Source organism: Lonchura striata, chromosome 9 (genome assembly GCF_050655825.1).
Source record: "Lonchura striata isolate lonStrDom1 chromosome 9, ASM5065582v1, whole genome shotgun sequence".
NCBI classification, from domain to species: Eukaryota; Metazoa; Chordata; class Aves; order Passeriformes; family Estrildidae; genus Lonchura; species Lonchura striata.
In genome coordinates, this window is record NC_140711.1 from 2,437,293 (window position 1) to 2,507,746 (window position 70,454).

A 70,454-nucleotide genomic window follows, 5' to 3' on the forward strand; every position below is an offset into this window, starting at 1 on the left:
AACTACTTGTTTAATTTTTTTTTTTTGTTGTTGTTGTGATGTTACTCAAAAAAGCATTGAACTCCATAGTTCTTCTACTGCTAATGAAGCATGACATAAGTGGATGGAGTATGTCTCATTATGGTAATAAGTACTATATTTTAGTGGGTTTCTGTGCAAAAAGGGGTCATGTGATAGTAATTTTGATTTTGTCTGGATGTCTGCTTCTCTCCATTCAGATGGTAAACTTTAAATTGGCTACTGCCAAATAGGAAGAAATCCCAAGGATATTTCAGACAAATTATTTTCAAGATATTTTACACCCAGGAAATGAGGTAGTTGAGGATTTTCTCCCTTGAGCTGCACTTAGTAAAAGGCTATAGTTAAGCATATACCAATTTAATACAAGATAATCCACAAAGATGGGACAGATTTCAGATATCTTTGGTTTAGTTACTCTCTTGAGCAAGTTGCCAAAGTTGTTTATATCAAAGGGATTTATCAAAACACACTTTGTATCAACCCTTCACCCCCTGCTTCTATATTTCAATGACATGTGCAAAGTGAGCTGTCCTTTGTCTTTTCTTTCTAATTGATTAGAATTAAACCAACAGAATTTCTGATTGCTTATCAGAAACTTCTATTTATTGATAGCATCTGAAAAACTTTGTTTACTGAAGTCTCTCTAATTGGCTTAGTACAAGGCACTTTTGCAATGCCTGATTATTAAAATCCCTGCTTTGTTTCCAGTAGTGTGGCCAGGTACATCGGGTTTTCTTCCTGAAGCAAACTCAGGCAGTCACTAAACACCCTCTCCTGAAAACAAACGCAAGCTTCCGCTGACTTCAGTAGCAGCAGCGAGCAGTTCAAAACAGCTCAAGTGTGAACGAAAGCCGGAAAATTAATTGACACAGAGGAGTAATGGGAAATCCAATCTGAAAATGAAGTGTTTTTAATTAAGAAACACTCTCCAGAATTATACAGAAAGACACTCTTTCCCATTTAAAATTTGGCTCTTCCTTCCTAAACAAGTACAAATCACCGGTCTATAATTAGTACTGTTGTGGAAGGAATGGCTGAATGTCTGGCTGGAGTCAGGCCTGTGACTGTGACAGGGAGGGCAGTCGGTGTGCTGACCTTTCTGGTTAGTTCGCCATTTAGCATCCAGTTTCTTGCAAATGTTTCTGTTATAGTCTGTTAATGTTATCATATTTGTTCAGAATGAAAACAAAGCAAGGAGGAAAGGTGCCTTGATTCCAAGTAGCTGAGAGCAGCAGCACGACTACCTTGGACAATGATTGTCAGTTTACCTGTGAACAAGTCCAGCTCCAATCCCATGCCAAGACCTAATCCAACACTTTATGTAATGATTATTTAATAAAAATTGCATAAATGCTCACTGGTGGGGAAGTCTGTACCCAGATGTTTTCTCTCTACCCTTACTCTGTAAAGGAAGGTATGTCTCTCACTGAATTTCTCTAAGAGATTGGTAACATTTCACTCTGCAGCCGTGAGCCTGAAAGCAGCGCATAAATGAGATGGGGGGCAGTAAACTGAGTCTGGTCAGCAAATACAGAGTTTAAATCACTGCAAAGCGTGTGCATTAGGAACCAGTGGGGAGGCAAGGGTTGTAATACACAGTGGTACAGGTACAGAACCATGTCCTAGGCCTGGACGCTCAGATGTCTGTTGAAGAATTTGGATGTCTCAAGAACACCTTCTAAATACGGGCACATTTAATCCAGAAAGGTATGAGCATCTGGTATCAAAAGCTGTGGAAAGTCTCACTGCCATTAAAAGAGCTTTTCAATGCCCTATCCATGGCATATCTGGACTTGGGAATGTACTTTCTCACCAAGGAATATTCAGCAGCTTACAGGCAGGAAACAAACCCAAGGAGCTTTCTGGGAGATTAACAGTGGAACTGGCTTGCTGAGGTCCCAAGGAAGCAGCAGAGTGGGAAAAGGAACAGTCAAGACCACGTAGCCATGAGTACTTGGTGGCAGTGGTGCCAACCCCTTGATGGAAGTGAAATGCTAGATCAGCTCATAAATGCTGTGAAAGCTGTCTTTGGCATAAGTGTCTGGATGCTTTTGAATGGTGAAGCCCAACCTGACGTAATCACTTTCAGGGCAGAAGAGGATGTCTAAATCCAACACAGTAGGCAGGAATGAGGATGCACTTTCCTGCCTGGCATCTCTTATTAACTCTCTTATGCTAATCTAATGACATGCAAATTTCATTTTAAGTGCCTAACTCTATAATTTGGTGTTCTTCTTGGTCTTGGATCCTCACTCCAGCTCAAAATATGTTCTTTGATCCCGTTTTGGTTTGGCTTTTGTGCTCTCACAGCTGTGATGTAATCAAACCAAAAACTTCTTTCATGGGATATTTTCAGTCAAGTCGGTTTCCTAATCTAAGTACCAGTACAATTGCATAATCACTGATTTTTAACTCAGTGGAGGTGGTAGGACTGTTCCTCTTGGTGGATGTTTAAGGACTTTGATCACCTTAGGCAGATCATGAAATCACAAACTATCACTCTCTGAGTTATGCAGGAAGCTTTAAACCCCTATTCAGCACAGTGAATTCAATGTCAAGTTCTCTTCATTCAGCTTTCTGAGTGGCTGACTGCAGAAAATGAGTTGCTAATACACACTAAACAGCAGGATCTCAGACCTGGACTAAAATCATGCTCATGGGCTTGTGGATAAGCACATAGAGGTATAGTGGGGGGAGATACACCCCTTCCATTTGTATCCTTCTAAAAGAAGAATTCAGGGCTCCTTCATGTGTCATTTTTCAAGATATTTGGAACATAAAATTACACTGCATTTGCCAAGAGAAACTGAATTTAATAAGAATAGCAAGAAAACAGTAAAAATAGGGACAGAATGAAAACCTGCTCTCCCCAGAAGTTGTTAGCAAAGGTTTTCTGTCTGGTGACAAGCAGACACTTGTGCAAAGGAATTCTGAACTGCAGCATATTTCAGGAACTTGCTGCTTGAGTTGAAGTTCTTTATAATGTTTTTTACATTCCTTTACATTTAATGAAAGCATTTTCAAAACTGTATGATATTTCTGTCTATTTGTTGCAGTTGATTCCTACACCTGCAATGCTTTTAGAAAAACCTGTCCATATATTTACTGGTAATGAATAAAATGGGTTTTTTCCTTTCCTCCTCCTTTGTCTGCACAGAGAGTAAGAGTGACGACTTTTGCTCATTAGCAAAAAAAGCCTTTCCGGATCTTTGCAAGAATCAATGACTGTCAGCGTCAGTGTAAATGGTGAGTAATTAAGACTAGGAAATGAAGAATTAGACGTGGGTTCCAGCTGTAAAGTATTGATTGTTTTTTTTTTTTTAATAATACACAGTTCCGTCAGTGCTGTGGAGTATCTTTGAACAGGCGACTTCTACAAGTGGATAGGGAAGCACAGTTTTTCAAAAAGGAGTCTTATTTCCTTAGCAAATCCAAGCAAGCAGTCCTCAGGTAGTTTTTCAGGTGGTCTCAAACTATTATTTTTCGATATTGAAAGACTTGGATTTTTTCCCCCTTTAAAAATGTAGATACTGTCAATAAGTTGCTGCTTATCAGACTGAATTGCTTCAGTTAAGCAAAAATTCTACTTTTTATATATGCTGGGAAAAGGTTCGGCATTTGCGTGTGTGCCTAAAAAACTACTGATGTAAGTGCGGGAAGCAGCGGGATTCCACAGAAAACCCCCAAGGAGCGGCATTTTCCCGCAGGGCCGCAGGAGGGAGCCGGGCAGCGCTGGAAGCTGCGCCCCAGCGCGCCGGGCAGAGCCAGCTGGGGCAGTGCCAGCGGGGACCTGGTGCACACACACTCACATTTGTACTGCCATGCTCCAGGAGTTACAGCTGAACACACACGCACACAAAATAAACAAAGCTGGGGAAAAAAAAACACCAGCATTTTAATGCTTTTCTTACAAGCTTTGTGTTCTTTAGAACCATTTGTGTGTGCATATATGTATTTTACTCCTGCCTACCAGACAAAGTGACCTTAAAAACAAACGTGTAGAACCCATAAAATTCTGCAATAACTTTATTTTGCTCTGTTCCATAGTAGATGAGTCAATAGCAATATTCACTCCTTCAGAAGCCATGTGCACGCACTCATTTCAAATTGGAGATGCCTGGAATAATTTGTATCTGCACACATGATTTATCTTGTGCCAATTTTCTGGAAGTTGCAGAATTTGGACTGAACTCAAATTCACATTTTGAGTAACACAGCTTACCATGTTTTTTGCTACATTAAATATAAAGCTGTAACTACTAAAAGGTGGTATGAACAGAACTTAAAAATCATTCCCATAAGTGTGACTGAAACAGCTGATTAGTATCCCTTTAAAATAAGCAGAACTCAAGTAATGCCTCTGGTAGTTACCGGGGTGGGAAAGGTACTGGCTATTTGTGGTGGTGGGGGTTACTCTTCTGCCAGGACTGGCATGTCCTGCTGCAATGGGGAATGTGTGTCCTGGGAACTCATTTAGCTCTAACACAGTGCCATGGTTTGCCATCCTTCTCGTATTTGTGATCTGATGGGGTGTGGGACAGTGTGGATCTCAAGGTTTCACTTTGGTTGAAGTGCCTTAGTTGGAGTCTGTGCTAAAAGACTAAAGCCCTCAGCACACAGAGAGGGATGGGTATTTTTGGCATGTAACACGAAAAACAACATCCCATGGAAACCAAGAATATTATTCTACATCCCTTTAATCCTAAAGCAGAGAACTGACAAAAAGACAATGAAATTCTGGATGTGAAGACCTACCAACAACAAGTTGACCAAACTACATAAAGACTGCCTAATTAGGATTAATCTTAAAATTAGACTCCTCAGAGGAGCGCAAACTAAGAATGGTATCCTGGTAAGCTGACTTGTGCGTTGCAACAAATCCAGTTGCAGAATCTGGTTCTAATGCTTCCGCTGCCCACCCCCTCTCCAGCAGTTAAATACTGCACAGTCCTTTACTCACAGGCTGTTTCTGTAACAGTCAGAGCATAAATACCTGTGTATCTAATGGACTTATCCTTAACACTGCAGTGAGGAAGGGAAGTGGCATTAACCTCATTTTGCAGATAAACAGTAGAAGTCCTGATGGTTGTCGGTGTTTCATCCTATGGAGCAACTGCATACATGCAGTGAGTGTAAAACGCTGTCAGCCCGAATGTGGCTTTGGCACATTCTCTGCTCCTTCTTTGCAAAGTCATCTACTACAGTGGAGACAGAGGAAACTCAGAATACACATAAAGTAACATGAATTTCTCACTTACCGATTGCTCTGCTTAGCCTTGGGAGATGTGGAGACTGGAGCAGAGCCGAGGTGTTCAGCAGAGGATTATTGGGTTATCTCACTGAACTGCTCAGGTTCTCGCACCAGTGTTGGATGGATGGTGCAGGGGCCTGAGCGCAAACCTGTGTGACTGATGTATAAGAATTCATTAAATTCTTTATTACTGTAAAATGGGAAGTGTCAATGGTCTCTGAAAGTTTTGATTCAACAGAAGCTGAAAAACTTCTTTAAACAGAGAAGTTTTTAAACACAATTCTTTAAACAGTTGGAATGGAAAGCCATTGTATGGTAACGTGTCACCATGCAGAAATACTGTTGCCGAGAACAGTACATACATTTAAGAGCTCGGAAATTCTTAGTTCAATCATGGTTGTAGCTGTTCAGACTGATGCTGCCGGCTGGTCCGGGAGAAAGCTGCAGCCCTACGCTCTGCTGCGCTGCCCTTTGCTTTGTGACCCGGCGCAGCCTGAACAATACGCGGGGGCACTTTGGAAACCTCAGGGCGTGCACCCAGCGCGGGCGGCAGCACCGGGAAACGGGATACGGGCGCTGCTGCCTTATGTAAGCGAAGCAAGCGCCGGCAGGGTGAGCCCCGCGGGCTGAGCCCGGCAGGGTGACCCCGCAGGGTGAGCCCTCAGGGTGACCCCCTCGGAGTGACCCCGCGGGCTGAGCCCGGCAGGGTGACCCCGGCAGGGTGACCCCCCATGCCGCCCCCGCGGCCGCCCCGCCGCCCTCAGGGCGGGCCCGCTCCGGGCTCGGCCGCCAACGGTCTCCGCCCGCGCGCGCGCGCGACACGTCACGCGCGGCTCCGAGCGGGCGGGGGCGGAGCCGCGCTCCCCGGGGGCGTCACGTGACCACCGGCCCCCAATCCATCCTCCCCGGCCCGGCGGTCCCGTAGCGGCGGGCGCGGGCGGAGGCGAACGGAGCTACCGCGGCTTCGGCGGGAGGCGGCGAAGGGGCCGGCGGTGAGTGCGCCCCGGTGGTGGCGGCGGCGCGGGGGAGGGGAGGGGCGGGCCGGCGGCGGGGAAGGCTCGGGAGGCGGCCGCGGCTGTCGGTGGAAACATGGTGCCACACGTGAGGCTTATGTAAAGTGAGCGGCGGCCCGCGCGGCCAATGGCAGCGGCGCGCGCCCCGCCCCCGCCCGCGCGTCCCGCTGGCGTCAGGCGGCCGCGGCCAATGGGAGCGCGGGCGGGGCGGGCGCGCGGCGGCCGGTCACGTTTCTGCCCGTATGAAGCCCGAGCCGGGACGCACCGGGCCGGCGGGACGCGCCGCGCGCGGTGAGTGGGGGCCCGCCGGGCGCGCTCCGCGCCGCCCGAAGGGGCCGGGGAACCCGCGGGGAGCGGCGGGAGGGGGCGGCGAGCGGCGGTCGCGGGGGGCACGGGGGTTCCCCCGCCTCCTCCGCCCGCCGGGCCGAGGTTACGTAACCCGCGCGCCGGGGCTCTCCCGTTGCTGGGACGCTGCGCGCGCGGGGCGCTCCCGTTCCGCGGGGTCCGTCCCGCTGCCGGCCCCGGCCCGCCGGGGAGGGGGCACTCGGGGCTCTCTCAGAACGGCGGCTGTGACACGCCCCCCCCGCTCCCCGTGAAACCGCAGCGAGGGAAGCGGCGGCCGGCCGTGAGTCGCTTCCCGGGGCGGGGTGCGGGGCAGAGTGCGGCACGGCCCCCGCCCGTCCGGGAGCGGGGGCACCGCGGGGCCGGGGCGGCACCGGGCTCTCCGGGGGGCGGCCGCCCGGGGCCGGGCCGGGGCGCCGCGGGGGCGGCGCTGGCCCCGGCCCGGAGCGGGGGAGGAGGCGGCGGGGCCGGACCCGGTCCCCGGCGGGCTCCGCTCCGCCGTCCCTGCCGGCCGCGGGCTGCGGCCACGTCCGTGCGAGGGGCGCGGAGCGGGGGAACCGGCGGGGAGCGCGCGGACCCCGGGGCGGCAGTGCGGGGGGACCGAGCCGGCTCCCGCCGGCCGGGCGGGCTGCTCCGCGGGAGGAGCTGTCAGGCAGCGAGGAACCGATCTCAGCGCTGCCGAGATGTGTGAGCTACAGGTAGAGCAGGCAACAGGTGCTGTCCATTTGTTTCTTGTGTTGCATGTACCTGTAAGACACTCTGTTCCTTGAGACGTGTGGTTGTGCTGCTGTTCACATTAGTGCATAGTATTACATGCATGATTACAAAACCCTTTATGTAAGTACAGTTTCATGCAAATTGGTGAGCAGCGTGGCAGCAGTCAAGCTGACGCTTTACATTTGACTTTTCGTAATAGGGTAAGCATTTAATAAAGGGACAGCATTTCTCTGTGTACCATAGGAGCTTAAAAAGGCCTCACAGGAGGTTGGTATGAGGTCCCAGGTACTTGGGAAACTACCGTGCCTCACAAGTGTATTCCAGTGAAAAAGTAACTTGGCTGAGATTCAGATCAAAGAAACAGAATCATTAAGAATTGTAAAGACCTCTGAGATCCTTAAGTCCAACTGTTTTGTCCATATGTCCAATCTAAATCTACCCTCTTGCAGTTTCAAACCACTGTCTTTCATCCTATCACCACATGCCCTGATAAGAAGTCTTTCTCCATCTTCCTTATAAGCTCATGTCTTTCTTTTCCAAATGCAAGACTTTGAGATTTATTGTCTTGGATATCTGAGATTGAATAGTTATCACAAGTAAAGGGAAAGAAGTGGAAATTATCTAGTGATTCTAGTGGTAAGAGTATATATCAAGTCAGAAGTAGAGTAAAAACCTGATTAGTATGGTGAGAAAACATTCCAAGTTGCCAGTATTGTTTCAGCCACAGTTTGATTTGTGTTAGGGAGAGTGCCCACATTGTTGCACTGTAACATCAAGTTCCTTCTTGCTTATGCTTGTACAGGTTTGAGTGCTTTTATGTTCTTTCTGTTTTACCTTTGTCTTTGAAACTTGCATGATTTCTGCAAAGTGGGGAAGTTTCACTGAAGGACTGGACTGTGTCCTTGCTCCATGTAAAGCTAGATGTGAGTCTTGAGAAGATGACAACACTGTCCTGAGGTGTGGAGTCCTGATTCTGAACTGTGGAGGTTGCTCACCTCACTAGTAACACACAGAGGAAAAGAGATGGCCTTTGGCCTGGAGTAGAAGAAGAAAAGTCAACCAAAACCTTCAGGTTTTGGCCATTTCAAGTGTGTATTTCAAGGCAGAAAGAAGATACTTTAGTTGGGTGTCATAAATGTGTGTCTTTCACTACAGTGAAAGAGGATAGTCTATCCTTTGTTGGTTTGGCTTGATGTAGTTCAGAAGGAAAAGACATAGAAATAGTTTTTTTTCTTTTATGCACTTCTTCATATTTGGCAAGTTTTTTTTGTTTTGTTTATAATTCAAAGACTGCATGGTTTTGCTGGAATTTTTTTTTATTTGTCCGTTGGTGGGACTTGTTATAGACTTTCTATATTCATTTTAGCAAACAAATTCTGTCGGTGAAAATCTAAGTAATCCTCATTTTTACAATTTTCTGTTATTCATTTTAGATTTCCACATAGAGGCATTGAAGAGGCAGCATATTCTTGTCATAATACCTTCTCTGCTTTCTCTTCCTCCAGTCATTTGACTGTAAAGTGTCTAACAACACAGCTTACTTGATAAACTTCCTCGAACCTCTCCTTGAACAATATGCTCTTACAGTAATAAACTTTTTTAGTAAACGGAGATATTGATGGAGTTTAGTCTCAAAGTATGAGAATAGAGTGAAGTGGGGAAAGTGATTGGCAGTAGAGTTCTGGATGTTTCTTCTACTTCAGACATTTATTATGACCAGGAAGTGTTTGGCTTAGATACAGACTGATAAACAGTTTTCTTTTTCCTGGGTTCTTGCCTCACCCTTATTTCTCTAACATCTTTACAGTATTAGAATATGCTTTACTGCATTAAAAAAAAAAAAAACTTTTATTGCATTAAAAAAAAAATCACCTCTGAAAGAATAAGGAAATGAACAAGTTACCATGGGATGAGGTATATTTGTTACGGTTTAAAAGCAAGAAGATTACCAGTAGCCAGTAGAACAAGTAAATTATCATTAGTCTAGATCAACTGCAGTGTTTTCCATTGGGTTGCTATGGCTGGCCTATGTTAAAAGGAACGTCATGTTCTTAGCAAGGCCTTGTGTAATAGCTGGCATGAGTGTCCTGTAGACACTGTATTATACTCATAACATTACCACATTATAATTATTAGATAATCAGGTGTTTCTGAGAAGGAGTTTTTGTCTCCAGTTTTGATTGCATGGCCTAGAATTCCTCTGTAAGGATGGAGGATTATTGAGATTTTTAACTGGATTATCTTACTTCATTCATACTTTCCACATTCAGTTACATCCCTGTAGTGCAAGTTTTAAACTGCTTAAATATTCATTATGCTAACTTAGCTTGTTAAGCACTGAACAGCAACAGAGTAAATTAATACCAGTATTATTCTTTGTGATACTGTTGTGCTACTCAAAAGGGCTTTTACTTGTTCTTTTGGTTATGGATGAAGTTGGATGCAGAAAGCGTTGGTTTGAAAGTAATGCTGCTGCTGTTTTGTGTCCTGTGTAGAAAGTGTCTGTCTGCTTTCCTGCTTTAACTGCTTCCTTAAACTTAAACCCTGCTGTGGGGTCAGGCTGCAATATTACTGGTTGTTGTTAGTGCAGAAGGCTTTTCTTAAGTAGAACTGACTTTTTAAAAGTTACATTCCCTTTGCTTGTAGAGCTCTGCCTTCTGACACTTAGAGCTTTGGTTGTGAGGGGATGAGGGTGTTTCTTTTTAGACTTCTTTCTGTGAAGTATGTTTAAAGGACATGGGAAAAGAGAAGGTGGCAGTCAAAAGCACAGTTCAGAGGGTGATAGTTTTGCCATCTCTTGCTGGGATTTCTTGCAGCCCCAAGCTCCTTTTGTGAAATAGTGTGGCAGAGACGACCAGAATGAGGAAGAGTGGGATGCTTTGAGTGTCTGTGAAGCGAGTGGAGATCTCTGCAGTGACTCTGCCGGGAGCCAGCAGCCGTGTGTAGTAGGCAGGCACCGAACACATGGGAGCGCGCATGCCGGGCTGTCCGTGCCGGGATTGCTGCGCGGCTGAGCGGCTTAGCACATCACCGGGCACGCCCCTGCAGCCTGTGGCGCTCTCCTGCCAGCGCTGCTGCGGCATGGGCAGGCTCCGGGCCTGTGCTTTGCATTGCTGGGCGACCTTCTTGGTCTGAATGGCTGCGCTGGGTTTGCACCACCACGGGATCCTCTTACTTGGTTCTCTGTCCCTCCCGAGGAGTTACCAAGGGACGGCAGCAATACACCGAGTTTCTTGTGATCTGCCCAGGCAGTGGTTCTGAAGTGCACTTTTTCCCTGCTTATCCACATATGAAAGGGAAGTTATGAGAATTTGTGTATGTGAGAGTTTTTGTACAGATATGCTGGTGATCTGCTGCTGCTGAAGTAGTGTGTGGTAGTCCTAGTTCTCTTATGATTTTGGTAGTCCAATTTAGACAACTTTGCTTGTAGAACACAATCAGAAGTGAGGCTAAGTTTACCTTCCACAACATATATAAGCATGGAATATGGTTTTCATTTTTCCTTAATTTTCTCCCAATAGGAAGGAAAATTTTATTGAGGATGCTGAAGGGGTAGTGACTCAACATGCTGTTTACATGAAATATACAGAAAGCATTTCTTGGGGCAAGAGGATGAGGAGATTCTGCAGAAGTTCAGTACAAGCAGAGCCAGCGTTGATCCTGACAGGATTTGGTGCTGGGAAAAAAAACTTCATCTGTATGCCAAAATGTCCGGGAAAGACTTTTGTTTTACTTCCAACTATTTTTGAGCAGACCATGGTAATTCTTAACACTTAATTTTTCTTACAGGTAGAATAGTAAGAGATGGGCAGAGATTTCCTTGTATAGATGAGTTTTTTACAAGTAGAACTGACTTTTAAAAAGTAGAACCAAAGCTACATTGCCTTTCTAGCACCCTGTCCTGAAAGAGAGGCAATTCAGTGTTAAATAACACCTGCAATTTATTGTAATTGAAGCTTAGGGAGACAAGATGAAGTGGTGAGGATGTCTAGTACTTGTCTTTTTTTCTTGGTTTCACTTCCTATCCTCCTTATTCCTTGCAGCTTTTGTATCTTAGTACAGTTTTTGTGCTTGACCTTATTACATGTACTTTTATGTTTCTGCTTAGCTTCTTTAATTGTACAAAGATCTTCAGTGTATAAAAGCACTTACTTGATTTCAGTTACATCTCTGCCATGGTTCTCCTGTGACTTGAGTACTAATACATCCAACTCCTGGGACAGGTACATGGTGTTTGTTAGGTTGCTGCACTTTGGAGTGGATTGTTAATGTGATGGGGACAAGGATTTATTTGGCACAGCATCTTCCAGAAGGGGACTTTGCTTCTGATTGAAATGTTGAATAGGTTGTGAACCACAGCAATGTCTGAGGAGCAGCATTAGCCTAGAACTACAGTAAATGTGGTGAAAGTATGTCCTTTTTCTTAAAGGAGTAGTAGATATGCAAATATATTGCTTAATGGGGATATCAACAAATACTAAAGTTGATGTATGGTATTAAGATACTTTTAAATCTAGTTTCACCTATAATAAAGGTGAAATACATGACTGCATGGCAGGATATTATAATTTTTCTCTCCTTTCTATAAAAACACTTGGCAACCTTTAATGTATAATTTTTTTCATTTTTTTCTAAAAGGGGCAAGAGTTGACATGTAAAAGTTAAGAGTTCTGACTATTGATGTTGTACGTAATTGTCTCTCCAGTTCCACTTGGGAAGACAGTGGCATTTTCTGGTTACAGAGAAAATAAGGTGTTTTTTAAAATCCACACTGCATGCAAATAATTTTATGTATCTTTAAGAAAGCACCTTTTTTTTAAGACTGGAAGCTGTAAAGAAGGGTGTCTAGAAAACAGTATGGGGCATGTGAAGGAGATGGTGTTTAGTGTCTTTACAAGATGTCTCAGCACAGGCTGCTCTTTGGATTTTTGTTTTCTAATGGCAAATACCCAACTTGTTGGCAATTAAACTTGGCTCTGCGCCAAGTCTCTTATTCAAGATGGAAGTATAAATTTGAGAGACAGTTTCTATTTTCTCTTGGGGATCAGTTTAGATCCATCATGGAGTCTTCAGCACAGGTGGTGGGGTTTAACAGCACAAGGAATTCTTACCTGAAAGGGTAAAATACTGTTTTTTCTAGACTGGCAGAAATGAGAATTTGGGGTGGTTTCTTACATTTATAAAGGGAACAGATTTCAGTGGGTAGTTATTCTGGGCGTTGCTCAAGGAACCAATGTAGAAGTTAGGTTACAGTAATGACTACTTTTATCAGTAGGATTTTGTTTCATTTCCTCTCATCTTGTATTTGTAGTCTTTATAATTGTTCTTCACCTGTGGAGGACAAATTTTTCATGACTTGACTTCTATTGCGTTATGAAATGGACTTGATTTATCTTTTATAATAAACTTGTATCTTGCTTACAAATCCTGATATACTTTTTTCCATTTTTTAATAGGAATATATTGATGACACTTTAATATTTGGAAAGACCATGATTAGTACATTCATTGAGGTGAGTGTTTTATGCTGTACCCAAGAAGGTGATTTGTGATATCACTTCTTTCTTAATGACTCTGAACTTGGGAGTGTGGGAGGTGTCTCTGTGATTTTTGTTATTGCTCTTTTGTGTACTTCCTTTGAAATGCAGTGTCAGAATGCCCAAAAATAGAGATCTTCAGGGCTTTAAGTTTCCAAAGACATGTTGCACAAATCATGAAGTATATCCTATGGCTTCTCTAAATCTTTATGAAACTGGAATTTAGTGTAGTGTCAGTATCAAGTGCTGCATCTGCGCTGTTTCCTGTGCAGGTGTTTATTAATAACTTCCATCTTTTTGATTGCTTTTGCAGGTGTTAAAGAACTTTCAATTATGAGGAAAATTTCGGGGTCCAGAAAACCAAGTGCCTACTGTTACTTAGATAATCAGGATGATAGCTCAGGAAGAAAAGGGAAAATATTATGCTTCTAACCTGAATTTAAAAAAGTCAGTCGTAACTTAGAACAGTATTATTTGGTTGGTTCTGCTTTGCTTTGAAAATTAAGGAAAGTTGATTGTTACTGGAGCCAAAAAGGGAAGCATAATTAAAGGAGAATGGTGTAGAAATGTAATCTGTGATGGAAGAAAATTTGTAATGTGCTTTCATTAATTGTGATCTAATGATGCCACAGGAGTGGTCCTAGATAGGAAAGACAGCTGATCTGGATAATACTGTAATATTGCAATACAGATTGAATTGTAACTGAGATTCTGAGCATTAACACTCTCTGTTCAGTCTAAATGATTGAGAAAAAAACCCAAACAATTCTGTTGTTCTATGGAAAATGTGATCTGAATAGGTTCTAAAAGCTGACTCTTTTTAATGCTGCAGGTGTGACTTCAGTTTTCTGCAGAAAGTGAACCTGGTTCAACTTGGTTTGCCTCCCGTATCACAGGTGTGTTCCTACAGCAGGGTTTTCACTTCTTCATAATATTTGAAGTCTTCTGTGCTTAGAATAGAGATATGTCAGTATGGAAGGAAATGAGGAAATGTCACAAGTTCTGTCTTCTTTGTGAACTGAACAAATTAGACTTCCTTCTGTGGAAAACCCTTTGCTGGAGATGCCATCTGTAGATGAACTCTTTTAGTGTTTTGGGACTTGGGCATACTCGATCACCTGTATATTTCCTCTGAAAAATAATAGAAAACAGGTAAAACTGGCTGCCTCTAATTCTGTTCGGACTGTTTAAATACAAGTCACTCAAACCAAGCATTTTGTTTCAGATAAAAATCCTGTTGGTGTAGATTTGTCTTACTTTACATTAAACTGTAGAAAGACTTATCATGAGAATTTTTAGTAGCTTACAAGGACTATTCTTTCTTAATGTTTTAATGTCTTCTTAAATATGTTAAATACATGAAACCAATATGATACACAATTAAAGTGGTACATGCTGCCGCTGTAAGTATATCTTCAAACTTAGACTTCTGAATACCTTTTTAACTTTTTTTTTTTAATTGAAATTTTACAGGGAGTTGAGTTAGTGTAAAGGAATTGCAAGAGCTGTCTTTAAACAAGGATTTAACTGTTGCTGAAAGACATTCCACGTTTCCAGTGTTCAGGCTAAAAACTGTGAAATCTGCACGTAGTTCTGGCTACAGCAATTTCTAACACTTCTTGTGATCAGAGATAAAACCTGTAATTTAAATACTGTATTATCAGTTTATAAAAACAGAAGCAAAACATTTAAAGAACCAGTGCTTACAGATTTATATCGTAATTTGAGTATTTTAGAACTTGTATTGGCTTCGTGATGTCATGCAGGATGGAATGTTGTGAATAAATTCTTCCTTTAGTCTGGCCAGCACAAATGTACTTTGAACAGTTGGTAGGCGTGCAGCCTGTTAAATTAAGGCATGCTAGCATGGCTGTCTTCCAGAGTGGTTAGCTTGGGATTTGAACACTGTTCCAAACATTTCTTCTGCGTATTCAGATGAAGCACTTAGAATGATGTAATTGTCTGCCACACAAATGTTGGTCTTCTGAACTTCTGATTTCTTTATACCATTTATTTGTGCCACATGGCAGTGGCATGCACCAACAGACTTAGTTTCCTAGATTTCATAGAAGCACTTTCAGTTTTTTTGTTTTTCATCAAAATTCCCAGTGTCTCTCTTGAGAAACTTTTTATTAGGAAGAATAATAGTGTTAATGGGCTTTGTTAGTACAGACTTCCGGCCTTAAAGAAACACTTTTTTGAGAGTGTGAGTGAGCGAGCACTGGAACAGATTGCCTAGAGTGACCATGGAATGTCCACTTTTGGAGATAGCCGAAAGTCATCTCTTGGTGGTCCTGAGCAGCCTGCTCTTAGGTAGCTCTGCATGAATAGGGAGTTGGACAAGGTACCTCCAGAAGTCTCTTTTGATCTCAATCATTGTGTGAAAATTTTGTAACTGCCTGGTAAAATCTTTAATACTCTTACCAATCCTACTGTGACAGGGAGCAATAAAACTATATTGCAACCAAAACTTGATGAGCACTTGGAGCTCCTGCTGACCACATCAGGCATTTGGCTCTGTGCCCTGATGGGGACGCCAGCCCTGTGTTCCCAGTGGTTGTGTCAGCCTGTGCAGACTGTACATAGTGTGATACCACTCTGATTGTGAATCCTAATGTTATTTTATCTCGTGCAGAACATGCACTTTAAAACTCTTTAAGACCTTATTTCAGAGCAAAAGTGTTTAAAATGCAAATTTGTGTATTCTTCCTTTGCTGTATGACAGTTTCATGTTTAACCAACATTTATCTACATAGGAGTGACATAGCTGTGAGCATCTCTCTGGTATCTGTTTGAAGAGGACACTGTTGGGGGGCCCAGGTATTTCTTTTATATTTTATAGTTATAGAGGTGTCCGGACTCTGTAATGGTCAAAGATTTCCAGTAGAAGAGGATGAGACAAGAATTAAATGCATGTGAGAGACTCTGGACCTAGGCACCTCATGCTTTTGATGCTAGCTGGGAGGGAGCTTGATAAACACTTTTGCCAACTTTTCATAGAACAAACAGGTAAGAAACACACGTAATTATTATGATTCATACTAGTAGAAAGATGCTTCCCCTCCTGCTCCTCTAGAGCTTATGCAGAAAATATATTGTTCTCTGTTTGTTATCTTTAAACTGGGGTTTCCGTCATATATATGTACTCACTCAGAGCAATATTTTGGTTATAAACTGGGAGTTACCTTATTTGAAGCTAAAGCATTTTGTAGCCTTAAACCTTATTCTTAAATTCAGGTTTTAGTTTCTTCAGCAAGGAAACAATGTGGCTGGAAGCATCCTCACTGTGGATGCCAGGGCCCTGATCTGATGCTGACTTCTTCCTGTGTAGGTGCTGCTATAAATTCACGGTGGCACTTGGATGGTTCTGGAACAAGGCTGTGTCTTGATCAGTTCCCTTTGAAAAGTGGCAGCTGAAAGCAGTGGTTAATGAAGATGACCCTTATAAGGCAAATAAGAGTCTTGTGTTCAGGATTTTCTTGAGCTGAAAGGTGAATCCTGATAGAAAAGTTGTGAAATTAATATTGTGAAATTCAGATTTTATGGGAACGTTTGTGGTATACTAGAGGTTGATAATTTTATTGACACTGACATCTCATTGCTTGTTTAGAAAAAGAGCAAAACTTGTTCACGATTATCTGGAGTGAGTTAAGTAATCTAGTAAAAAAGTTTCCTTTTTTTAAGTAAAAAGATCTTGCAATAAATTATTGAGCATCTTTGTTATGGTTTCATATAATATGAGAATATTGCCATCTTTTCCCTTCCCCCTTCCTAGAAAAGTCCTAGTGAAGGTATTTGTTAATTGCTTGCCAGGAAAACACAAAGCTCTCAATGTTGGTGAAGTTGCACAGTGAACAAGTCACTTCTTGGATTATTGTTTGTTTTCCAACATTTTCTCTTAATGTTTTTTAACTCCTAAGCGTTTAATTATTGTCTAATTGCACAGAGAGAATGCATTCATTGTAGATGTTAATTTTCAATCATATCTAGAATTGCATGATCTGACTAAACTCTTGCTAGTTATTTGTCATCTAAATAAAAAAACTTCTATAGTTTTGCAAAGCAAAAATCTGGAAGACATTTGGAAACCTTTCTTGTTGACAAGATCTTCAGTAAAATTTAATCCATTAGGAATGTCTCCCATAGGTTCTAGTACAGTTAAGAATACCTGAATATTCACATGTCTAAGGCATAAAATGTAGTGTGGCTCTTGCTTTTTTTGGGAATATTGGTAAGTTGATAGTAGTTGCGAATTTAGACTCAAATCATGAGATGTTTGCCTCTTACTCAGTTCTTGAATTGGATAATTTTGACTCTGGATTGTTAGTTTCTCATCCTTTATATGCCAGTACTAAACACGATAGTTTTTTGTGTGAAAAAAAAAATCTGGAAAAATCTGTTCTCTGAATATAACCAGATCTCTGCCAAAACAAGATTTTTGGGTTTACAGTTATTGTTTCAGAAGAAATCTGCCTCCTTGGTGTTCTACAACCCTTCTTAAGGGTGTTTTTCACAAACAAGCTCAATTACTTTCAGCATTTGACCATACGTATTTTGGTGTGCTTTTTTGGTGACGTTAAAGTTCAGGCTGTTTCCTTTGTCTTACTGCAGAATAAAGGAGCAACTGTAGGTAATGAATAACCAGCAGACCTTTGCTGCATATCTAACCTGGCAAATCAATGCCTACGTTTGTCCTTAGTGCTCAGTGGAATCATGGTGCCTTTCACACACTGCATCAGGATCTTGGAAAGCTCTAGTCTTTGCCAGAGAGAATAGAATTGGGTTTTTTGAGCTAGCTGCTGTAAAATCAGGCTTAGCTGGTGCCAGTTTAATTTTTAAAAAGTTTTTATTTATAGAGTCAAAATAGACATCCCTTAAAAGTTTATAAGATGGAGCAGAAAATAAAGAAAAGCCTGGCTTCTTTCAGTATCAAGCCTAAAAGAGCTCTTCATGTTTCCATGTTGCGATGCTTACTGAACTTGGTATGGGATGTAATTGCCTTCCTCAAAGTGGTAACGAGAGAGAACCTCAGACTGGGAAAACATGCAAGCTTTTGCCTTCCAGTGTTGTTTGGTTAGTGATTGGGAATTCATTCAAGCATGTGAGTGGGATGAATATGTGCAATTTATTCTGTCATTTTCCCTGAGATTAGTTTCAAAGATAATTAATCCCTTTGTGCTGTCTGACCGTCTGTGCTCCTGAAGTGTTCTCGCAGTGCTGGTGTCTGCATGCAGATGTTCCACTTAAAGCTCTTGCTCTGCTCAGAGTGAAGCCTGGCCAGCTGCATCACTTCTTATCTAAATTGCAGAGCATAGTGGAGGGCTATTGGCAGCCTGAGCTTTTTTCACAGTTACTCCTATCTCTTCTAAAAAAGTATCTCCAAAGTTAGTGCATATATTAACATCACATTATAAATTAAAAAAGCACCAAGATTCCCCCAAATAGGTAAAGCCTTGTTTTAGGAAGGGTTCACTTTCTTCAGAAGCTCTTGAAAGTTTATCATAATATTTTTCTTGTTCCTTCCTCTTTACTCTTCCTGTATTCCTTATTCTGGTATGTTCCTCTGGCACTGAGGCTTTTGAGATTTTGAAACTGAAGAAATTTTGTGTAAGACTGACTTTCAGTGACGTTAATCTTCTAGTCTTGCCTAAGAAAACCATTCCAGCCCAAACTGAGCCAGTTCTTTTTGAAACATACCCTTAAAGATGACAAACTTGTGTTTTCTCCATTACTCCAATACTCTGTTTTGGTGTTTTTTTTTTTTTTTCTGGTTGTCCTTGTGATCTAAATTGTAGTCACTATAATGTAGTTATTAGTTGTGTAAAAGCTGCAGAAGTTGTGGCATGTTGTTAGTTAGAACCAGAAGTAACACGACTGAGTTGCTTCTTGACAGAAATTTCTGCCAGGTATCAAGAGGAAAAAAGTTCACATAGTATCTCCTAAGGGTCAGTGTCTATTTCTTTTCTGTTGGTGACTGTCTGAATTTGTACTCATTCCTTAAAATAAAAATGTTTTTTAAAACATTGACTGTCATTAAATCAATCAACTGTTGTTTCAGTAGTTACAGGAAATTCCTCAATAGTTATTGGATAGCATACAGATTTATTTATTTATTTATTTTGGGAACGATTCTCTACCCTCAGGAAACACTGCTGAAGTTTCCTACAGATACCTGGCAGAAGCTAATCTGAGTGTCATGGAAAGAAGGGAGGAGATGATATTTGGAGGTGGAAAAAATTACTCACCAGTGGTTTAACAACTAAGAATTTCAAACTGTAAGACTGTACATGCTAGCTATGGCATATTTTTATTGCCTCTTAGACTTCTAAAGATTACAGAAAATACTTCGGGAAAATAATTTTCCAAGGAAAGGTTGTGTCAAAAAAAGTATTTGTGAACAATTCTCATGGCTGGAAATACTACAGCACATGTAATCCTCTCTGGCATCAGAATTCAGGAGGCTTCTTGTGCCTAAAGACTAAACCACAAAATACTTACATCAGAGTAGGAAAGCTGTGGCACAGTCATTGCTCTTCCTATAAATAGCACAATTTTACTAATACTGCATTACTGCTATATTGGGCTAATTGCCTTCAGAGAATTTAGGGCTATTCTGAGAGTCTGTCTTTGGTAGTTCATGCTTATAAACCTATCAGTAGTGATTTACATAGTTTGCTTTATATGAGTAAATATAGCAGCACAAAGTTGTTGTTTTTTTTAGTTTTTTATTTTGTGAGAGCTCTTTCTCCCTATCTCTAAAGAAAACATGATTTCCTAACAGACAGTGGTGTTTTGATTATGGCAGTATTTTTTCTCATGTATCTAAACCTCTTTCTAAGTAGCATTTTGTCAGGAAAATAGGAAGAAACTCCAAACTTGGGTACAGAATATAGGATGAGAAATTGTAGATCTTGCCTTACATTTGTACACCTCAGACCTCCTTTAAGGCAATGCTGTGAGTGCCTTTTTTCTTAAAGCTTCACTTGAATCATGATGGGGTTAATTACCTTCACTCATGGAACTCTCCATAGAGATTTACAACCTTGGTGTCCTCCGAGAAGTAACAGGATAAATGACACGTGGGAAATGGCTTTTGAGAGGCTGCAGTTACTTAAGCAGACGTGCTCTGATCTGCACAGCAGTGGGAAGAGCATCCCCTGGGTGCAAAGGGATCAACACATTTTTGTGGAAAACGAATCTGTAGAGAATTCGACAAGATGGCTTTACAAATAAGGCTAAATATTTTAGAGAAATAGAACTAAGAAAGATGCATTGTAGTAGGACTCATGAGAAGTAATTTTAGATTATTAGCTTTAAACCATTTACAACATATTGTGACTAAAGCTGAAAGGCCAAAAAGCGTTTATAATGTATTGTAATTAGGAAATAGTTGACTTCTGATTGTGATGGTGTGAATAATAACATCTGTATTGTCTCACCTTTCTCATGAGACTGAAAATGGAATAAAAGTGTTTAAAATTCCTCTCAGTTGCCCCATGTCTGGGTCAGAAGAGGGCTCAATCCCCCACCTTTCAGGCCGCTGCTGTCCGTGCAGGAATTGCCCGTGCCCCGTTCCGCGGGGCTCTCCGGGCGGGTTTGGTGCCTGTCCCCCCGCCAGGCTGGCCGAGCTCGGCCCTGCCCTGCAGCCCTGGGCTCACGGACAGCGCCTGGCCGAGCCGCGGAGCCCCGCTCCCCGAGTGTCCCGGCAGGGCACGGGCAGTGTCAGCTCCTTGTGGCACTGAGAGCAAGCCCCAGGTGAGCTATCTGACCCAGTTAATCATTGGCCACCAGAGAATGTGCCATTGTCACATAATCCTGCAGTTTCATCTCGGAGCAAATACTGTTTTATCGCATGCTCTGCTTATGTAATTTCCAAGACAGAAGTGGTTAACCTTAGTCCTGGGAAAAAACTGTCCGAGCTCCTGAGGGGGAATTCAGTGCCTGGGTACAGTGTTCAATACAGCAGCATCACAGGAGGTCTGTTTTATCTGCATTAAAATACCTGAAGGGAATACCTGCAGAAGGAAAAAGTATATTTTACTCTACTGAAAGGCATTTTTCTATTATCACCTATAATAATATAATTCACTTGTGAATTATATACACCTATAATTATTTACCTATAATTCACTTGTGAATAAACTTGTAGGGAAAGAAAATTATTTCTATCTTTATACCATTACTGATAGCTTAAGTGAATGTCCTTAAACTGTACTTTTAAATGAAAGCAGCTCTCTTGCATATTATTTTGACCAAATGAGGAGTTAAGTAGTGTTTTCTGGAAAATGCAAAATAAATGTAAAATGCTTGGAAAAACATCAATTAGGAGGGTAAGAAAATAGCTTCCATGTGGTATTGCTTTGAGGGGAGTTGAATCATGGTGTGTTTTAAATTACTATTGTGAATGTTTTCCATTACAGTCTTTTCTTAAATACCTAAATATTTATTTATTTATGTGTTTAAGACAAAACTGCTGTAGTTAATATTAACAGAACTGGGTTGTGAATTTTTTCTTATTCACTGTTATAACATTCGAAGGCTTATTAGTTAATAATTGTAATCTTGAATATTTTAAAGGGACAAAGAGGAAGGAACACACATTGTTCTGTTGTCTTGAAAACAACAGAGGTTCTCAACAAAGACTCTTAGTTCATGGTTTTGCACTGTTGTCTCGGAGTTGCTGAAATGGATGAGGATGTGAGTCAGGTTAAATATGATCTTTTTAAAAGATAAATAAAGTTTAACTGCTCTCCAGTACTTCTCTTTTGATGATACTTCAGTACTGGTCTGTCCTTGATTCATCTCTGTATACAGTCTGATTTTTGAGCCTGGTGCATCAGAATTTGTTTTAAAAGTAGGGTTTTTTTTGTTTTAACCTTACTTTTCCAATAAATTTTTATCATACACCCCAAATTAGTGGTAATCAGTAGATAAAATTATTCTCAGGGTTATTAATGCCTTAGAATTTTTGGTGGTGGTGATTAGGTGTGTTTATGTGTTTAGTTTCCCTGTTCCTGCTGTATGTTCTGTCTGTTCACCTACATGGATTTTGTATAAAGAAATAAATTAAAAGTACAGTAGTTTTCCTTCCAAACTGATCTTAAGAAAACCAAACCCCAATATAAAACAGAAGACTAATCCAAATTACCTCTAAACCAAATAAGCGATGCTCTGATGTCTGAATAGAATTTTTTTCTTTATCAAGATAAACTGAAAGGCAGTGGAATGGCACTGAAACTCATAATAGTGATTATCCAAATCTATATTGTCTATTGTCAGCAATACTGACAAGTATTAAGTAAAAAAAATAGAAAACAAGGGAGCATGTAATCTTTTCAGGATGTTTTCCATGTTTATTCAGCTTTCTTCTGTGTGGTTTTTTACCTATTTCATGATAAAACATTATGAGATTTTCAATTTAACTGACAAATTTCACCATTCAAATGCTGAATATATTAACCATGCATGTAATTTTTTACTTTATTCAAATCAAATATCAGTGTGAATTCCAGTTTGTCAGCAAGGCAAACAAGAAAATATTTTTTTTTCTTCCTTCCCTTCCTCCTCAGATTTGTGCATCTGTATTTCCAATACAGAGTGAAAATTCTGAAAATGGCTTGATTTGCTCTTGGTCTTGGCTGTGTTTCTGATGAGTGTCCCACGGACTCTGTCAAGTTCTGGGGGTTCTCCTCTAGCACTGAGGAGCAGAACCCTGAGCAGCAGCCTGGCATCAGTGGAAACGTTTTTCTGTCATTCTCCTTAAAAGAGCAGCTCAAGATGAGTGACTATTCTGGACTTCCAAGTGACCACAGCCAGATGATTGCTGAAGACTCAGAAATTCAAGCAAAGCCTGAACACTCGCATGAAGTTCTTCAGGAAGATATTGAAATGAGCAGTGGCTCTAGTGGAAATGATTCCAGTGGAAATGACTCCAGTGGAAATGACACAAATGAAAACTATTCAAGTGGGCATGATTCTCATGGTCATGAATCTGATGAAAATGGGAAGGATTCAGCAATGCTTATGGAATCTTCAGACTGTCATAAAAGGTAGTAGCTATTATTAAATACATTTTGCTTTTCTTTTTGCCCCTAAAGACTTTTTACATTTGAATCAATATTTCTAAATAATAACTAAGATATAAAGCCTCTTCAGCATGGAGCTGAGCGTGGTACTTAAGTTGTACTCTCATGTGATGTAAATTATGTAATATAATTAATAAAGGAAAGGTCTCTGGTGTTGGTATTTGCATTGCCAGCATAATTGGCATCTTTCTTCTCATCCAGTGAGTGTTTGACTTACCTTATTTATTTTCTTGTAAACCAACTTTTAAAACCTGATAAGAATCAGTTGATTCTTATGTGTGAGGATGCAACATATGCTATTTTAATATTTTCAATAATAGTTTACTGGACAGAGCAAAGCTATGTTAAGAACGACCTCTGTAGTAGTCCTGTGAGGAGCAGGGTGTTGGGACTCAGTGATCCTTATGGTCCTTTTCAACTCAAGCTATTCTGTGGTGCATAGATAAATGTTTATGACTTTAGTGCCCACTTGTTGTACCATGCAGAAGCTTTTAAAATTTTGGGTTGGGGTTCGGGGCTTTTGTTTGTTTTTGTCGGGGAGGATTTTTGGTAGTTGTTTTGGGTTTGTTTTGGTTTTTTGTTTGGTTGGTTTTTTGGGTTTTTTTGGGGATTTTTTTTTTGGTTGATTCTTTGGGTTTTTTTGGGTAGCCAGTCATTAATAGGAAAATAAAAAGCTACAATGAACAACAACATTTATGTTAGGTTTTCAGATATTAATCCTTTTCCTCTTTTCCTTATTCTAGTTCAAGCTCAAATGCATTTAGTCTGATGATTGCAAACTCTGAACACAATCAGTCCAGCAGTGGATGCAGGTAAATTAATGAGCATATGTTTTTCAGTAATATGCTAAATGCTGAAAACTAAATAATGTCGTATTTTGGGGTTTTTGTTTTGTTTTGCCTCAACCTGGATGATTACACAAGACATCCTAGGCTTTGATTTCTTCCTGTCCATAATCAGTCACATCTCATATTAACCACTTGATGAAATTACAGCTTTTTGTTGCTGTTCCATGTGAGTTTTGTGGTAACCTTTTGAAGCCCTATTACTTTATTTTGATTTGGTAGCTTAGCTTTGTAATTTTTATTTTTTTGTGGGTCCCTTTGAATATTGCTTCAGTTACAGTTACAGTAGCTTTTGAATTTTTTTTTTTGCTCTTCAGAATTTGGTCTGAACCTGGTGGTTTGTCAAGATCAGAATTCACCATTGAGCTGGGTTACTCCTGGTGTCCAGCAGCTGTATCACCTGCCTCTCCAGCAAATCCATTTGCTGGTATTCAAGGCCCCAGGGTGTAAGGATAAATGATACACAGACACTATCTGCAGGAATTAAACCCTGTGTATGGAGTCTGCTTCTGTCCCTCATAGCCTTGAAAAGCCTGGTAGCTTGAAGGCTTATATTTAGACACTTCAGAGTATCCTGCTGCACTTGTTTTTTTAAATCAACTTTTAAGTCAGATCAGGAGATCAAAGCCTGGTCCTGAGAAGATCAGAGATATCTAGCTCTAGAGCATGTTGATGTTAAGACCCATATCTAAGACCTGCCTACCTGAATGTCTTTCTATCTGATGCAGTTCCTAGAAAAGTGGCAAATTCAAATTACTCCTATGCATCATTTGGTGTGTGTTCAACATATTTTCTATGTCTGCCTTGCATGCACATGGATTTTGTTCCATGCTGTATTTTCAACTGGAAATTGTGATCCAGAATTTGTGTTGCTTACTGTGAGAGTAAGCCAAAGGCATTTCTTAATCATTGTTTCCCATGGATTTCGTTTTCTTCACTGTGAGATCTTGAAAGGGGTTTAGTTAGTACAGTTTTTTTTGGTGTTTCACTTTTAAATTTCATTAATAGCTCTCTGCTCAGAAATAATTAAGAATCCAGATAGTAGTGTGTTCTCCCCAGCCATCAGGCATTGTGCTAGAGGGTTACAGAGCAGAACTGATCATCATTTGGGACTGTGAGACTGAAGATATCTAGAGAATGATCTTCAAAGAGAAGACTAAAATAGTCTGATATACTACTTATTTTTGTAGGCTCGATCTTTGATTCAGATGACCAGGGTTTGCATTCAGTATTGGTGCCAACCGACAGCTCTAGTTTAATATTTGTAGGTGCCTTTCCAATTTTCTGTCTGCAAAAAGCAAAATGAAAAGCTCTTATCTTTATAAGCTTGCGTATTCTGTCCTCTTCAAGTCACACCTTCCCTGTGGCTGCCTGCTGTGCCTGATGCTACTGCACTCTGGAAAAACAGTCTGGAGTTGTGGAACTTATTTTCCAAGAATATCCGTATTCTGTATTTGCTGCTGCCGTAGCTGATTTGGAAACATTTTTGGTTTTGCAGAAGAATCTGACCACTCTTGTGAAGCAGTCTGCACTCTGAGAGTACAAACCAGCAGTGTGCTCAGTTATTTCATAATCTTTCCTCTCTCTTTTTCCCAACTGCCAGCATGAAGGGTTCTTCTATGAAACTCTGTTAACAAAGCCCTGTTTGATTGCAGCAGTCTGAACTGTCAAGCCACGTTGTACACGTGATTTTAATACACAGCATGAACATCATGTTTCCCAACTGAGTACTATAGACTTTTGTTTGATCCCTTGCCATTAGTTCTTGGTACAAAATGGCCAGTGAGTAAATGAATGCTGCGTGTCTCACAGTGCATTGTGATGGAAGCAAGAACAATGTGTATTCTCTAGTACAGCTTTGTCACTTTGCAAGCATTTTTGGTAAAATACCCAGCACCTGTCAGATGATTTATTTACCTTTACAAGCTCTTAAAACTTCTCAGAAAAGTGTTCACAAATCCTCTTGAAAATGACTTGGCAGCTGAATCCACTTTCCTGGCTGTTTCAGTCAGGCAGAGCAGTTGCCAGGACTATTGTTTCCACAGCAGTGCCCAGGGTAACTTCTTACAGATTATCAGCCATGACAATCAGGTGTTAAGAGAAGACTTTCCTTTGGAAAGGGAAAAAAATTCAGGAAGATTTAGGAACAGCTCTATAATCCTGTTGATCATTCTGAATGAAATGATCAGCTTTTAAAATCTCCAATGCAAAAGACAAGGTGATTTATCATTTTAACTCCTTCCTAACCATCTGCCATCCATCTTTGCTAACCTCTCCCTCACTTCCCTTACCTCCTTTTTTCTTCCTTTGTCGTTGTGTCAGCACGTCTCAATAATGAGGAGAGATACGAGGAACTGGAAAGGAAGGTGATTCCTTTCTGATATTGGCACTGGTAGTCTCTGTAGTTTGTCCTTCTCCACTGAGACAGCTCTTCTGAACATGCACCTGAGACCTGTGAATGCAGCTTCTGTCTCCAGCCTCCTCTGATCTTTTCCTTACTAATTTAGTCAGAGTTTCTTTATCTTATTTAATGTGTTGCCATGCTTAGGTGGGATACATTATTCAAAGGATTTCTCCATTTGTTTTGTTAACTTGATGCTCTCCCACTGCCATTCCCTTTTCAGGGACCTTTCTTAAGAAAACCTGGTTGAACAGGAGGTGAAGACTTGAATGGACCTCCTGCTTCTCTCCTTTGGAGTCCATGAGCATTTCTGAGTTTGATTTTGAAAGGAACTAAGGGAAATAACACTAAAAAGGGAAGAGGGGGACTCTAGCAAAGAGAAAAAAAAAAAAAAAGAGATTCTGTGGTGCTTGGGCATATGTCCTGTTGCACATACAGAGCCCATTTTACAAATACACTCCAGGTGGTGGTAAATCTTTCATTTTAAATGGTCACATAAGAATTTCCTTAAGTTCTGGAAGCTGATACAGAATGAGTACTGGCAAAGTCAGTGAGGCTAGTGGTAGAAATTGATGTGGGTGACAAGTGCCAGAGTACCTTTGGGCTTCTCTGTGGATGATGTGTCACTTCAAGCATTCAAGTGATGTTGTGTTTTTTGTTTTTTCATCTTACAGTAGTGAGCAATCCACTAAAGCCAAAACACAAAAGGAATTGCTGAAAACACTGCAGGAGCTGAAAGCTCACCTTCCTTCTGAGAAGAGAGTCAAAGGCAAATCCAGTGTCCTAACGACGCTGAAATATGCCCTTAAAAGCATTAAACAAGTTAAAGGTAATAAAGCGTGATACTGCCTAGAAAATGCCAACCTGGCTAAAGTGAAACTTTCAAAATAGGAGTTTAAATAAACGTAGATCTACACAGAGAACTGTACTATGACTGAAAACCTTTCTAACCAAATACTTTTCATTTTGTTCCTATTTGTTGGCTTTGTTAACTTTTGTTCCTTTGGGAGTTGAAGGAGCTCTCTAGAGGCTTGGTGCTTTACTGCTGTTTGATTGAGTTAGAAAATTGATTTGAAAACAATTTTTGGTTTCATACTGTTTGAACTGTTAGACCATTCATATATGGGTAGATTAAGATGTGTACATTTCTTTGAGTTACTGATGAGGAAGCTCTACCAGGGAAAATGATGTATTTGGAATAGTGCCTAGATTTCCCAACTGCCAACTTCCCAACTTCTGCATTTATGCCAAAAAATATTTTTGCCATTTACTGCTTCTGGGCTGGGTGTTTATTGATAATCCTGATTATAAACTGTTTGTTGTTCTCATGTAGCCAATGAGGAATATTACCAGTTGTTGATGATTAATGAATCCCAACCTGCTGGTCTCAATGTATCCTCTTACACAGTGGAAGAAGTGGAGACTATAACCTCAGAATACATCATGAAAAATGCAGTGAGTATGGTGCCCTGAGTCTCAGTGTGTATTGAAAATGTTTCCTGGAACTGGAATTCTCAGGCATGCTGCCTTCTTACAAGGGAAGGGTTGGTAACTGGGCCACAGAGCTGAAGAAACTGCCTTTCTGCCCCTAAGGGGATGTTAAGAAACTCTGAACCTTTTCAGACTTTGCAAACTTGATTCTGTCAGTTAGGTGGGAAATAAGTAGGCTTGAGCTCTGAATTGTACCTTGTGCCTGGAGGCGGTGGTGTGACACATCTTTGTCCATGTGATAAAAAACACTGAGAGACATCATTAGGTTTCATTTCAGTGCACTTGCAAAAGTTGGAGAGTTAACTTTTTCCATATTTTAGTTGAATCACATGGTGAATCACTTCAGCTTATTATTATAACTACGAGTTATTTGATGTTTCACCAGTTTTTGTTAATGTGACTGAAGAGTGACAAAAGTATTGGAATCGCTGTGTCCTTTTCTGTGGGATTTGTCTGCTCTTTGCAACTGCTACAGGCTTTCTGAGAGGTCCAGTGGTGCTGTGTTCTCAAGAACAGCTAGGACCATCACTGGAGTTCTAGCAGTGAAATGTTAACTTGAATGTTTTTTTAAATTATTTATTTCCATATTACTAGTATTTTAGGAATAAGTTATGGAATCTTGAAAAAATAATGGCATCTAAATATATTAGACTACTTCTACTATTTTTTTGAGCTGTAACCTTCATTTGAATATATTAAGTCTGAATTCTTTAAAACAAGAACATGGTGGGGGATGTTCATAGCTTGAAGTAGGTGGGTTTTGTTGTATCTGTGAATAGAAAAGGCTGCCCACAAGGTGAAATAAATAGGAAGTGTAAAGTACAACTGAGAAATTCAGCCAAATATCATAAACATTGTTTAATTAATGTGAATACCTGTTTGTGAAAGCAGTGTTCTGCTGGCAGCTCTTCAGTTGCTGTGCGGTGTTTGTGAATGCAGCACTAAAGGTTGTGACACAGGGAGCTCCTCCGTGGCAAGAAGAAAAACAATACAAGTGTGTAGGACTTCTTCCCACCTGTGTACTGATTATTTTTTACTAAGTGGTTTAGAGCCCTTTTTTCACTTTTTATGGATGGACCAGCCAACACAAACAGCCTTTCAAAAACACCTGAATTTCATGCATGTAAATCACGTCTGTAACAAGCACAGGGAAAATGTGAAGTTATATAGCTGGAAGGTCATTAATTATTTTGTAAATTCATTGTGCATCATAGAACTGTAGACAACAATATTTAGGGCTTGTAACCCAGTAAATAGTAATGTATTATTCTTACTACATAATTGAAAAATGTTCTGTCTGTGTATACTTGATGAGCAGGTTCATTGCGTTGAACAACATCTGTAACAAAATTAAATATCCTAAATTCTCATTTTGAACTTACTAATATATATCTTAAATGTTTTTCTCATAAATACATGCTGCACTGAAGAATGTTTCAAACGGTCTAAGTAATTTGAGATTTTTGTTTTTAGGATATGTTTGCTGTAGCCGTTTCTTTGATAACTGGGAAAATTTTGTACATCTCTGATCAAGCTGCTTCTATTCTCCGCTGCAAGAGGGGTTATTTTAAAAATGCCAAATTTGTGGAGCTCTTGGCGCCTCAGGATGTCAGCGTGTTCTATACTTCTACCACCCCATACAGATTACCATCATGGAACATTTGCAATAGAGCTGGTGAGTGGGCTCAACAGCAGATACTTCTCTGACCTTCTTGCAGTTACACAAATTCAAATACTTGAGCTGATTTTGAGTGTCCTTCCATCCTTCCTCATCACTTCTTGAGGCTGTAGCACAGGGGCATTATTAGAACACCTCTGAACAGCACTGGGTGTACAAATGTACTCTATAAATCAGCAAGACTTGTCTCTTGGTTAAAAGTCTTCTCAATGTCATTACTTATCAGTTCTCATTTCCCTTTCAGCCAGATGATGAATAAAAACAAAGTAGAAATTCATACTGAATGGTGAATTTACTTTCCACTTGTACTAACAATCAAATGAAAACAAATTTTCTTCACATTTTCTCTTCCTCAAGTGTAAAGGGGACAGTACTCTGTCTCTTTCCTTTTAAAATGGTTATGATTTGAGTACTGGACACCTTGATTATGGTGTAGAAAAAGGTATTTCAGCTGTCATCACTGTGTGCTCAGCAAGTGTAATCACAGCTCTCTTCTTCTAGCCTTAAAAAAAATATATTAGGCATAATTAATGGTGAAGGATCAGATTTCTCAGGGCAGTTGATATTTGTTTGTGGTAGGACTATTTTACTCATGTACCTGCAGCTGCTAGTAATTGAGAAATGTCTGCCAACTGTTTCAACTAAATACTTGAAATTCAAGGTCACTTCTAAATGTTTGAAATTCCAATCCACTGCATACTAAATGTGTGAAGTAAAGCCAGGGTGTGAACCATATTTAATCTGAAAAAACAATCAGCAATAAACATGTGCTAAGCAATGCATACAATAAAACAGGTCAAAAGAGACCTTGTTGGGGTCTCCAGTGCAACCTCTGGCTCAAAATAGGGTCAGTGGTAAATTATATATAATCCTAATTACTCATTTAGGCAGGAGTTTTATTGGTTTTGCTTTCTTGAAATATCTTCTGTAGCTTTATTATGTTTATTTACATCTTCAAATTTAAATAATGCAGTAAACAGACGTGTGCACACTCTCTCATGTATTAACTGCCAAACAGTATAATATCCAGAATATTATGCACTGGAAACCTTTGAAATGCCAGAGCTTCCCTTGGAGATTAGTGTGTGACTACTCTGGAAAAGGACGGAAATAAGCTTGAAACATGAGAAGAAGTCTTCAGGAAAAAGAGAGACGTGGGGTGCTAGGAACTGTATTTGGTGGTCAGATTTGGGGTCCTAGGTAATCAAACATTTCTGGTCATTGGTATAAAGTACTGTGAAAATGTTGATAAGAGTAAGCAGCTCAAACTGGAGAGCTGTTTAGATATGTTTAGGAAAAAGACTTGATAAACAAGGAGCTGTGATTCACATGCCAGCCTCAGAATCCAAGTGATGTTCAGATTTAGTTGCTTGTGATGTACGTGTTTAACCAATACATATGGAGACTACAGGGAACATTAAAAATATGTATTATCTAAGGAAAAATTCATACACTAAATATCATCATCTTCTAGTAATTTGTAATGAAATATGCTTAATATTTCTAGAGTCTTCCACCCAGGATTGCATGGAAGAGAAATCTTTTTTCTGTCGCATCAGGTAAGACAATATTGTAAAGCTTAGTGTTGTGTTATGAAACCAAGCATTACATAAGTATTTGACTTTTATAAGAACCATATGGTTTGAATATTTCATGCTTTTTCATAATGTGATTGTAAACCAAAACATATGCACATCCTTGAGTTGATTAACTGTAGCAGCTACAGAGAAAAGTGAACTGATTTTGGAAAGTTCCATCTTGGAAGTTAATCTCTGTGAGTATTGAGCTTTGTGCCATAAAGGAAGGTGGTACAGCATCTCCTCCTGCTCTGGAAAGCTTTTGGTTCATGTAAATAGAGCTGTTCAGCACCTGCTTCAGTCTCTTTCATTCTAGAAAACCAATGGCTCAAACTTATCTCAGGTATCCCCTAGGAAGATATGCAAGGGTTACTGGACTTGTCTCATTTGCAGTTAATAGAGGACCCAATTATTTGGTTTGCTTTAAGTGTTGCATTGGATGTATTGTAGAAGTACTGCTGGTGTTACTGGAGATTTTTTGTCCTGGTAACACTGGTTTCAAAAGCTTTACTTTTATTTAGCTCTGCTGTTATAAACTTATTACAACTCATTCTTCTTTGGTCACTGTGTAAATGGTTGTTGTTTTCAGAACTATGTTTGCATTCTGGTTAAGCAAACACCTGTTATTAGATATTGAGCCTTCACTGCTTCTAAACTGGAAAAAATATTGATTAAAATATGACCTTTGTGTTAACTGAGGGGATATAGCAGTCTTCATAAAAAAGCTGTGTAAATTCATCCTTCTGAAGGACAACAAAGTAACTTAATTTACTGGGTGAGCTGGGTTTTCTATCAAACTTCCATGTAATGCTGTTGTGGATATTTGTCTCAGGCAGCAGAGAGAACAGCACTGTCTTTATGGAAGTTGGTGCACAAAGGATACCATCAGAATTAGGTTCTCTTCCACAAAAAATAAAAAAAAAATCAAGATCTTGGGTGCTATTTTAGTAGCTAATATGCAGTTCTTGTGTCATGAGGGAAATACAGTGGATAAATTATAATTGTGTTCAGTGTAAGATGAATCTGTTGAAATAATTAACTCTCTTTAATTATTAGTGCAGGAAAGGAGCGTGAAAATGAGATTTGCTATCACCCATTCCGGATGACTCCCTACCTTATCAAAGTGCAAGATCCAGAAATAGCAGAAGACCAGCTTTGCTGTGTGTTGCTTGCGGAAAAAGTCCATTCTGGTTATGAAGGTAATCCTTGAGTGCAAAAAGATTAGCTTGCTTTCCTGAAAGTAAGAACTGTTGAAACTTTATTGAAGTGAAAGACAATTGTTTCTGTTCTCTGTCCTTGCTACTTTCCTGTATGCTCTTGGCCAGATTTTTGGAGTGGCAGCTTGAAGTACTATATATGCAAAACCCCCAGTTGCTAAAATGCTTTTACTTTTCTCTCAGCACCCAGAATTCCTCCTGACAAAAGGATTTTCACAACTACGCACACACCGACCTGTTTGTTTCAGGATGTAGATGAAAGGTAACTTACAAAAATTATTTTTCAATTTACTGATGAGCAAGCTAACCAATATCTTTGCAGGATTTAAGGTATCTATATGGGGTTAAAAATTATGCATCTACTGAAGAGTGTTTAAATTAGGAAAAGTGAATACCCCTATTTTCACTATGCATGAGAACACATTACACTGGTATTTAAGTGCCTACTAACAACTTGTTCTTCCACTTTCCTCTTGAAAAATTCTGGACATAAATTCAGTCAAGGAACCTATGATCAAAAGAATTCCTGTGCTGCCAGTTATTACCAGTATGAGACATTTAGGTGTGGATTTTTTAAGTTTCATTCAGCAAATATGCTGCTGTTGCTCTCTGCTGGCCCAGGTACAACTAGAGGTACAGCTTTTCGGTACAATATTAAATAATTTTTAAAAAAGGTATATAAAAATGGTTCAAATTACATTGGCTGAAGACTTGAAATTGCTTTGACAGTCATGAAAGCTGGTTAGAGTAAGTATTTACATCCTAAATTAGAATAAAAATGCCACCTGTGATCTTAATGTATATGGAAAGACTTAGGAACTGAGGTCTAAACCAAGCTTTCACAGAGTCATTTAGGTTGCAAAAGACCTCTAAGATCATCAAATCCAGCACTAAACCCTATCCCTAAATGCCTCATCTGCACATTTTTAAATACCTTTGGGGATGGTGACTGCACCCCTTCTGTGGGCAGCCTGTTCCTTGACAAGCCTTTCCATAAAGAAATGTTTCCTAATAGCCAGTCTAAACCTGTCCTGAGGCCAGTTTCTCTTGTCCCGTCACTTATTCCCTGGGAGAATCAACTCTGTCACCCAGTTCGCTGTTGTCTGCAAACTGATGGAGGATGTTTGCCATCCTCCTGGCCAGATAGTGGGTAAAGATATTAAACACAATAGGGCCCAATCCTGAGCCCTGGGGACTTGACTTGAAAAGAGAATTCACCTATTCCTGAGTTGAAAATGCTACATTTCCCCTTCCTTTTCCACTTTCCTTGATATTTTCTTCGTGATGGTTTCTGATATTTGGGCTGTATATGGCACTTAATTTTGATTTTTTTTTTTTCTCCTTAGCAAAAACTAAGCAACAGTGGTAACACCTGACTGCTGAGATTGTCCCATTTGTTTTCAAGCATTCCAAGAAGGCTAAAATTTTCTTTGTAGGTTGAGATGGGGGGGATGTCTTCAGACGGAGTAGGAGTATAATGGACACTTTTGAGATTCTGTGGCATTTTTTGCGTGGAAATCTAGCTTCTGAAAAATTACTTAATTCTTGGCAAAATCCTTAAATGCAGCAGAAGAGAGAGGGACTGGGGAAAGGAGGTTATTGTGATGTTTGACTAAGATGGAGTCAAGGTAAAAAGAACATGTTTGAGTTCTGAGACATTGTGGCCGAGTTCCTGTAGGATAGGCAGTGTAATGCTGACAAAGTGCTTTTCCATGCTGTGCTTTATACAGCCCCTCTAACAGCTCAGGCTGATAAAAGAACTTAATGTCTTCTTCATGGATTTTTCTCTCTCCTTCATTTCTACACATGCTTCAAGCCAGCTGCAGAGTGGGTTTATCATTACAAGGAGGCTGAGGGCTCTATGCGTTCACAGCTCAGTGATATCCAGCAGTCATTTAACAGAAATTACAAAATTGCTGAGTGGAGAGCCTTGCCCTTATTCCTGGGCTTGAGTGGAACAAGTCCAGTAAATTCTTCCTTGTGAATCCTATGGAAGCTTCTTTCCTGTTAGTTTGATGTTACCACTTGTTCTCAAATACCGTTTTCTAACACTTCCAGTGAGGGTTGATTACGTCTTGGTCTGAAATGAAGGCTTTGTGTCATTTATTTCTGTTCTTGTGATTGTGGAGTTGATTTTGCTTTTAATTATTTAACTCCTGAGACCATTGGCAGCCCAATAAATGTTTACCAAGACATGCATATGCAGTTTGTTACTCTTAAGTTCTCCAGGGAGAATACACAAAGCAAGAGATTCTTAAAGAAAGCAGAGTCTTAATATTTAAAAATATGCAACTGTGCACCTGTTGTTGCTGTTGAGTGTTATTCATAACATAGCCATGAAACTGTTGCTTGACTTTCATAAAGTTAATTTCTGTAATCAGTATGTTTTCATGGGTTGGAAGAATATGTATTTGTCTGAACTCTGCAGGTTGATCTCTGCACGGAGTATATTAAGTAAAAATAAATATTTTCTTGAAATTAAATTGATCATTCCTATATGTATTTGTCTTAATATATTTGATACTTCATGCACTTAATAGGTGTAACTAGTTCACAGTGAAATGATCTTTGTAAATTAATTTAAAGCAGTTTTGTGTGTAACTTAAAATAATAATATAAAGAGACTTCTTCTGTTTTTTGGCACTTTAAATGTCATTCTATGAAACACAAACTAAACTTGGCAGCATATCCTCATCAGCCATTCTTATACCACACGTGTATTTGCATTTGTAAAATTAATTTATTAACTCAGCCTCTGAATTTTTATGAGTTATTCATTATGAGGAAGCATAATCCCAAGATATCATTCTCAAATACAGCATTATATGAGCACAGAAGGGCTGGTTGGAAGGGACTGCTGGAGGTCATGGTTCCATCCTTTTGCTTGAAATGAAACCTTGCCCAGTCCTGGCGAAGGTCAGCTGTGGCCTTGTCTTAGTAATACCTGAAAAACTTCAGAGACAGAGATTACACAATCTGTATGGGAAACCTCCTGTGTTGCACTGCTGTGTTAAAAGCCTTTTCCTGACATCCAGCATCAGCTTTCCAGATTCCAGTCTTGGGCCATTGCCTGTAGTTTTATTGTCTGGTACCATCAAGAAAACTTAACTCCATTTTTGTAACTCCTCTTTCCAGCAGTGTGGGAAGCTCCTGGATCATCTTTTACTTTCCTTTTTATCAGAGCAGGCAAGGCCAGCTCAGTCTCACATTCTAGATCCCTGGCTTTCATAAAGCAGGTGGCAAACAGGAGCAGTGCTGAACAAAACCTTCTTATGGTGTTACTAGATGGAGCCCTGGCTGAAGTTGGTTGGAGTTGACTGAGATTTTAAAGTCCTCTAGCAGTGCAACTTTTCTCATGTGCTTTGGACTTGGCAGCACTTCTAAATGTCAATGTGTCAAAGTGATCTGGTGGTATGAGTTCCATGCCAGTTTCTGCTCTGTTGCTTAGTTCATGTACAAACTTTTGAGACTGATTATTAAACTAATTGCTTTGGTAATAAGGCATTAGTTGCTATCCTCTTTTCCCTCTCAGCTTCTTTGCTGGAAGGGTATGTTTGATGTTTTGGGGAACTGATGTAATTCCAGTGGGTTGTTGGAAGTGCAGTGTTGAAGGTGTTTGGTGCATAATGCTTTTGAGTTCCTACATGGCACAGATCCCCTGTCTGGTGCACTGGGGCTGAGTTCTTCATTGAAGCTGTTCAGATACTCAGGTTCCTCCCTGCCCCTGGACCTTTGGCATTGAGTGGGGCTGGGATAAGATGTACAGCATTTTGATCTTACAAGATGAGTCGTTGGTGTCTGGTAACTTAAACATCACTTGAGTAGTGTTGATTTAGTACATCTTTTTTTTCCAAAGCACATTTTCAGTGGTTAACCTCCAGGGTAAGGTGGAGAGTGGTATTTCTGAACTTTCACTCTTTATCCTTAACACAAATGCTTGAAGTGTTCAATAAAAAATATTTCATCACATAAATTAGTTTTTCACATCACTAGAAGTCATGGATAATGTACAGGAATTCAGTAGCATTGCTTTTAATTCTCTGGTTAATAAGCTTGCTCCCTTGCAGCTCTTCTGAGCTGAACTCTTCACCTGCCTGTGAGAAAGTTGTCTTGAGTGCTGGTCAGCTCCCCTGGTGCTAGTTCAGCTGTGGTAATCCTGTGATCCTTAGCCATGGCTCCCAGCCAAGGGATTGGAGTACTATTTACCTTCATGAGAGTTTTACAAGATTAAACTTTATTAGTGCTCTTTTAAAATTGGGGTAAGGATTTATCCTCTAAAGTTAGGCAGCAAAAAAAAAAGACAGAACTGCTGTAGCAGACCCCTTGATTTGGTCTAACCACCACCCCACAAACAAACAAAGCCTCCCTTGCCCTAAGTGCATGACTTGTTAACTTGGCATTGCTTTTTCACCAAATGTAAAACTAAAATTATTCCTTCTCTTCACAGGAAAATGAGCAAAGAAAGCTTAAAACATTTCAAACATAAAATGTACATTTATTCTACTTGATTTTTATTATGTTTTCTTTGTCTTTCTATCTCCAGAGCAGTACCTCTGTTGGGATACCTACCTCAGGATTTAATAGGAACACCAGTCTTGGTGCATCTTCACCCAAATGACAGACCCTTAATGTTAGCAATTCACAAAAAAAGTATGTAACCTCTTACTGTGGCAGAAATACACTTTTTTTTTCCTTGAATGTAATTATAATGACTGCAAAGACCTTAACAAGTAGTAGGAGAAAATTAATTGTGATTTTAATTTTTTTTCCAGAAGTAAATACTGAATCTTTTACTGCACAGCTTGATTCTTAATGCAAATCCATGAAAATGAGAAATCACTCAGTTTTGTACTTTCTAAGAAGCATACATATCTATTGTAAACAAATTGACTATAAATGAGTATTTCATACATAAATGTATGAAATGAATGAAAAAGAAAAAAAATTATGAGAATGGTGTGATAGAAGGTATCATATCTTACATGATACTCTTTATTATTTCATGGAGAAGAAAATAAGAGCCATTCTGGCAAAGTTTGTAAAGTCACTTCTTCAGCTTTCTTTAGTTTATTGTATTCTTAAGGTGATTTTCTTGACCATAGTCTAGTAAATTGTGAAAATCTATTTATTCTGGTAGCTCAGAATTTCTAAATGTATCAATGTACCCAGTATTTGTTCTCTCAAGTGTCATCTTCCTCCATAACGAGGAAGTACACTGAATGTCCATTCCCTCCCTGAATGTACAGTTCATTGTAAAATTCTGAATTGTTATGTAGAATTGTGCAAACATTATATGAAATTTCTGTTTGAATCCTTCATTGCAGTTCTTCAGTATGGAGGGCAGCCTTTTGACTATTCACCCATCAGGTTTTGCACAAGGAATGGAGATTATATCACCATGGACACCAGCTGGTCCAGTTTCATCAACCCTTGGAGTCGAAAAGTTTCATTTATTATTGGCAGACACAAAGTCAGGACGTAAGTCAGGATATTTTTGTTTTCCTTTCCCTCAGGTTTACATAGAGATCTTTAAGAAGAGGGAACAGAATAAGTGTTAGTTTCTGTGTAGGATATATAGGAGGTAAAATATATGGGAGGTAAATTGAAGCTGCAGTCTCTGTGGTTGGAGCAGTTGCATTTGCAGTGAGCTGGTGTATGTTTGGTTTGTGCAGGGGTCCCTTAAATGAAGATGTCTTTGCTGCTCCCAACTACACAGAGGACAGAATCCTTCACCCCAGCGTTCAGGAGATCACGGAGCAGATCTATCGGCTCCTGCTGCAGGTACAGCAAGGACTTTGCTCCTTCCCTGCTCAGGGAAGATCCTGCTCTTGTTTTGCTATGACATTGCCTTTGGCTGCTTCTACTGTACTGGAGTTGTTGGCTACAGTCCTGGGAATTCCTTGCACTCATGATTACCACACAAGACTTACTGATCTTAAAGCTCCAGTTGATATCTTAAGAATTTCGTGTGGTCATGGCGTCCTCCAGACAAACAAACAAAAGACCCCAAGAAACACCAAAACAAACCAAACAAACAAACAAAAAAAAACCAACCAAAAAAAAAAACCCAAAAACAAAAACAGGAAAAAACAAAAAAATCCTAGGAAAAAACATCCCCCTTCCCCCCCCCCCAAAAAAAAAAAAAGTAACAAAGCAAAAAACAAGTGTAAAACAGTATCTCATTTCCTGACTAGGAATTACTGGAGTCCTGAGGAGAGTGTGTGTATACATACATAATTTTTTTTTATGTTGTTTTAACAGCCTGTACACAACAGTGGATCCAGTGGCTATGGAAGTCTGGGTAGCAATGGTTCACATGAGCACTTGATGAGTGTGACATCCTCCAGTGACAGCACAGGAAATAATAATGAAGACAGTCATAAGGATAAACCAGTAGGTTTTTAATTTTTCTCAGTCAAGTATGTGGCACAAAATAAACTAAGTGGGGATTTTTACCTTCTAGAATAATATTTTCAAATTAGAAATAGGAGAAAGGATAAAGAAAATGCCATCTTTTTTGTTTAATGTAGAGGGAGTAAGCATTTCTGGTGTACATGAAGGCTCAGGGTACTGAAGCATAGTGATAGACATGAAAGTCAGTGTTATAAAGAATTCAAACCTATACACTGTGTTCACTTAATCTACTGTCTGTTAAATGCTGTATGTTGTGTTTCTTGGAAAACCAGCCAGGTATGTGGAAGCAGTTTCTTTTGGGAGAGGAAAATCTGTAATTACTGTTTTCTCAAATGAAAGTAACAAGATTAAATGCAGTAATGCCTGTATAACCAAGGGATAGCTTGATCCTGATGGCTTTTAATGTTGCAAAAATACAGAATTTATATAGAATGAAATAAATTTAATGGAATAAAACAATTTTCTAGTTTGTGTTTAGAACTTTACTTTGTGTTTAATTCTGAAAGCCAAAAATTTTCCTTGATAAGGTTGTATTGCTTGTAGGCTAATTCTCCCAAATCTGATTTGTGCTTCTGTGATCAGACTTTGCAGACTCCTGCTCTTGCCAAGGTGGTCACTTTCCTGGCTTTCAGTTCTTAACTGGAGGAGTAAGCAGATGAAGTCTGAGGGTGTCTTATTTAACAGGGAAATAGATGCCTAGCATTCCTTCACTATTTCCACAGACAGTAAAGGCTGTTACAGTCCAATTCGGTAACATCCTGTCAGTGCTTGGTTAGACTTCTAGGTTTTTTACCAAGTGATAGGTTTGTTCTTTTCCTGAAGACATCTTTGTAATGGATATTTTATATTTTCCTATTCAAGTTATTCAAACAGATTAAAAGAAACGCAGAGTAATTGTTTACAGGAAACATACTTTAAATTTCTTCTTTTTCCAATTGCAAACTTCTGCAACTGCACAATAAGATTGTATATATAAATATTTCTTCTGTGATCAAACTAATTGCAAGATAGAGATTAACTGAGGTTAGTTTTAGTCTACTGAGGAATCACTATGCATAACGTTTTATGTCAAAATTAGGAAATAACTGTTCTTCCCTCCTCCCTTTCAGGAGGTTTGTCAATATGCCCGTAAGGTCAAGAATAAAGGACAGCATATTTTCACTGACAGTAAAGCAAAACTCGACTACAAGAAAGAGTCTTTGGCAGGTAGGACACGAGCAGTTCCTAGTCTCTTGTGCTGGTGCTTTGGGTAATATGGCAGCAGGACTTTTTTCTAGTTGAGCTCTATCCAGTGCATAAAGGCAGCATTTTATCAATTCCAATTATATTGTCCCGTGTCTCTCTGTGCCCAGGAAAATACTGTGTTTGGCTGTATTGAATCAGTAGTGGTTTAACACAGTTAAGGCATGGCCTAAAGCTGTTGTCTTGAAATAATTTAAGTGAGCACTAGAGTTGTCTCATCCTGAGTGTGTTTCAACCCTAATGATATATATTCTCTTATAGCCATAGTGTCTATTCCCTTTGGATCCCTGTGCAATATAATTAAACTTTATAACTCCAAGCATCCATAAGGATAGGAAAATGCTTGCATAATATTCTTTTATTGGTGCATTACAGTGGTTAACTTGTAACCTACTAAACATGTAGAAATGAAAAACCTTTACTACTCTTGCTTTTATTCATGTTTTAATTACATAATAGCATTATCTCTTTCCACAGAGAAGCAGAATACTGCTGGTGGTCAGGTGAAAGGTGTAGGGGGAAAGGATACTGCAGGAACAGTTGCTCCAAAGAATGTGACTACTGAAGAGTTGGCTTGGAAAGAGCAACCTGTGTATTCCTATCAGCAGATCAGCTGTTTGGACAGTGTCATCAGGTGAGCAACCTGTGAGTAAATTACTCTTGACCTCTGGACACAGGACTAGTATGTCTAATATTGCTAAATCTTTGCATTTTAGGTACTTGGAGAGTTGTAATGTGCCTGGTACAGCAAAAAGAAAATGTGAGCCTTCAACAAGTGTTGCATCACTGAGTTCTGGAGTTCATGAACAAAAAGCAGCTGATAATTCTATCCAGCCATTAGGAGGTAACTCCACAGCTTTCTCATAGCTGAGTTTTGCTGGCAGGCAGTTGGATGCTGCTTCTTTGCAGAATAATGTCAAGTGTATCTTAGGCATGACCTCATGGCTTCTTTCTCAGTGTTTGATGTTGGTGATTTAACTTTCATCATTAATATCTTACAATTAAAATACTGAGTAGTTGATGCATATCATATGCATATCTGGATTGTAGATGCAATAAACTAATTTGTACTGTGCAAAATACAGTAGGATTTTGAGGTTCAGGATTTGAATCATTATCAAATGTAAGAAGTTTATTTCACAGTTAGGACTTGTAAGAACAATCAGCTGAAGGACCTAGCTGCTAATTAATCGCAACAAAAATATGCATATTACTTTTCTGCTTTAAAAAAAAGAACAAGAGAAGGTTAAATGCAGCATTGGACTGTTCTGTGTTTCATAAGATGTTAGAACTCAATGTTCATCCATGAAGACAAAAAGCTGGGGATTACTGAGGCAAGCTGTCTAAAAAGTCTGCTGCAGACAGAAACATTTAGTTAATTTTTTAGGCCTTAGATGTAGCATTTGACATAGTCCCTTGACTGGATGGGGAGCTAGATGAAGATTTGTAACTGGTTAATCCAAGGACTGTGAGATTGGTAAAGAACTGCATGCAAATGAGAGATTTGCTCATTCTACCTTGCCATTGTATGAGGCTGAAGGGAGAGTGTCCAGTGGAGTTTCTCAAAAATTGGTTGTGGGAATGATCTTGGCTATTTGATGAGCTTCAAAAAGAAGTTCTAATGCAGCTTTTAGAATCAAATTAGAAGGTATCAGTAGACCAGGAACAAAGAGTCCTACAGCAGGGATTGAAATGCTGTAATTTGGAGTCTCTGTGGTTCTGGTTGGCAGGAGATGATGTGGGTCACCAGCTCTTTGCTCCACTGATGTCTGAGACAGATGAAGTCACCAGTCAGGAAAATGGCAAACTTTGGATCTTAAATATGTGTTATGGAAGTATTCCTAAGAGAGTAGGAATGTTTTAATGCTGTTTTGTGAGGCACTGCTCTGACCTCTGCTGGATTACTGTGTGTAGCTTTCAGGGGAGAGAATTTTAAATAGCTGGATGCAAAAAACAAAGCTCTTACAGTAACCAGCTAATGAAAGAAATCAGTGTACAACACTGGGAGCTGGGGGAAACTTATTCTTGGAAGAGGCTAGAAAATTTCTTCCAGAACTGTGCTATGAAAGAAGAGTGAAGACCAGAAAATGAGGAAAATATCCTTTATTGAAAAGGTTTGGTTTGGCTGTATATAGGCTTAGAGGGTTGCATTTGTTGCTCCACAATCATTCTATTCCTGGAATGTATAAAATAAAAAGTTCACTTTTTTGTCTTGTCAAGCACAGTTTGACCTTTACTGGTTTGCAGCCCTAGCAGCACGTAACTTGAATTTGCTCTTGTTTATGTTCAGTAAGCTACAACTGTATTTCTTTCAACAGATCCTGCTGTGTTGAAGGCATCTGGTAAATCAAGTGGTCCCCCAGTGGTTGGTGCTCACTTAACATCTTTGGCTTTACCTGGCAAGCCTGAAAGTGTTGTGTCTCTCACCAGTCAGTGCAGCTACAGTAGCACCATTGTTCACGTTGGAGACAAAAAACCACAACCTGAATTAGGTAGGATTTTGCTAATATTTTTACTTCAAGATGGCAAGTGCTAGCAAGTTCAAATTTCAGACATGTGAACAGCTGATATCTGCTCATGAGTTACATTTTGTTACAGCCAAGATGATCTTAGGAAGTGGAATAAATAGGAATGGAATGTGTAATCTTAAACTTGTAGCAGAATTACTACAGAACTGTAATACCTTAAAAATGCATGTACAGGGTTTTCTTTGCTTCATCTTGAATATTTTGCTTTCTGTTCCTGTAGAAATGATAGAAGATGGTCCAAGTGGAGCAGAAATCATAGATGGCCAACTTCTTGCCCCTCCATCCAGCTCTGCACACATAAATCAAGAGAAGGAGCCATTTAAAAAACTGGGACTTACAAAAGAGGTCCTTGCAGTGCATACGCAAAAAGAGGAGCAGAGCTTCTTGAACAAATTCAAAGAAATAAAGAGATTTAATATTTTTCAATCACACTGCAATTACTACTTACAAGATAAACCAAAAGGACGGCCTGCTGAACGTGGTATGGCAATAGTTTTTACCATAAAACTTGTATTTATATCAAAAGTAAATCCTGTTCGGAGGGCATTTCCATTTTCAGTGGTTTTGTGGGGCCAGTGTGAACAGTGACAGTTGAATGCTATTTTCAAAACCCACAGAAATATTTTCTGACAAATCTTTCTAAAAGACTAAAGTGGAATATTGTTTTTAGTGTCACAATGGACATTTTAGTAACTAATATTTTGATTTTTGTATCTTCTCTATACTATTACTGTCATGCATCTACTCTCAAAAAAAAAACCGGGTTTAGAATGTTTGCTTTTCTGTATCTGTGCTTGTATTCCCTTGCTTTTCTTTTCCTTCTGTTTTGCCATCTGTCTTTTATTCAGATTTGTGGTTTGTTTTGTTTCAGCTCCTTTGTTTTCCAGTTTTCCCCATTCCACTGCTGTGTAATTGGTGAGACAATCTGATAATTGTCTGGTTGCCTTTAAGGTAATAATGTGATCAGCAGGATGGAAATGGCAGAGACTAGCAGCAACAGTGAGATTGTTTTGTTTATTAGGCCAAAGAGCTCTGGATGGCATTTTCAGAAGTGCTTGATATGATCTGTCGTTGTTCTCACGTCAACCTTGACTTGGAACAGAAGTCAGACACTGCTAAGCATTTTTTTCAGATTTTTATCTTAATTTTTTAATTTAAATAGTTATACAGGTCCTGTATAACTATATAGCTGTATTTTTTAAACCTTTCTTACAACTTTTCCTTTTGCAGGTGGCCGTGGACAAAGAAACACCACTTCTGGAGTGGATCAGCCTTGGAAGAAGAGTGGAAAGAACAGGAAATCCAAGCGCATTAAACCCCAGGACTCTTCGGACAGCACAACTTCTGGAGCTAAATTCCCCCACCGGTTCCCCCTCCAAGGTTTAAATACCACAGCCTGGTCGCCATCAGAGACTTCCCAAGCCAGCTACTCCGCAGTGTCCTTCCCCACCGTCATGCCTGCGTATTCCCTTCCTGTTTTCCCAGCAGCAGGGACGGTGCCACCGGCTCCTGAAACTTCACTCTCTGGTTTCAGTCACTTGCCAGACTCTGCCAACACTTGCTCTGTGGGGCCATCCCAGTTCTCTGCGCCCTTCATGACCCCTGTGGTGGCTCTTGTGCTCCCCAACTACGTGTACCCGGAGATGAACAATAACTTACCTCAAACGCTTTACCCCAGCCAGCCCAACTTCCCTGCCCACCCCCCCTTCTCCTCACAGACGGTGTTCCCTGCACAGCCCCCCTTTGCCACAGGCAGCCCCTTCCCACAGCAGGCGTTTTTCCCAGCACAGCCATTCCAGTACAGCCCCGCGGCGGAGCCGGAGAGGGCTCCTGTGGAGCCCCGCCACGACCCCTCCCGTTCCTGCACTCCGCAGTCGCCGGCTCCGCAGGACCAGGCTTCGCCTCCGCTCTTCCAGTCCAGGTGCAGCTCTCCTCTGAACCTCCTGCAGCTGGAGGAAACCACGAAAACCGCCGAGAGCGGAGCTGCTGCGGCCCTGCACGGGGCTCTGGGTGAGGAGGGAGCCATAGGCAGCATCAGGGCGGCAGACAACGGCAGCGGGAAGGAATCCTTACCTGTAAGTCTGGGTCACGCCCCCTTCTCCTGGCTCTGCCGCTTCATTTCCAGTCCTTTCTCTTCCAGGGCAGCTTGTTAACAATAGACAGAAGTTACATAATGCCCAGAGCTGGACTCACAGTTGTAGTTGGTAAATTCAGACTTAAGCAAACTGGACAAAACGTGAAGTCTAAACATTAGAATAGCCTGAACCTTTAAAAATTAAATCTACCTCATGATTCTTCTGAAGTTACACTAGGAAGCTTGGGAATATACCCTGAAAGAGTTTTGTTCCATTTCATTGAAGAAAATAGGAATATGGATAAGCCCATTGAAAACCACCAAAATAAACTAAAATAATGTGGGCACTTCATTTTTAGCAAAAACATTTGTGCTAGTGAATTTGTGTGCATGGGAAGAATAATCTGTAAGTGGTCTGAAAGCAGCTGATTTAAATTAAAACCACATCTGTGTTTACAAACAACCAAAGTAAATGAAGAATTCATCATTTCTTGTTTTGTTTGTTGCACTGAAAGTATGCTGCACTATTTGGTAACTTCAGGGGTTTTGTTATTTCCTGGCTCATTTCATGGAGTAATCTGTCTGTAAAGGTTTCCATGGTAGATATATGTAAACTATTATTTGTGCTTTCTAAAGGCACCATAGAGTATTGTTGTAAATGCTGATGGGATAGAGCACCATCCTATATTTTTTTTTTGTTGCCTCCTTCCATTATTCAGGAATGTGTTCAGGGTAAAGTCAGTTCTTTCCATTATTACATGTTTTACTAAATTCTGTCAGCCTTAATTGCTAATATTTAATCTTCAAATTGATTTGCAGTCAAGTTTTGATTTGGTTAGAGATTAGTGTAGTTAATGCTCCTTCCATTAAAAATATACAAATAAGTGATCTTGCCTGGGAAGCAGCTGGGAACATTTTCTTACTACTCTCAGTAGCACTCTTCCTTCGCATCTCAAGGAGATGGAACAGTGAGGGATGTTGCTGCAAATCCTTTGAGGTAGATTATAATAAGAGCAATTGCTAGTATGTTGTGAGTGGCTTGGGTAAAATCTTGAGTTGTCCAGGACAGTAGGTGCTGCCAAAAATGAACAGGAAATGTTTCTTACTTTCTCATGAAACCATATTATTAATTTTTTGAAGAGAAATTTGGTTGGTCTTACTGAAGGACCCCCTGTCTACCTGTCAGTCCATTTGCTATTCCTTGGCATATGTTGTTGGTGACTGTCTTTGAATAATCATATAAACATTAGAATATGAAGTGAAATTGACTTATTCCTAAACATTTACATGATTAGTAATCCAGCTATTACATTTAGTAATAAATGTCTTAATGAATAAAGCCCATCTCATATGCCCTTCTCATACCAGTTGATCCCATCCTCTTTGTCTCCTCTAGTTTTGAATGTAGGAATTTTCTTTTTTTCCAAGAGAAATGTTGAACTAATTTTGTAAGATGGTCTTGGGTAAAAGTTCATGTTGATGTTTAAGTATAGAGGAGTGCTGACAACTTTGTAGCCTTTTATTTAAATGGACATTGCAAAACTATGAACTGTTTATTACATTGAAGCATAGTTTCTGAGAATTTAAAGTAACAAAGTTATTATGTTTAGTAATAAATAGCTTTGATTTTTTTTGTGTTTGGGTTTTTAAATATTTTTTCTCCTTATCACTAGGCTGAATCTCCAATGGATGCTCAAAACAGCGATGAGCTCTCCATGTCCAGTGTCCTGCTTGACATTTTACTGCAGGAGGGTGCATGCTCAGGCACTGGCTCAGCCTCTTCAGGGAGTGGTGTGTCTGCAGCTGCTGAGTCCCTGGGCTCGGGGTCCAATGGCTGTGGCATGTCAGGGAGCAGAACAGGTAACTCAGGCAGCCAGAACCTTCCTGGCATTGCAGAAGAGTTTGAGGTATTGCCAACACCATGAACAGCAAGTGAAAAGCTTTATCTTTACTTCTTGCTGCATAGTTTATTCTTGATTCCTTTCTTACTGCATTACACAAATGTTTTTCTATTGTGCTTGAATAGAATAGAACCTTTTCTAAGTGTGTGTAAAACAGGCATTAAGATATGATGCAGGTATAAAGGAATAAAAAAAGACGGTACTCCTTCATGTTCATTTAAAACTTTTAAATCAAAGTGAGATAATTATTCTGTTGAAAATTAATGGAGACTTTACTTAAGAATTTGAGTTTTAGAAGATTAATGCAGTTACTCAAGGGTGGAAATTCCCTCTGTTTAAAAAAAAGAAGTAGAATAATGGTATTTATACATTCAGTTCTCTTTAATCTTCTCTACACTCAAAAACATTCAGATAATCCATGTATTGGAAAATTTATAATGAAATGTTAAATCTCTGTTTACAGGTAGCAGTGAAACTAGTCACACCAGCAAATACTTTGGCAGCATTGATTCCTCAGAGAATCACCATAAAACCAAAATGAAGACAGAAATGGAGGAAAGTGAGCACTTCATCAAGTATGTGCTTCAGGATCCCATCTGGCTGCTGATGGCCAACACAGATGACACAGTGATGATGACTTACCAGATCCCCTCCAGGTAATTCCAGTGCCACAGCCCTTCACTCATTCTCTGCTTAGGGGAAGCAGAATGTGCAGGAGGAAAGATGCATAGGAACCTCTGTCTCTGCAGAATTAAACTGGGTTTAATGTTTAGCTCAGTGTCAAGAAAAATTCTTGCTTCCTTTATATGTTTTGTATACTACACAAGAACTTCTCAAAAAGGAATAATTGTTTAATTTGGCTCAGCTGTATTTTTAGGTCAATTTCCTGAGTTAAAATGAACTGTGTGTATTTTTTGGAAGCTGTTCCATAGTTACTGATTTGTTACTACTTGCCCAGAAATCCTTGGTGAATGTGCTTAGATCTAGGCATGGTCTGGCCTGGAAGATCTCCAGTCCTTGGCTCTTGTCCTTGAGATGCCACATTCAGTGGAATGCTGCTCTTGGACTTGTCAGTTTTTTTTCTGAGTAGTTAACCTCCATGTGTTCATTCTGCTCCATAAATTAGGATAAGGAAGTAGAAGTTAAAAATTGTAAAGTTTCTGATAAAATGAACTTACTTTAAAAAACACAAAACTCACTACTTCAGTAGCAAAGAGCAGATATAGGGAAAGAAGGGGTGACAAGTCTGTGGATTTCTTTTTTAACCTCCTTGTTTCTATTTCTTGGGAGCAATGAATGGTGTTCTGAGAAGAAGTGGAGGTTTCAGTAAAGACAAGCCTTTGAAAGGGAAGGTAAACAAGCTTTCAAAATACAGAAGCACAGGCATGATGGGGAAAGTAAAGAATATGTTGTAAGAAGTTTAGCTTTTTATTTTCTAGTTTTAAAGATACTTTGACATTTCTCAGTTTTTGTAGTCTGAAGTGTTGACAGCCATAGGTGTGAATTCCAGTAACCCATAAAAGCAGCAAAGCCTGCCAAAGAACAGGATATTTTGGTTAAGTAGAGTGAAGCTCATTGTCAGAGTGTGATGCCCAAGGAGTGAAGTGCAAATCCAACCTGTTCTTAGGTATCCTGTAAGGAATAGAAATTATTTTGGGTTTTTTGGAACTTGCTTTCTATTGTCATCTTCTATAGAGGGATACAGCTTGTAAATGTTGCTGTGGGATGGGTTTTTGTAGATTCCTGAATGGAGGTGTAGGGCATTTGGAGGGAGAGAGAATTTTGGCTGCTGAAATAGAGCTGTTTTTCTAAAGTTTAGTTTGTTCTTGCCGATCTTCTTAAACACATCTTACTCCTGCTATATCTCCTGTGCATCAAGTGTCTGCTTTGGGTTGTCCTCCCACTGAAGGGGGGCTTGGACCTGGGGGAAACTGGAGCTTTGCTGGTTTCACTGGTGGTGCTGCCTGAATAGCTCTAGGAAAACTTCTCATTGGTGGGATTTGAAAAGACAGTGAGCCAGCAGAGATGTCTGCAAATGCAGAGAGCAGCTGGAGTAATCACATTTCATTTTCTTCCAATACAAGATTTCTAAGCATAACGTTCTGGAACAAAAATTGTCTTTAAAAATGTTAGTATTTGACTGTGTAACCTCACGTAGGCATGAAGCCCAGAAACTGATGAAGCTCAATTTCTAAATACATTTTATTTTAGGGATTTGGAAACAGTTTTAAAGGAAGATAAGCAGAAATTGAAGCAAATGCAGAAACTACAGCCAAAATTTACAGAAGAACAAAAACGAGAGCTTATTGAAGTTCATCCATGGATCCAGCAAGGTGGACTGCCAAAAACTGTTGCTAATTCTGTAAGTTTAATGGGTTAATTACTTTTGCATGTATAATAGTGCTTAAATTATTAGCTGCCTGTGTTAGACTCTTCCTTTCCTGTTGCTATGAAAGCTTGGTCAATTATGCATAGGAAAAAAAAGAAGTTGAAACTTCCACACGGTGGTTTCTAGGCTGATTCAATTTAGCATAAATCTTCCTTCCAATGGAGGAAATTAAAGTAGTGGTGAATACAGTACAAGAAATTTGCTTCCTCTTTTTGAATTTCCATGTCTCTATTTGAAATGCTTTAGCAACACAGCAGAAACTTTATTACATAAAAATCTCTACTTTATGTGCAGCAATGGATGTCCATTGTTTTCAGAGTACAAAATGAAGGGCAATGCACTGATCATTTTTTCTATCAGACTTCTCACTCAGGATTATGATTCCTCTAAATAGTTTAATGGCTTGAAAGGAAAAAACAAAAAAAGAAAAAATCCAACAGAACAAAGCATCCATGCAATTTTATTTGTTTGTGTATTTTACCTATTCACACACAAATATCTGATTGCATTTTCTTTTCCTTAAGCTTTCTATCATTTGTGGCTTTTTTTATGCAAAAACTGTCAAACACAAGAGGCTCTGTTTGCACATGAGTGTTTCAAATGTCAGTGTGAAGAAATTGCAGTGGAATCCTAATCATGGGCTTAATGTTACTGCAGCACTGAGCCTACAAGCACCCACCTTGTGGTCTTTGGCACAGCTGCTTCCAGTAGAGTTCTCAAGTACTTTCATTGATTTATTGCACTTTATAAAATCACGGTGTGTGGAAAAGTTGTGGAGTAAAATACAACACAGGTGGAGAGGTTCTCTTGGAATCAAGGATTGCATGCAGGTGGACTGCTGCTTGGAAAAGCTTTTTATTTTTTTATTTTGCTTATGAGTGCTTCTATTCTTTTTTTCTTTTTAGGAATGTATTTTTTGTGAGGACAATATACAGAGCAATTTTTATACATCATATGATGAAGAAATCCATGAAATGGACCTTAATGAAATGATTGAAGATAGTGGAGAAAACAACTTGGTTTCCCTGAATCAAGTCAGTGAAGAACAAACATAGCCTTTGAGCCTGTTGTTTTGAAAATTGCTTCAAAACGACAGTGAAGGATCCACAGAGGTTTTAATCTTCTATCCAGCAGGATGAATGCAGTTCATAAAAGCAAATGTGTTTTTCTTGCTCTAGAAGAGTCATTTGTGAATGAATCTCTTTTTAAATGGTGGCAATCTCTTCCCAGTAAGGACATTGTTGAAGATGGTATAGCTTTTCTTTAAAAGACTCATTTTGCACTTACATGCCTCAAGTATTTCTTTATAAACTATAGACACTTTCATTGATGCCTACTGATTTTTGTAGAGTGGGTTAAGAAGTGCTGAAATCTCCTGACATACATACTGTTCTTCAGATCTCCTTTTGGTGATGGTTCAGCATTATAAATTGTTGAGCAATTTTGCTTAGTGGCTCTTTAGCATTGTTCTTAATATTTGAAGTGGTCCAGCATAGTAGGAGAAATAACCTTCAAGGAAATCAATTCACATTTGCCCTTCTCATACCAGTTGATCCTCTTTGTTTGTCTCCTCTAGTTTTGAATGTAGAAACTCTTTTTGTCTAAGAGGAATGTTGAGCTGATTTTATAAGATGGTCTGGTACTAAAGTTCATGTTGATGTGTAAGTACAGAGGACTGTAGACAACTCTGTAGCCTTTTATGTAAATGGACACTGCAAAACAATGAACTGTTTATTACCTTGAAGCATAATTTCTGAGAAATTTGTACTCAAGAAATCCTTATGCTTAAAGATTTTAAAAACTTAGGACCACAGAAGATGACTGCCCATGTTCCAGTGGCTGTTAGACAGAACTTGGGCTAACTTTAACCTTTATTTCTGACTTGTTTTGTCAGGAGGTTGGCTGTCAGTTTTTCCAATGTGGCTAAACAAACATCAAATTTGTATGTGACAAGAGAGAAATCGATGTGGCTTGTCCTTTGAAGATAGCTTTTATAAAAAAAGAAGTGATTTTGAGAATAGTGTTGACTCACGCTATTTGATTTACATAATCTCAAATTTAGGGTGGCTGGAATCCTTTGCTGTTAAAGATTTCATTTTAATGCCTCTGAGATTGTATTGACTTGAATGTGTGTACTTTATGTTCTTGTGCTCTTTATGTCTGTTGGATGTGGGAAGAAAACATGAGAGAACAACTGTTAGTATGTTGGTTAGTTAAAGGACTAATTTAGTCCTTCAAAGCAGTTTAGTTGCTGTGTTGCTAGATGTCAGCTGTAAGTCTTGGGGTGAAAAATTATGAAAGTTAATTCAATTAACTTCGATATGTTTGTCTTAAAATATTTTTTATGGAAAGCATTTCCTTTTTTCATAGGATAACATTTCTTTTCACTGAAATTTAAGGTTATTTTCATTCTATACAAATATTTCTCTTTGTATACAGAGAGGATGTGAAGTTAGATCTGACACCAAAAACATGCAAAAGTGACTCGTATTCGCTTAGCAGAAGAAATAATTTGTTTAAAGTAATTAGTTATTAATTGGAGAATTTGCATTGGAGACAGGTTCTGCGGGTAGCAAAGTGTGTCAACTTGTGAAACAAGCAGAATCACAATTTTAAAGAATGACTAAGTATTTTAAATGTAGTGTGAAGCACTACCCAGCAAGACCTGATGCCTGTCTTTACAATTCAGCAAAGTCAAACGTAAATATTTGTAAATACAAAGTGAATGAGAAATTTTCCAGTGTTGGTGTTCACGTCCGATGTATTCAATGTTTTAATCATAAATGGAACAGTGCAGCTATACCAACATATTAAATATATTTCATTTTTACATGGAGACACAAATATGGACCAGGCTTTGGGAAATACAAAAGCTTTATATAAAAAGGAGTGCATCATCATTATACAAATAATTTTCAAAGACTTCTCAACCACTTTGAACTTCCTTGCTTTAGCATGCTTTTTTTTTTTCCTACGTCTTTTTTTATTTGTCCTCAGTTCTTTTATTATTTTTTTTCAATGACCATCTTGTAACCATAACTTAGTGAAAGGAAGAGAAAAGTATATTTAGAGCATTTTGTGGATGTGCTTACTTATGGACTTAATCTTGCATCCTTAAAGTGTTTGCATTTACAGGGTGGTATTAAAATATTTTCCTGTAACTTTAAATCTACATGCCTCCATTTATAGATAAGATTCTGAAGCTGTAATTTTTCCAAACTGTTGTAAGATGATTTATTTGTGATGACACTTTGTCAACATGTCAACAATGTTTTCTGTACACTGTGCAATATATTTTGGTTTTGCCACTTGTGACTAATTTTTATGACTTTGCTTTTTAGAAAACTGGTAAATAAAACAGATATATTTTTAGTTGCCTTTTTGTTCCTTGAGGCTTCTGCTCCAAGTAAGAAGTCAGAATATGTGCTTTACTGATGGTATGTGAGCTGGTATTGCAGACTCTAGAGCTTGCTGTGATGTTAGCTCTGCCTTTCTGCCCTGGAGTAAAATTGCTGCCAGCTTTTCTGACATCTAAGTTTAGTGCTCACATGGAAGATTGAATCTTTATATTGAGGAGTTGTTCTGAAGTCACGTGCAGATTTCCTGGAAGAGCAGTGCAGCTGGGCTCTGTGGTGATCAAATCTGCCACAAGACACCCTTGTGCTTTCTGCTTTGCTCAGTGTCAGCTGCAGCCCCTGAGCCCTTACAGGGCTGGCTTAGGGACAGAGTTCCAGTTATGCCCCCTGCATTTGCTCTCCACAGTGATTTTCAGTCTTCTCTCGAGGTGTGACGTGTTGTCTGTGAAAATTGCTGGAACTTTCCAAGCTGCAGTGCTTCCCTCTTCATGTTTGCTTCTCTGGTGAGTGGGGCAGTGCTGGAGCTCAGGGCTTGGACTCCTGTTCAGAAGGGACCCCGGTTATGAGACCTAAATTAACTCTTCTTTTTCCATGGCTGTGTTTTGAGAGGTTGGTGGAATTTTTTATATAGAGCAAGCTAGTACAAGCCCTGATTTGGTCATAAAGGACCCAGATCCTTCTGTAAGCTGCACAATCAAGGTGTGTGGGTACCACAGAACAGGTCAGCCCACAGGGGAATTGCCTTCACACCAAGGGCACAGTGGTGGTGGTGTGCACTTAATTGCCAAGAGCTGCATTTTAAAACATGCTGTTAAACGCATTGTCTGCTCTTTGCAGTCCTCTGAATTAATCCTAAATGTGAGGGCAGTTCTGTGCCTGTCTGAAAACCCTGCTATCCCTAACAGCACCCGCGTTCCTCGCTCAGGGCAGCATGCAGAGAGCAGAGATGTGTTGGTGGAGCTCTGACAGCTCCAAACCTGAGTGTCACCACCTAACGGGGTCCCTGTGCCACCCTGTGCCACGCCAGGGGAGCTGGCTTTTGGATGCAAGTTCTGATAACTGATAACACGAACCTTGGGAGCACTGAGGTGCTGCTGGTGGGATAAATTGCCAGGCAAGGTTTCACACTCATTTCTGGTTTTGGCAAATTTCTTTTCAACTGTAAGTGTAATAAGAGTACGAGTTAAACGTGGCTTCGGGTATTCACCTACTCCTCCTTGGTGAGGTGTGCTCTGCCAGCAGCCGAGCCAAGGGCTTGCCCTGCAGAGCTGTTGGGAGGAGCCTTTGTCCGAGTTTTTCCCACCTCAGCAGCCCCTAGATGTCACTGGTGTCCTGGGATTATCTTTGGCAGCGTTTCCACCCTTTTGTCTTTATTCAGCTTCCTGTACATTGGGGCTGTTGAGTTTGCCATGACATTTTTTGATGTGAAGTGAAAGCTCTGTGGCTTGAATTTCAAATAAGATGATGAGAAAATTCATACTGAAGAGCTGTTGGCCCAACGACAGTGAATGCAAACATAAGGTCTGCTTGGAAAAGGGAAACAGACTGCTGAAAGCACCAGCTTTTAGTCCACTGAACAGCTGTCATGAATTTAGAGGTGAAAAAAGATGCTGACCTTACTGAGAATTAAGATCCTTGATGGTTGTTTTGTCTCTAATAAGGGTGGAAAGGACACAAGGCATTGATGAGCCTCTGACCCAAAAAGCATAATGAAATGAGTTGCATGTTTCTGGCAAACTAACAAACAGATGACTTGAAGGAGGGTAAGGTTTGTAGGTGTAACTTCCAGAAATCCCACTGTTTAATTGATCGGAAGTGCTTAAGAAATGTATTCAGTATACTGAACAAGGTAATCAATAGCTCAGGAACTCCATTTCCTCAGGGGCTGTGGAAGAGGACTTTATTTTCAGGGCTGCAACACGAGGTGTGTAACAGCTGCGTCTCTGCTTCCCTGAAACAAAATACCAAACGAACAAAAAACTGAACCAAAACTTCTCCAGCCTTTCCAAGTGGAAAAGCAACATAAGACTGGGTAGAAACTGAGGCAACTGAACTCTTAATCCTGGGTATTTCTTTTGCTGTCTGCTGATAAAACATGAGCTCCACCACTGAGCTTTCATTCCCCGGGTTTCTGGCTCTAGCTGCAGACAGAGAAGCTGCTGTGGCAGCACATGAATGGTGTTTAACCTCAGTGCATAATACAGTGTGAAAACACTTGCCTCTCACTGGAGAGAAAATGCTTTTCAGCTGAAGGCCACGATGTGAAAGAGGCCCCGTGTGGTGAGGCAGGTGCTGAGGGATGTCCGGGGGGACAGTGCTGGCTGTGTGGGGCAGGAGGGGGGACAGCACCTGCTGCACTGGCTGAAAGCTCTGCTGGGGCAGCCGCTGCACCCTCAGCCCGAGGGGTGTGCTGCTTTCCACTCCCTTGTTTTGGTTTGTGTTAGATACAAGGGTGGCTTCAAATTTCCTGCTCTTCCAGGATTGGTCAAGGTGTGTTTCTCAGTCTGTAGTAAAACAGGATATAGGGAATTTATTGCTCTCTTTAAATTGTTACAGTGGTCTAAAACTGCTTGTGTTGTTGTTGTACTGCCTGCTTCAAAAATTCTACTTCTGTCCAAGAACCTATTGGCTGTGCTTTTCCTTTTTAAAAACCCTGGCTATTGCTTGTCAAAGGTAAGGTCTACTGCTTGCTCTTCTGTTGTCACCAGCTGACTCCCTTGCAAATCTGTGACCTTTTTGCACAGGTTGCTGGATAAATTCAGCAAATGTACTTCTCTAACTGGCTGCAATCTTTAATTTGCTTATCTGTAGGAGCCTGCTCGGGTTTTCAGGGGCACTGGGGCTGGAGCAGCTCCGTTTTGAGGAGCCTGGTGGGATGGGCTCAGCTCGTTCAGCTCCCAGGTGAATGCTGTGGGTGCTACACAGGATTTCCTCCAATGATTTCATCTGAGCCATCTGTCCTTTCTGCTCGCTGTCACTTTTGTTCCTCCTGACCCCTCTCTCCAGCATTTGAGTGTTTGCAGTTTTGTTGGGAGCAGGTAAAGACTGAGGCTGACACATACATTGGGCCCAGGAGTTTCTTTGTTCTTGTGTTAATAAACTTCTCTCACCTCCTTTAGCCTTCAGTCTCAGTTTTGAATACTGGCAGATCTGTCCTCACATATTTTGGTTCAGTTGTGTTTCTAAATTTGCTAAAACCCAGGGGTTTCTGATGAAAATGGTTAATTAGATTGCAGAGTAACAACTTTGTGCTGAGCAGTACCTGCAATGCAGAGATGCTGTTTCTTCTAGAGTCCTAAAATACATGGTTGGTTTCTGCAGCAATACAGGATTCTAGGACATAAAATCACGTTATTTTCCTCTTGCAGTGAGAGAACACATCATTTACTATACCAACCAGTGTATTTCAGTATCAAATGGTATGTAAAGTGAACCATTTTGTATTTTTCATTGTTCAGTGTAATAGCTATCTTCTAGTGTAGTTTTTCTAACTGTTTAGGCTAAATGAGGTTTCAATGTACTTTTAATTTTTTTTTTTTTTAATTAAAAAAAAAACCTCCAGGAAATAATGGCATTGGAAACAGCTACATGTCTGCCTCAGGGCATGGCAAACCCAGGAATGAGCGGGATGGCTCTGGCTGCAGAGGATCTTTATGGGGGTGGGGGCTCGGTGACAGCCCAGGGATGGCTCTGGCTGCAGAGGATCTTTAGGGGGGTGGGGGCTCGGTGACAGCCCAGGGATGGCTCTGGCTGCAGAGGATCTTTAGGGGGGTGGGGGCTCGGTGACAGCCCAGGGATGGCTCTGGCTGCAGAGGATCTTTAGGGGGGGTGGGGGCTCGGTGACAGCCCAGGGATGGCTCTGGCTGCAGAGGATCTTTAGGGGGGTGGGGGCTCAGCCCAGCCCTGGGGCTCTGCAGACCCAGCACCTCCTGTGCTGCAGTCACACAGCATATGGTGTGCCACGCTGGCAGCGGTGACAATGGCAGGAATGTGGCCATCGGGAGTTGTTTCCAGGCTCTATACGCAGTTGTCTTTACAAGCCTCCTCCTTTTTTGTGTTCTGGAGAGCGGAGCCTGCCCGTGAATAGGGCAGAGTGTCCCAGCTGCTGAGAGCAGGGCTGCGAGGGGAGGGGAGGTGGCAGAGCCTTTGTTCAGAGCTGATTTCTGGGGGTGCCTGCCTCTTCCTAAACCCCACATCCCACTTACCTTAAAGATGGTTTGCCTCCCTCCCTTCTAGAGACAAATCCAAGTATAAATATTTTGGTTATAGAATTGTGATGAACTTTGTTAACTACCAAAGCCACGTGGCAACACTGAAGGATTCCCACGTCGTGTAAAGAGCTAGGAAATTCTTCCATTGTCTTTTAGCGTACAAAAAGATTCTTACTGAACTCTTTTCAATAAAGGCTTCTAAAGCTTTGGATGTAGACAAGCAGTGAATTTCATATTATTTTAGTAATAATTACTTTGCATTACAAGAGCAGTGAATTTAAATGAGTTCAGCTTTAAAGACCTGATTAAGAGCACAGTTATGAACAACGTTGTTTTATTAGTCGTACCAGTCCCTTTAAAATACCTGCCCTGTATGTGCTCTAGCATTAAGAGGTGATGCTTAAGTCTTAAATTTTAATAATAGAATTTTCAGGGATCTCTGGCTTGGATTTTTATGTAAAATCTGTTTGCTTGTTTGGCTTTTTTTTTTTTTTTTTTTTTTTTTTTTTTTTTTTTTCTGATAGTCTCTTGGCTAACAGGTGGGATAAAGGTGTCTGTATCTCAATCTGAGAAAACCATTTATAGTCCCTCGTGGATTTCATGGCACAATGATAGAAATGAAGGCAGACTGCATGCTGTAAATGGTTTTACAAGTTTCATTTACTGACAGAATTAGTTTGATGAGGTGATATCTGGCTGCCTTTACCACCTCATTTAGTGTTCAGGGCCCTGTGAAGTTTATGGTGGTGCCCTTCACTCGTTGCCCTGACAGGGCGGCTCTGCAGGTAGAGTCTTTTTGGGTGGATTGGACAGGCTCAAAGGGCTCAAAGGCTCAGCAGCTGTGGAACAGAGCCCACGGTGCCTTCTGAAGGGACAAACTGCTGCCTTGCAGGGAGTTGGGTACCTTGGGCACATAAATCCTGCAGGGCTGAAGGAGCTGCCAGTAAATCAGGGGGAAAGTGCAGCACTGGCCTGAGAAGAGTCTGGAAATGGAGGTGGCATTTGTCACCTTGATCATTCATACAGTCCAGCTCGCTTATCTGAGCATTTCCAAAGAGCACTTGTAAAACTTTCAGATGTAAAATTTGTCTTTCAGTTGAGAGGAGAGAAATCTGTACCATCTGTTCTGCAGGGTGCTCCCCAGAGTGTGGATGCAAGAGCCTGCCCCAAATTCTGCAGATTTTATCAACATGCAGTGGTGACTTGAAGCTGCTAGTCAAAACTTCCCGTGAGTAAATGGCTGTAATTAAATGTATCCCCAGCCTTCCAAGCGTTGTTTCTGTACTGCTCAGGCTGTTAGATAAGGCTGGGGTTGAGCTGTGACACCTGGGCTATATATAGAAGGTGACAGCTTGCTGCTCATGGAAACATTTGGGTTGTTGCACTCTGGTTTGTGACTTTCATGAAAGAATTGGAGGAAGAGGATAATAACACAGCTCCAAAGGGCACTGCCTCTTTGAAACTGCTTAACACTGCCTTTTTAGAAAACAGTTTTATCAACAGCAAAACACAATTTTTCTTTCTTTGGATGACATATAGGAGTTCCTTGTCAGAGAGAATTTGAGAAAGAAACAAAGATGAATCACTTTTGAGGGTGTTTGGACCTTTAGGAATAGTTTAATTGAAAGGAAGTGAGGAGTTGTTAAAATACAAGCAGAAAAGAAAGACATGGGGCTAAATCTGTGTGTGTCTATAATCTGTGACCATAACAAATGAGAAAGCTGTTAAAACAGGGAAGGTTGGAATTGCCTTGTATGTAGACAAAAAATAGAAAAAAACATTTGAGGAGGACAGAGAAAAGTGATGTTGAGAGCTTTTGGCAAAAGAAGCTAGAGCTGCAGAGCCCAGCCCCACGAAGGGCTGTGTTCATCTGGGCTGTGTGCTGAGCTGCACTGTCACACCAATACCGAGCTGAGCTCTGAGGCAGCAGGAGGCACATCAAAACTGTGTCCAGGCACTTGAGAGTTTGAGTTCTTTTAAAACCAAACCCCAGATAAGTAAATGGGCTGCCTGAATCTCTTTGCAGCTTTATTCAGAAAAATGTCTAAAACATCATTGTCCAAACAGTTCCTTTGTTCCTGAAAACAAAACCAGTAAGTACTAAACATGTATAAAATGATACTCTTTTGTTCCAGGGGAAGGACAGGGGAAGTGGAGCCCTTCCTCTTTGGAAGGTGTGTATTTGATTTGGTGCTGCTCATGGTTACAGGCACTACAGAAACAAACCCTGAGCACCAGGTGGGCTCTCCTTCTCCAGTCCCCATTTCCCTGCCCATTGCCAGATTCTGGCAGGAGATGCAGCAAGGTTGAAGGCTTGGGTGTTTCAGCATTAAAAAGGACAAATCTCCCCGTTACCCTGTAGGATTCTGCTACATTTCTAGGGGGATGCTGCGTGAGCAGCAGTTTTGGTTTGGCTTCTCACCAACAAGAAATGAAGGGAAGGTGAAGACAGCACACTCAGTGGAGACTTTCTCATGAACTGGTGTGTTTTCCCAGCAGTGGTGGGACAAAGTGGGATCCACAGCTAACCCCTCCCTGCCTGGGTAGCCACGGCTGTGGCACAGGTTTGATGCCCAGCCGTGTGCCCTGTGCTCAGTGCCTGCGGGTGCTGCACTGGGAAATGACAGAGGCACTGCCAGAGCAAAGAATCCTGTGTGTGTCCACAAGGTCTCAAAGGACCTGGCATGGCCTCCAGTGTGTTCAAGGAGGGAGGTGATACCTGACAATTCCCGTGGTGCTGCCAGCCCTGCAGGAATCTCTTTTTCCAGGGCAGGCAGTAGGGATGCAGGCATTCTGTTTGGGAGGGGAAGGGGAAGAAAAAAAGACCCACAAACAAAGCAGAGAATGCTTGAATAGATGTAACCTTTTTTCTTTCCTGATCTACTGTTTTGCATGACATGGGTTATGTTTGTTTGCATATTTCATTTTCCACCTGGCTCATGTCATTTGCATCTATTAATTTTAACTGCATGATGTATGTGATTGAGTTAGAGTGGCCATTGCTGGGCTGGCCAAGGAGAGCCCTTCTCTGAAGTGCTCAGTGTTGGGTGGGACTCAACAAATCTGTCTGGGTGACCAAAGGGAACAGGGAGAGTTTATCCATCTGTCATTCACCCATCAACACTTGCTCTTCCTGTAAGACCACAGTGATTCACCTAGTACCTGAGTCTCATAATATCTGAATCATAGGAGACTTGAGAGTGTAAAATTTGAGGAGATTTTTCAGCTGAATTGGCCAGTGAGGCAGTAAAACTCCAGCCTTGAGAGACACATGACCAGTTGTCCCCTAATGCAATTCTGGAGCTAAATTCACACTGCCTGAATACAGAATGGAGTGAGGAGTGTCTGGCAGCAGACTCCATCCTGGGAAACTGAGAAGATTCTTCTTGTTTTGAAAGTACTTACTTGAATTTGATCTATGATACAAATTGAAGTGCAAGAAAACATTGGCTTGATTCAACAGCAGTGGCTGGCAGCAAGAGCCCTGATTTTAGAGAAGATTTGACAGTTCTGAGAGGTCAGCAAATGCTCTGGCCTTTCAGTTCTTTTCTCCCTCATAGCCTAAGAGTTCTTTAGTCCCCTTCCCTTCTTCCTTTGGCCTTTGCCTCTCTGAGCTATGAAATGATTGATTGTAACAGCTGTAAATTGGTGTGTGACTGTATAAACCCACAAAAGACACATGGAAGTTGTTGGCAAATTCTGCTTTTGTCACCTTTCCCCCCAAGAAACCCTGAGAGCCCCTTAATTTCAAAATCATAATAATTCAGAGGGAGGGGGTTTAAATTTTCCATTTCAGGGATGCTCCTGCCTTCCTTAGCAGACACCTTGCTTTCCAAACCAAGGCAGTAGCTCTTGATAGAACTAAACAAGAGCAAACTGCTCTTGGCTGTCATTATAACAACTAAAACATCAGCATAATGTTTTTGTTGCATCTTTTAAAAAACACAAATAAATCCCAAGGTGTTAAAGCACGCAGGGTGCATATTGCTGCATGTCCTCCCTGGCAATGCAGCCAATTCTTCTAGCAAAAAGCTGACAGGCAACCATTTGGTTGGTGTTTTTTGTTTGCTTTTCTTTTTAAAGGGGTTTGGGGAGTAGACTGTAATTTCAGCAGTAGAGGAGTGGTGCTTTGGGAAGGAGCAGGGCTGGAGCTGAGTGCTGAGTCAGCAGAGAGCAGCATTAGGCACTCGGGGGTTTGTGCTGTGTTTGGCTTTGTGCTGGAGCTCTGTGTGAGGAGTGATGCTCACTGCCTGCAGGGATGTCAGCCACTGCTCCTGCTCCCTGCTGCAAGTGCAGAGTGTCCCTCTGCCCATGGGCCAGCCTGGGCACTGGGTGCTCGCAGTGCAGCTGGGGTGCCAGGCCCTCTGATGCCTTAGGATTTTAGCTTTTACATTTTCACATCCTGTACTGCATTAGTGCATAACTCCAAACTCCTTAACCTGTCAGATGCTGTTCTCCTGTTTTATTCAAATAAAACAATTCCTCTCTGAGCCTGGAACTCAAAGACACCTCATTGCCTCAAGCACCAAGAGATGTGAAAAACAATGAATTGGGGGGCAAACTTTAAGTAAATTACTTAATTAGCTGAAGCTGTAATTGGAGCATTAACCCCTGATATGTGAATGGACCAAACTCACAATTGTCTGAAAAATTGGTGCCCGTTGTCCACCTTGGGTGTAGCCTCTGGGAGGCTGTGACTGCCCAAAATGCTTTCAATAAATACCCACTTTATTCTCTTGGTCTTGTCCAGCCTCTGCTCTAGGCAGCCCCTCCAAGGCATCACCACCAGGTGTGATGTGGGACTGCTTGTGCCCTTTCAGTCTTAAAACCTTCTCTTTGAGACCAAGAACATTCAGGAGCTTTCCAAATTCTGTCACTTTATAGAAAGCTTGTTGGGAAACAAAGGACACCCTGGGCACTCTGCAGAGGTACCCTGAGGCTCCTGAGGAGTCCTGGGCATCACTGAGTGCATGTGTTGGCTTAGTAAGAAACACTGATTCAGCTGAGGGATTAATGAGTGGGAGGCTTGCAGCTGCTTAGAGAGCAGCAGCTCCTGTTCTGGAGTAGAGATTTGCTCCAGAACCCCAGATTTTGGTAAGAAGCTGTGTGCTCCCTCTGCCTGGATGGGGGGATTCAACTACTCTCATTTTCTGACCAATTTTTTGGAAAGTGGAAGTGTGTAGGCAGATATTACCAGTGCTGGGGTCAGCCATGAGTAATGAGGCCTCCAAGGCTGGTTGTAAACACCAAGTGACATTGGCAGGCCCAAAGGAGGCAAATTTGCTCAGCCTGTGTGATTCAGGTCTTGGTGAGACGTGTGGGTTCTATGGACAACCTCTCCCCACTGGTGGAAGAGTTTGGTGGGGCTCATGTGTCTCCTCTGGGCTCCCCCCCCCGCCCCTCAATATGTGGAACATTGCTTACAAAACTTGAATTGATTACAAAACCTGAATTGATTACAAAACCTGCTGCATGGTGACAGTGGAAGGGGTTTCATAGTGACTTTGCTCAGCACAGTCTGGAGCTGTTGAGCTTATTTTGGGGTAGGCAGAGTGGAAGTCTGAAGTTTTATTTGTGTGTGTGCCAGTCATGGATGGTAAAAAGCCCAAAACACAGCCAGGCTTCCACAGGGGCCACGAGAAGCTGAAACCCACTCAGGAGCTCGTGGGTGGCACACAGGCTCTGGGGAATGCAGAAATGTCCCTTCCCTCTCACTGGACACAGGCACATTGTTTTAAGGGTGCTTTAAGCTGTGCCTCTCTGGTGATGGTTTTAAATTAGGCTGCTCTGCTTTGTACTTAAATGGTGCAGGAGCTTTGCAGAGTTCAGCTGAGGGTGACTGACTCTGCAGTTCCTGAAGTGGCCTGTGAATGCATGTTTGAGCTTTCTCAGATACAAAGAAAACTGCTCTCCTTGCTTTCTACTAATATTTTAGCCAGAGACCAATGCAAAAACTATAAAACCACAAATTGAGTTAATTTTACACTTAAGAAATCCAAGGCCAGAAGGGATCAGTTAACAACTTGTATGTTGTTGCCTTACTAAGTAGTTTTTGTTTGTAACCAAAGCAACTTGTATTTGCTTCTGGAAATACATTCTGTCTCACTTGACATTAAAAGAAAGGAAGTTCATTACTTCTTCTGGTGTCTAATTTCAATCCTTTTCCTTGGCATTTCAGACAATCTGGACCTACTATCTAGGTCTTGGCACTTAAGGCTCTACTATATTGGATCAAAAGACTTCTTGAATCCATGACTTCCTTAGCTGGTAACTGAGCTATACAGAACGTCTGTGTAATGCAACATAGGTAGTATAACTAATCAAGTCACCCTCACTCATCATCTTGTTTAACTAAATTAAGACCTCATGCTCTGAGGTGTATTTTCATGTCTGAATGTTTTACGAACCAGCTTGAATTTTTTTTTAACCTCCTTCAAATGCAGTGCAATGAATTTCACTTGCTGAAAACTATAATGAAATATTCATGTTGGGCAGGGAGCTAAAATCTCCTGGAAGGAGAGAGACTGTTTTTCCCCTTTGCTTTTCCTTTAGCTTAGCTCCTGCAGAAGCCTGAGAGGCCCAAAGTGGGCAATTTAGAGACATTATCTATTTAGAGAACTGTGGACTTGGGAACTTGCTAGAGGATGCAACTTGGAACCAGGCATTTCATGCAGAAAGAAAAAAAAAAAATCTCTTAGGAGGCAGAGGAAGGGTAGGCCTCTGGTTAAGACAGCTGGATTAGTGTGTGAACCCCTGCTTTTCCCATATACTGCCTGAATGACCTTGGAACCACTGTGCTTCTCTGTGGAGCAAGATTATGTTCCCTCCTGTCCTGGATTGAAAGTCTGTATTCCATTGCCATCTGCCAGAGCTGGGGCATTCTCCACTGTTCTTTGGGTAGTTTTTTCTTTATCTCTCCCACAGCCAATCCTCCTTCCAGGAGATCTCTGCTGTCCATGGCCACTGAGTGTCCCTGCATGGCTGAGAAAATTCCATCATCCATGGGGAGATGCTGTGCCCAGGGGAGGAGCCAACATTCCTACCTGGATCCAATCTGACCTGGGAACAGCACAGCAGCCTCTGCCCCCTGCATTCCCAGAGGAGCAGCTTCCTTCCCCCTGCATTCCCAGAGGAGCAGCTTTCTTCCCCCTGCATTCCCAGAGGAGCAGCTTTCTTCCCCCTGCATTCCCAGAGGAGCCCAGGCCCATCTCCCCCAGCCCTGGAGCTCCAGAGGAAAACTCCCCCCTTGTGCAGGATCCTGCTCCAGCAGAAGCACAGCTGGCACTGCAGGAGGCTGAGCCCCCCTGGGATGGGGCTGAGCCACCTCCCTGACACACAGGGGCCAGGGCCTGCTCTGACTCTGGCAGTGGGGTTTTGTATTACTGCACTGTTTATATTTTCTTTTAATTTGTTTTTCTTAATAAAGAACTGTTATTCCTATCCCCCCATATCTTTGCCTGAGAGACCCTTAATTTCGAAATGATAATAATTCAGAGGGATGGGATTTGCATTTTCCATGCAGGGGAGGCTCCTGCCTTCCTTAGCAGACACCTGGCTGTTCAAACCAAGACACCTCCAGTCCCATCCATACTGCCTTGTGTGCATCAGGCTCAAGCAAGGATGGCCCAGACCATGGCCTGGGCACACCTGACAGGAGATGTGCTGCTTGGCCCAGCTGTTTTCATCTCCAGAGAAAGAGCAAGTGGCTTGGACAGAAGTTTGGGTGTGCTGCAGCAGGTGAATGTGGGCTCTGTAAAACCTGTGTGTCTGCAGGGTGGGACTGGAGAGCTGCTGCTGCTGTGTGTGCAGAGCTGTGCTTGGACATGGGGCCAACAGCTGGGAAATCCTGAAACTGGGCTCCAGCAGCTGGAGCTGTCAAGAGTGGATGGCCCCTTGGGGATGTGAAGCTGTTATCTTGGAGAGTTTACCATAATGTGGCAAAGCTCTGGGTGCCAGGATTAACCAACACTCATTCCAGCACTTCTCATAGGAATAAATCCTCCTTTTTTTGGTGACATTTCAATACCATTCTGCTAACAGCAGCATCTTGGATGGTAAAAAATGTAAGCTGTGTTACAGACAGGAACCAACTGCCTGCTTAGCAGAGATTTCCTGCATGATGTCCATGCACTCCCTAGACCTGCTGCTGAGGCCTGGGCTGGTTTTATTCTTCTACCCCTTAAATTGGAATAGAGACTGAAACATTTCTTTGGAGAGGGAGACCACAGAGAGCTGCAGGATACTTGTTAGTGGGAGATGAAAAAAGATGCAAGTTGATTGGTGTGATTTAAAAGCTTGATCTTGCCTCCTGGCCAGGGGCTCTGATAAAAGACCTGGGACATGATGCCAAGAGGTTGGAAAGAGGTTTGAACTCCAAGTCCTCCCAGATGACCTGGTCTAACAAGGAGCATTTTTCCCTGTAACAGGTGTGATTGACTGACATACAAAGAGAGGGGAAAATGAGCCCTTCCTTCCATTATTCTCCACCTGAATATCAAACAAGAGGGGTCCAGTTAGTGTGCTGCCTCTCTCTCCTTTTACAAGGCAGTGCACTGTCAGATCAGATGCTCTGTTTGTATTACTTTGGAATGGAAAAGAGTAAAGGCAGTTTCTATAAAGAAGGACTTGAAAAGGCTTCCCTGGTTTTTCATCAGAGCTGTTGGAAACTCTCCTTCCCCACACTGCCCCTTCTCCAGTCCCACCCCCAAAATCCTCACCTCTTCCTGCCTTTGTCAGGCAAGTGTCAGATTTGACACATTTGCACTAAGGTACAGAAATGCAAATGGACACATCCAGCAACACCTAATCAGAACATGTAAACTTTCTGTGAACCTAATTTGTGGATTAAAAAAAAAAAAAAGAAAAGGCCATATTGCTACCACATTTCTAAAATGCTTTTGACACTACTGAAAAGCTCCTCATAGTACTGCTGACCTGGCTTTTCCACCAGTAGAGCACCAGTAAGTGCTCAGGGAAAGGGCTGGAATCCCCCTGCTCCTCCCAAGCACTCCAGCTTTGGGAGAGCAGCTGGCCAGGTGCCTCCCAGCCCTGCTGCCTGTTCTTCCCACAGCAGAGGGAAGGGGCTGTGCTGGGAAGGCTCCCCTGGCTCTGGGAAGGGCAGCAGCACACGCAGGAATGGGGAAGGCAGCAGGTCCCTGCTTTGGCTCCCATCTCCAAGGCCAGTACAGGGAAGCTGAGCACCACATCTGCAGTGCTGCTGAGCAGGGATGATTTTGCTTTGAGCTGCCCCCAACCCCTGCTGAACCAAAGGTGGCACTTGCATGGTGACTCTGGGCTGTGTTTCTGCCACCAAAGTGTCAGGATGTGCACCTGCTTTCACAGGAGCATTACAGAGAGCCCTCACACGAGGCTCTTCCATCCCAGGGAGATGAAGCCAAGCCCAGCTGTCTCTGCTGCTCCTGCAGCAGTGGAGGCTGCCAGGGGCCAGGACCAGCCCTGCATGTCACTGCTGAAGCCACTGAGCTCAGGCTGGGCTCTGGCTGCTGCTGTCACGTTCAGGAGCTGGGCTGGGGCCTCAGCTCCTTCTCAGGGGCCTTTTCCAGCCACTGGACACGAGGGGCTCTGGCTGAGCAGGGACACACCACGCTGAGGGGCTGCGTGTGAACTGTCCTGGAGTGACAGGCATCTCTGAGCTAAGAGAGAAGAGTGACATAGCAAACAAAATGTGAGACCTGAGGGAAATTGATACCAATAAACCTGGACTTGGGCTGGAGAGGTGCAGCCTCAGTCCAAGCAGGTGTGTAGGGTGTTAGTTCAGTGCAAGTGTCCCAGGTTTCATTTACACTTCAAACCCCAACCTCCCTCCCTAAAGCAGAAAGGTCACTGCAGAGGCTCTCACCTCCCCTGGCTCAGCTGGTTCTTGCCACTCTCCTCCAGCTCAAAGGGAATTTAGCACAACAGAGAAGGACCAAACATTCTGATGGACACCTTTGAACAAGAACACCCACATCAGGTAAAGAAAATTACAAAGTCCTTGCCAGTGCTTCAATTTCTATTTTTGTTTTTCCATGGGGTTATTAACATAGGTACATGTGTAGTCCCTTGGTCACTGCTTCCTTTATTGCTTGCTCTATGTTTGAGAACTTCCATGTATTAAGACACTTTACAATCCCATTTTCCCCCTCTTTACAATGACAGCTCTCTGAAAGGTATTGTATCACAGCAGGAATAACCTTCCACCTCCCCAAAGCAGGAATCAGGATAAGAATGCTGAGGGATCCCCTCCAAGCCCCCAGAAACATTAAAGAACACTTTTCAAATCTACTGCACACTCCATTCAATAGTCTTATTTCACTCTCCACCAACAAAAAAAAACCCCAAAAAGCAAACCACCCTCCTGTGAAGTTCTGCCCCAGGACAGGATTTGCCTAGCACTTCTGAAGTTAGGGCTGTGCATGTGTGAGCAACGCCTTCAGAGGGCAGATCAAGTAGAACAGGCTTGAGCCTGGCATCCCGACCAACCAGCCTCAAACTCTGTGGCCTAGGACCAACCTCAGCCAGTCTGACCTTGCTCATTCAATAAACTTAAGTGTCAACTAGAATTAGACAAAAGAAATATTTGAATTCCAATAGTTAACAATGCTTAGTACAATAATTGAGTGCTTAATTACCAGCATTGTTTCCATTATATACTGGTGTTAAGAGCCAACAAGAGGAGCTGTATTTTTAATGTTTTTAAACAGTTAGAAGAGTACCACATTACACAATATATGCCACGTTGTGAATTCAGGGTTTTTTTTATTAAAGATTAAAAATAAAAAAAAACATTTGACACCCTAATATACATAAAGTCACAATAAATTCAAATGTGCTAAAAGCAAAATGTGCATAAAGACACTCGTTTCTAAAAGGCACCCTGTCACCAACATCTTTTAAAACGTCTATTTCCACCAAGTTTCTAGTTTTCTCTCCCTTTGCTAAAGGTGAGACTTTAGGCTGCTATCAGGTACAGACACCTTTCAGGGGTCTATGCTATCACTAGAACGCTTAAAACCGTGCATGCAGACTTAGCTCCAGCTTCTCTCGGCATTAACTATCACGATTTAAAATGCACAAGGGTTTTTGCTCAAAAGGTAGTGGTGTTTGGGCCGCTTCTAAGGGCCAAGAAGAAACAGAGTTATAACTGCTGTGTCTCCACCAGAGAGCTCTGCTACTACAAACCACTTCCCTCCTCCCCCCCCCCCAATCCTCTCGTAAAAAAAACCCCAAAAGTTACAAAATGCCACACACGGGGGATGAAATGTTAACGCGTTCCCGATTAGGCTGTCAGGGTGCGACAGCATCAGTGCCGAGTCCGCAGCGACAGCGCTGCCAGCCGCGCACACACACACAGACAGACACACAGACACTCACACGGGCAGGCAGGCACACGGACACACGGACACCCACACCGAACCGCAGGCAGGTCGCGCTGACTGCGCTCCGCTGTTACCAGGGTCTCCACATGGATTTGGGCGAGCCGGGCGAGGGCAGGCCCCGCGTCAGGGACGCCAGCAGTCCGTCCGTGTCGGTCTGGCCCGGGCCCGAGCGGGTCTCGGCGCCGGGGCCGGGCAGCGCCGGGCCCGGGCGGGCTGCGGCCGGCGGCACCGGCGCCCGGCCGGCGGGCCAGGGCCCGAGCGCCGGCTCCCCGGCAAGGTCCGTGAGCGAGTCCGGGCAGCCGCCCTCGCTGAGGGGCATGGACTCCAGCAGGTGGTTGAGCAGCTCGGCCGCCGTGGTGGCGTCGATGCCGGGGCAGCTGGAGACGAAGGTGTGCACCTCGTGCATGCACTGGATGTAGCCGGCGGCGAAGCGCTCGCTGGCCTCCAGGAGCCGCCGCCCGGCCGCTGCGGCGCGGGGCGCAGCGAGGGGCGCGGGCGAGGCGCGGGCCGGGCCGGCCGCCCCCCGCCGCCCCCCGGGCCGGCACTCACCGCGGGCGCGGCGCTCCAGCGCGGCCCGCACCCGCCGCACCGTCCGCTCCAGCACCTCCGCGTTCTCCAGCTTCGCCTGAAACTGACCCGGGGCGCCGCGGCCGTCAGCGCGGCCCCGGGCCCCGCCGGCCCCCGCCCCGCCGCGCCGCGCCGCCGCCTCACCTCGCTGTCGGCCAGCAGCAGCCGCAGCTCCCGCAGGCTCTCGTTGATGCGCGCCCGGCGCTTCTTCTCCACCAGCGGCTTCCTCGTCTGCGGGGACAACAGCGCCGTCAGCCCGCCCCCCGCCGCCCCTCCGGGCCCGGCCCCGCCCGCCGCTCACCCTCCGGTCGCCGCGGGGCCCCGCGCAGCCCTCGCCGTGCGGCGGGCGCTCCGTGCCCGGCGCCATGGCCGCTCCGCTCGCTGCGCGCCGCTCCCGCCCCGCGCCGCCGCTTTTATACCCCGCGATTTGCATGTCAATGAGCCCATTGGCCGCGCCGCGCGGGCCGCGCCGAGCGTTGGCCGAACGGGCCAATGGCGGCCGCGCGCTTTGTCTGCGGCGGGGCGGGGCGGCCGGAGCGGCCCGGCGCTGGGCCCGGGCCCGCAGCGGGCGCGGGCCGTGCCGTGCCGCGCCTTGCCGTGCTGTACCGGGCCGTGCCGCGCCTTTCCGTGCTGTACCGGGCCGTGCTGTGCCGCGCCTTTCCGTGCTGTACTGTGCCGTGCCACGCCTTTCCGTGCTGTACCGGGCCGTGCCGTGCCGCGCCTTGCCGTGTTGTACCGGGCCGTGCCGTGCCGGGCCATGCCGGGCCGTGCCGTACTGAGCCGGGCCGCGCCCCTGCCGGCAGCGTGCCCCAGTGAAGCCCAAAGCCCAGCGCCCGTTCCGGGCCCAGGGCCGCGGAATGCCCGTGTGTGCGCGCCGGGGTGCTCGTGGAACGGAGAGCACAGCGGGGCCGGCTAGCTACCGGCGGGGCATCAGCACCGACCTGGGCGTGCCAGAGTCGGTCTGAGCCGTGACCGGGAAGCCGTGGGACTAAGCAGGCACAGCTGGCCACGGAACCGGTCTTGTCCTGCCCGTGCCAGCGGATGGGGCGGCTCTCGGGCCGGGGCGCGGTGCCAGCCCGGCAGGACGCGCTCCTTGCGGCCGTGGCTGTGCGGGGCTCCGCGGCTGCTCGGCGGTGCAGCGCATCCCCAGCCCCGGGGCTGCTCCCTGCCCGGTGGCCACGGGCAGCGGAGAGCTCGGTGCCGCCCCGGCTGAAAGAGCCGCGCAGCTTTGTGCGGTAACTTGACGCTGATGACAGTTGGCAGCTGCAGTTCCCCGGCAGACCGAGGCAAATAAAAGCATTAGGGCTCGTCCCCGAGGAGAGCGACAGGTGTTCGCTCCCGCTCCTTTGTTTCCCTGCTTTTATTCTCCTCGCTAATGCGTGTCATGTTTTTGCCGCCCGAGGAAACGGGAGACGCGTTCCCCGCTTGCAGCGGCGCTGGCGGCGCGGAGCCGCCCGCTCGCTCCCCTCCTGCTCCGGCTTCCTCCCGGTTTGTCTCGCCGCAGAAAGCCCTTTGCCTTTGCTGGTGCTGAAGCTTTCCTTGCGGAGAGGTCTGATGAGCTGGAGCCACGGCGGGGTGGGTGCCGGGCGGGCCCGGCGGGTACCGGCACCTGCTCCGGGAAAGGCCGGGCTGGCCCTTGCTGCCGGCAGTCCGCCGCTGCTTAGCGCTGCTTTTCATCTTCAAAGCGCCCTGAAAAGCTCCGTGCCTACGCCGTGCTAATCCCTGTGTGACAGGAGAGGACGGAGAGGCTCGGCACTGCCTGCCCAAAGCCATCACGGAGTGCAGAAGGGTAAAGCCAGGCCGTGGGATATCCTGGCTGGACACCTAAGCTTGGGCCACTCTTTGTTTTGTATCACTGTGGACAGGAGGTGTTGTTTTCAGAAAGGTGTTTTCTGGTGTGTTTTGTCCTTTTATGTGAAAGCATCAGTGCTTGGGTTTTGTCAGAGTCTGTTCAGGTGGTGACAAGTTTCCCTGCACCAGGCAGGAGCAGAGTGGGATGTACTGGGGGCTGGATGCCTAAATCTGTCCTTCTGCCTCTGATGCACTGAATTCTCTGCGTGACACAATGTGGCAAGCAGCTCATTCTTTTTGATGATATAACTAATGCTGGCTAAGCAGAAATACTGTTTGGACCAGGCCAAATACAGAACATTCTTGTACTGAAGCAGAGACACCTGTGACCATTCTGTGCCTGGCTGATGCATACTTAGCCTACCTAA

At 42.3% G+C, this 70,454-nt stretch overlaps 2 protein-coding genes across 35 annotated transcripts; one reads left to right on the forward strand and one right to left on the reverse strand.

Moving 5' to 3' along the window:
- The first annotated feature begins 6,142 nt into the window (after positions 1-6,142).
- Positions 6,143-52,095, forward strand: PER2 (period circadian regulator 2). 34 transcript variants are annotated; one of them, XM_085587506.1, is made up of 27 exons: positions 6,475-6,576; positions 12,801-12,857; positions 13,714-13,777; positions 15,638-15,701; positions 16,213-21,578; positions 22,451-22,930; positions 23,710-23,778; positions 26,887-27,041; positions 27,546-27,667; positions 29,177-29,378; positions 30,889-30,940; positions 32,015-32,157; positions 32,359-32,437; positions 36,719-36,825; positions 37,500-37,653; positions 37,848-37,956; positions 38,437-38,568; positions 39,699-39,795; positions 40,309-40,465; positions 40,548-40,675; positions 42,150-42,323; positions 42,580-42,840; positions 43,590-44,434; positions 46,107-46,293; positions 46,798-46,990; positions 48,546-48,696; positions 49,629-52,095. In XM_085587506.1, exons 6-27 carry the CDS (start codon positions 22,659-22,661, stop codon positions 49,776-49,778), a joined length of 3,939 nt encoding a protein of 1,312 aa, XP_085443632.1. In that variant the 5' UTR covers positions 6,475-6,576; positions 12,801-12,857; positions 13,714-13,777; positions 15,638-15,701; positions 16,213-21,578; positions 22,451-22,658; the 3' UTR covers positions 49,779-52,095. The 34 variants fall into 34 exon arrangements, with proteins under 34 accessions (XP_085443631.1, XP_085443640.1, XP_021411437.3 ...); XM_085587505.1 differs by lacking the exons at positions 6,475-6,576; positions 16,213-21,578 and adding an exon at positions 6,143-6,264 and having other exon boundaries at positions 15,638-15,890; XM_085587514.1 differs by lacking the exons at positions 6,475-6,576; positions 15,638-15,701; positions 16,213-21,578 and adding exons at positions 6,143-6,264; positions 15,724-15,890.
- A 14,926-nt stretch (positions 52,096-67,021) lies between these two features.
- On the reverse strand, positions 67,022-68,668 carry LOC110484855 (transcription cofactor HES-6). Its single transcript, XM_085587534.1, has 3 exons — positions 68,537-68,668; positions 68,380-68,466; positions 67,022-68,299 (listed from the first exon to the last, which is right to left on the reverse strand). Exons 1-3 carry the CDS (start codon positions 68,666-68,668, stop codon positions 67,739-67,741), a joined length of 780 nt encoding a protein of 259 aa, XP_085443660.1. The 3' UTR covers positions 67,022-67,738.
- Between the last annotated feature and the right edge of the window lie 1,786 nt (positions 68,669-70,454).

Excerpts from the sequence above, each read along its gene's own strand:
- PER2 (XM_085587501.1), top strand. The coding sequence starts at position 22,659 with ATGAGTGACTATTCTGGACTTCCAAGTGACCACAGCCAGATGATTGCT. Across the intron at positions 36,826-37,499 it reads GTTAGCAATTCACAAAAAAA|TTCTTCAGTATGGAGGGCAG; the intron begins GTATGTAACCTC and ends CCTTCATTGCAG. Across the intron at positions 42,841-43,589 it reads AGGACGGCCTGCTGAACGTG|GTGGCCGTGGACAAAGAAAC; the intron begins GTATGGCAATAG and ends TTCCTTTTGCAG.
- LOC110484855 (XM_085587534.1), bottom strand. The coding sequence starts at position 68,668 with ATGCAAATCGCGGGGTATAAAAGCGGCGGCGCGGGGCGGGAGCGGCGC. Across the intron at positions 68,467-68,536 it reads GGCCCCGCGGCGACCGGAGG|ACGAGGAAGCCGCTGGTGGA; the intron begins GTGAGCGGCGGG and ends TTGTCCCCGCAG. Across the intron at positions 68,300-68,379 it reads TGCTGCTGGCCGACAGCGAG|TTTCAGGCGAAGCTGGAGAA; the intron begins GTGAGGCGGCGG and ends GCCCCGGGTCAG.